This window comes from Elephas maximus, chromosome X (assembly GCF_024166365.1).
Source record: "Elephas maximus indicus isolate mEleMax1 chromosome X, mEleMax1 primary haplotype, whole genome shotgun sequence".
NCBI lineage: Eukaryota > Metazoa > Chordata > Mammalia > Proboscidea > Elephantidae > Elephas > Elephas maximus.
The window spans coordinates 163415507-163487595 of record NC_064846.1 but is presented as its reverse complement, the minus strand read 5'-3'; the positions used below and the strand labels follow the sequence as shown (position 1 = coordinate 163487595).

At 42.6% G+C, this 72089-nt stretch overlaps 1 protein-coding gene across 1 annotated transcript; it reads left to right on the top strand.

Moving 5' to 3' along the window:
* The first annotated feature begins 15737 nt into the window (after positions 1-15737).
* On the top strand, positions 15738-61575 carry GRPR (gastrin releasing peptide receptor). The gene is made up of 3 exons (XM_049873388.1): positions 15738-16150; positions 59195-59546; positions 61186-61575. Exons 1-3 carry the CDS (start codon positions 15738-15740, stop codon positions 61573-61575), a joined length of 1155 nt encoding a protein of 384 aa, XP_049729345.1.
* The last annotated feature ends 10514 nt before the right edge of the window (positions 61576-72089 follow it).

The following is a 72089-nucleotide window of genomic DNA, read 5'->3' as shown; positions in this document are numbered from 1 at the left end:
ATGAGCTGCGTAACATCCGTTTGGGCAACATCCAACTGCATATATGTCTGTGGTCCCATCAGGATATAATGGAGTTCAGAAATTCTAACTGAAGAACGGGACTTAGTGGACCTAGTTTCCTAAGTACTATAGATTCTATCTATCTCTCAACTGGCACTCTGGTGCCTGGTCAGCCTCAGCCCTGGGCCAATGGGGGATGGGGTCCCTGCATTCATCCATAGCTGCCTGTCCCACCACCCTCGTCTCAGGCAGGGACTGTGCAGTTGCTGCTGGAGTCGCTGAAGGGATGCCCTGCTGAGGCTGCTGCCCCACTCAGTCTGGGTGCCCTGCACATCATGCCCAGCCCAAGACTGTAGCTCCTCCCACAGTGGCAGCCACCCAGTGGGCAGGGCTGCAGAGGTGGTGGGAGGAGGAGCAAGAAAGACAGTGTGGAGGTGGAGGTGGAGGAGGGGCGGGCAGGGCTGGAGGAGTTTAAAGCCCATTATGGTAGAAGGGCAAGCAGGCAGGACAGCTGCTACATGGTGTGCTTGGAGGTGGCCGACTAGATGACCAGTTCATGCTGAGGCAGGGGCTGGGGGTGGCTCTCAGAGACTGGGCTGCAACCACACAGGAGCCAAAGTTTTTGAGCAGTCCCTTGGTGCAGTGGTAGCCACGCGGTTTGTGTGCCTGCCGGGTGACCTTCGTGCGCACCTCTCTCCTGTGTATAATATGGTGTTCGCACAACACCCAAATCACATAATGTCTTGTTTCACAGAATGTATCCTGGACATTAAGTGACACATACCTGTATTCCAGTTTCTGGAAAGGGTCAAAGGCGGTTTTTCTTCTAGAGTACAGTTCATGTTGTTTCTGGATCACCTAGTAACAAAGGCCTCTCTTCATTCCTTTTCTGATCTGATTGTTTTCACCTCAACAGATTTTTGTTTTTTAACTGAAGATTTTTTAAACTGTTAGCTGAGGTCTTCTTCCCTGACCATTTGAAGTCACTGAGTCTCAGACAAAATACTACAGCAGCCCTTCAACATCATCGTGTGCTATAACCTGCTCAGTTATTAATTTTTCAGTTCTTTGATTGTTTTTGGATGCTTGGCAGGTAGGCTTTTCTTCACTAGAGATAACTAGGCCCCTCTTAAGTCAGCCTCACAGCCTGGGGGGGCTGGCCAATCTTTTCTCACAGGCAGGTTCCCACATTTTTTAGGCCTTTGATCAAGGGAAGAGAATTTGTTTCAGTAGTTGATCCCAATGGTACAAACTTCGTAAGAGCAAGACTATATTGCCAATCAGCATCATCAGAAGGAGGGTTTACAAATGAAGGAGGAGGAGAAGTGGATGCTTCTGAATAACTAGAACGAGGTCCTTGTAATCCCAGCAGAGCAGTGTAATTGTTCATTTGGAAAGGCGGCACTGCTGGGGAAATAAAAACCAAACCAACTGGTTGCCATCAAGTGGATTCTGACTCACGGTGACCCCACGTGTGCAGAGCAGAACTGTGCTCCATACAGTTTTCAAGGTTGTGACCCTTCGGAAGCAGATCACCAGACCTTTCTTCCGACGTTCCTCTGGGTGGATTTGAACCTCCAATCTTTCAGTTAGTAGTGGAGCACTAGTGAGGGAAGGGATGCAGAAACGAGGCAAGTACAGGGAGCAGGGCATGGGGGAGGGAAATGGAAAAAAATGCATCCAGCTTTGCTGTGATCCTACGAGTAACCTGTTTGCCATGAGATCAGAAATGGAGCATGTTCATAGGTGCCAAGAGTCACCCTGAAGCCTAGCAGTGTTTTCAGCAAGATGTTACACAATTTGCTTCATGTCTCCGTGAGAGTGTCTCATCTTGTTTATTGAGAGAGGAAGTACAGCCACGGTCCTCGATTGCACGTGGCTGTAGACCTGAGACAGCAACTGAGCTTCCTGTTCATTTCCCCAGAGACAATAAACAAACAAACAAAAAACACAAGGCACCATTGCCAAGAAAGAAATAGAAACAATAGTTCCTGGGCACTCCATGTTGCTTCTTTCCTACTAGTTTCTTCCTTTTTTTTTTTTTTTATGTTCCCGTTTAATAATTTCTATGGATATTATTCAGTGACATTGGTTACATTTTTCACAATGTGTCAACATTCTCTTTATTTCCATTCTGGTTGTTTTCTACCAGTTTTTAAGCACCCCTAATTTTTTTTTTAATTCCTCAATATACTTACTCATTTTGCAGCACAAGTCTTTATTTTCTTTCCTGTTTGGTCATGTTCACTTCCCAGGAGAATTTTGAGATATGGCCGTCTCTATAGTCTCCCCTTTGTCCCATGGGAGCCATGTGGTCTAGTGGTTAAGCACCCAGTTACTGAAGCACATACTTCTTAGTTGTATAGCTGTAGGCAAGTTGCTTGCCCTCTCCATGCTTCGTTCCTCATCTGTACAAATCAGTTTCAACCCAAATTAACTGAGCACCCTTGCTGGTCAATCTTGAATCTCTGGGATGGATGCGGAGTGGAGGAATGGCATGTGTAAATGGCCAGAATGGTGACACCCTCTACTCGGGAAATATCACAGACGTCCTTTGCACACACAGCCAAGGCTCAAAGGTACGTGTATCACTTGGTTGGCATTCTTGTTTGTTGTTGTTAGGTGCTGTCGAGTCAGTTCGGATTCATAGTGACCCTATGCACAACAGAATGAAACACTGCCTGGTCCTGCGGCATCCTTACAATTGTTATGCTTGAGCTCATTGTTGGAGCCACTGTGTCAATCCACCTCGTTGAGGGTCTTCCTCTTTTCCGCTGACCCTGTACTTTGCCAAGCTTGATGTCCTTCTCCAGGGACTGATCCCTCCTGACAACATGTCCAAAGTATGTAAGACGCAGTCTTGCCATCCTTGCCTCTAAGGAGCATTCTGGCCACACCTCTTCCAAGACAGATTTGTTCATTCTTTTGGCAGTCCCTGGTATATTCAATATTCTTCGCTAACACCACAATTCAAAGGCGTCAACTCTTCTTCGGTCATCCTTATTCATTGTCCAGCTTTCACATGCATATGATGTCATTGAAAATACCATGGCTTGGGTCAGGCACACCTTAGCCTTCTGGGTGACATCTTTGCTCTTGAAGAGGTCCTTTGCAGCAGATTTACCCAATGCAACGCTTTTTTTTGATTTCTTGACTGCTGCTTCCGTGGCTGTTGATTGTGGATCCAAGTAAAATGAAATCCTTGACAACTTCAATCTTTTCTCCATTTATCATGATGTTGGTCATTGGTCCAATTGTGAGTATTTTTGTTTTCTTTATGTTGAGGTGCAATCCATACTGAAGGCTGTGGTCTTTGATCTTCATTAGTAAGTGCTTCAAGTCCTCTTCACTTTCAGCAAGCAAGGTTGTGTCATCTCCATAATGCAGGTTGTTAATGAGTTTTCCTCCAATCCTGATGCCCCGTTCTTCTTCATATAGTCCAGCTTCTCGGATTATTTGTTCAGCATACAGATTAAATAGGTATGGTGAAAGAATACAACCCTGATGCACAGCTTTCCTGACTTTAAAGCAATCGTTATCCCCTTGTCCTGTCCTAACAACTGCCTCTTGATCTATGTAAAGGTTCCTCATGAGCACAATTATGTGTTCTGGAATTCCCATTCTTCGCAGTGTTATCCATAGTTTGTTATGATCCACACAGTCGAATGCCTTTGCATACTCAATAAAACACAGGTAAACATCCTTCTGGTATTCTGTGCTTTCAGCCAGGATCCATCTGACATCAGCAATGATATCCCTGGTTCCACATACTCTTCTGAAACTAGCCTGAATTTCTGGCAGTTCCCTGTCGATATACTGCCACAGCCGTTTTTGAATGATCTTCAGCAAAATTTTGCTTGCGTGTGATATTAATGATATTGTTCTATAATTTCCACATTAAGTTGGATCACCTTTCTTGGGAATAGGCATAAGTATGGATCTCTTCCAATCAGTTGGCCAGGAAGCTGTTTTCCATATTTCTTGGCATAGACGAGTGAGCACCTCCAGCACTACATCTGTTTGTTGAAACATCTCAATTGATATTCCATCAATTCCTGGAGCCTTGTTTTTTGCCAATGCCTTCAGAGCAGCTTGGACTTCTTCCTTCAGTACCATCGGTTCCTGATCATATGCCACCTCTTGAAATGGTTGAATATCGACTAATTCTTTTTGGTATAATGACTGTGTATTCCTTCCATCTTCTTTTGATGCTTCCTGCGTCGTTTAATGTTTTCCCCATGGAATCCTTCACTATTGCAACTTGAAGCTTGAATTTTTCTTCAGTTCTTTCAGCTTGAGAAACGCCGAGTGTGTTCTTCCCTTTTGGTTTTCCATCTCCAGCTCTTTGCACATGTCATTATAATACTTTACTTTGTCTTCTCAAGCCGCCCATTGAAATCTTCGGTTCAGTTCTTTTACTTCATCAATTCTTTCTTATGCTTTAGCTGCTCAACGTTCGAGAGCAAGTTTTAGAATCTCCTCTGACATCCATCTTGGTCTTTTCTTTCTTTCCTGTCCTTTCAATGACCTCTTGCTTTCTTCATGGATGATGTCCTTGATGTCATTCCACAACTCGTCTGGTCTTGGGTCACTAGTGTTCAATGCGTCAAATCCGTTCTTCCAATGGTCTGTAAATTCAGGTAGGATATACTCAAGGTCATATTTTGGCTCTCGTGGACTTGCTCTGATTTTCTTCAGTTTCAGCTTGAACTTGCATATGAGCAATTGCTGGTCTGTTCCACAGTCGGCCCCTGGCCTTGATCTGACTGATGATATTGAGCTTTTCCATTGTCTCTTTCCACAGATGTAGTCAGTTTGATTTCTGTGTGTTCAATCTGGCGAGGTCCATGTGTATAGTCACCATTTATGTTGGTGAAAGAAGGTATTTGCAATGAAGAAGTCGTTGGTCTTGCAAAATTCTATCATTCGATCTCTGGCATTGTTTCTATCACCAAGGCCGTATTTTCCAACTACTGGTCCTTCTTTGTTTCCAACTTTCACATTACAATCGCCAGTAATTATCAATGCATCTTGATTGCATGTTCGATCAATTTCAGACTGCAGCAGCTGATAAAAATCTTCTATTTCTTCCTCTTTGGCCCTAGTGGTTGGTGGGTAAATTTGAATAATAGTCATATTAACTGGTCTTCCTTGTAGGCGTATGGATATTATCCTATCACTGACAGCGTTGTACTTCAGGATAGATCTTGAAATGTTCTTTTCAACACCATTCCTCTTCGAGTTGTCATTCCCAGCATAGTAGACTATATTATCTGATTCAAAATGGCCAATACCAGTCCATTTCCATTTTTATGTGACCAAAAACCTTCTATGGCATTAGCTCAAGTGGTAGAATTCTTGTCTTCCATATGAGAGACCCAGGTTCGATTCCCACCCAGTGCACCTCAGCACAGCCACCCCCTGTCTATCAGTGGATGCTTACATGTTGCTGTGATGCTGAACTGGTTTCAGTGGAGCTTCCATACTAAGATGGACTTGGATGAAAGGCCTGGTGATCTCCTTCTGAAAACCAGCCACTGAAAACCCTATGGATCACAATAGTCGGATTCACCACTGATCGTGGGCATGGCACAGGACCAGGCAGGATTTCATTCCATTGTGCATGAGGCTGCCATCAGTCAGGGAGCTGACTTTACAGTAGCTAACAACAACAACGAAACCCTCTATACAACCAAAGTCATTGCTGAAGCAGCTCCCAGATTGTTTAAAAGGAAAGCTTGTTTATATTTATAAAACAGCCTTCTTTAAAGGAATGGAAAATGTTGTCCTAATTAAACTATGAGCTCCTTGAGGACAGGGACCATTGCTTGCTATCTTTTATATTTCCAGGGCTTAGATCTGGGTCTGGCAGGGAATGGCACTTAATATAAGTGGTGTTGGTGGGCTACACCATGTCAATATCATTATTTATTTAGGTGTGAGTTGAATCACATCTATGGTAATTAAGAGAAATCCGTCCTGTCAAATGGTACCTGTACAGTGGAGAACCCTGGCAGATACCACCTTAACCAAGTGATCAAGGTTACCACGACCAGTGATGTGCCATACGGATATTATGCAACCTGTGGTAGGGTGAATATGGCCCCCAAAGATAGCTGGGTCTTAATCTCTGGAAACTGTAAATATTTCTTTACATGGCAAAAGGAACTTTTTAGACATGATTCAATTAAGAATTTTGAGGTGGGGAGATTATTCTGAATCATCTGCTGGGCCTAATGTAACCAGCAGGAGGGAGAAGGAGATTTGACTACCAAAGAGGAGACGGTAATGTGAGAATGCAATCAGAGATTGGAGTGATGATGTCATAAGCCAAGGAATGCTGGCAGCTCCCAGAAGCTGGAAGAAACACGGAACAATTTCTCCCCTAGAGCCCCCCAGAAGGAACCAGCTCTGCGGATACCTTGATTTTACTGTATAAGACTCATTTTGGACTTCTGGCCTCCAGAATTTAAAAATAGTAAATTTCTGGTGTTTTAATCCACTAAATTTCCAGTAATTCGTTACAGCAGCCACAAGAAACTAACACATACCCCCTGGTATAATGTAATGAGAAGGACACCTAGCCTTTGTGTTTTTCCTCCCCACGAATCCATATCCCCAGTCTAATCATTAAAAGACCTCAGGCAAACCCAAATTGAAGAACAGTCAGCCAAATACCTCATCAGTCCTCTTCGAAAGTGTCAAAGAAATGAAAATCCAGAAAAGCCTGAGAAACTGTCACAGGAGGAGACTAAGGAGAAATGATGACTAAATATAATGTGGGATGTATTTCAGGAGTTTTAGGGGAGGCACTAAGGAGCCCTGGTGGTGCAGTAATTAAAGCATTTGGCTGCTAACCTAACGATGGGTTGTTAGAACCTGCCAGCCAGCCACTCTTCACGAGAAAGATGCGACAGTCTGCTTCCATAAAGATTACAGCTTTGGAAACACTATGGGGCAGTTATACTCTGTCCTATAGGGTCTCTCTGAGTGGGAATCGACTCGATGGCTGCGGATTTTGGCTTGGTATGGCGGCACTGATTGGGCTCTTGCAGGAGAGGGGAAGAAGGAGCTGGAAAGAGAGATGTCTGAGGGTAGAGGGAAGGTGCCATTCTCAGTTGCTTTAGGTACCACTGGGTGGTACTAATAATGCTTCAAGTTGTCCTGGGTCGTGTTGTTGTTGTTGTTGTTGTTGTTAGGTGCCATCGAGTCGGTTCTGACTCATAGCAGCTCTATGTACAACAGAACAAAACAGTGCTCAGTCCTGTGCCATCCTCACAACTGTCGCTGTGTATGAGTCCATTGTTGCAGGCACTGTGTCATTCCATCTCCTTGAGGGTCTTCTTCTTTTTTCCAATGACAATCTACTTTACCAGCATGATGTCCTCCAGGGACTGGTCCCTCCTGATAACATGTCCAAAGTACATGAGACGAAGTCTCACCACCCTTACTTCTAAGGAGCACTCTGGCTGTACTTCTTCTAAGACAAATTTGCTCATTCTTCTGGCAGTCCATGGTATATTCAATATCCTCTGCCAACACCATAATTCAAAAGCATCAATTCTTCTTCAGTCTTCCTTTTTCATTGTCAAGTTTTGAATGCATATGAGGTAATTGAAAATACTATGGCTTGGGTTAGGCACACCTTAGTCCTCAAGATGACATCTTTGCTTTTTAACACTTTAAAGAGGTCTTTTGCATTTTTGTCCAATGCAATACATCTTTTGATTTCTTGACTGCTGCTGCCATGGGTGTTGATTGTGGATCCAAGTAAAATGGAATCCTTGAGAGCTTCAGTCTTTTCCCTGTTTATCATGATGTTGCTTACTGGTTCAGTTGTGAGGATTTTTATTTTCTTTATGATGAGATGTAATCCATACCAAAAGCTGTAGTCTTTGATGTTCATCAGTAAATGCTTCAAGTCCTCTTCACTTTCGGCAGACAAGGTTTGTCATCGAAGGTTGTTAATGAGTCTTCCTCCAATCCTGATGCCCCGTCCTTCTTCATATAGTCCAGCTTCTTGAATTATTTGCTCAGCATACCAACTGAATAAGTATGGTGAAAGGATACAACCCTGATGCACACCTTTCTGGCTTTAAACCAAGCAGTATCCCCTTGTTCTATTCCAACGACTGCCTCTTGGTCCAGGGGCATAGGCAATGGGACAATGTCCCTGTTTTTATGGATGGAGAAACCACAGCAAAGAGCAGCTAACTGGTAAATAATGTTTAGTGAACTGATTTGAATTGCCCAAGTTCACTAAGCAGATGAGGAAATGGAATATAAATTGTCTAATTTCCAGGTATATGGCGGCTGAGCTTCTTGCTCATTTATAACATTTTAAGTTCAACTCATTTATAATATTTTTAAAATACACATATTTCATCTAGATAAGAAACTTTGGTGTTACTGAATAACACATGGATTTCAGTCTGCATAACTTTTCTTGATTCAACCATCCTTTCCTTTACCACACACCTTCTCTGATCAGTCATGGGTTGACCCAGACTTATAGCACTTGTCTTCTCTGATCTTTCTTTTCTATTTTCTTTTGTCTTTCTTGGTGATTTTTCTTTCTTATCTTCCTCCTCTCCATCCATCTATTGTTGCCAAACAAATTATCACAAAACAATGGATTAAAACAGCAAACATTTATTGTCTCACATACTTTCTCACAGTTTCTGTGGGTTAAGAATTTGGGAGTGACTTGGCTGGGTGCACTAGCTTCAAATGTCTGTTGATGTTGCAGTCAAGATGTCAGCTGGGGCTGCACTCATCTGAAGGCTTGATTGGGGTTAAAGTACCTGTAACCGAACGCTACTCAGGTTCTTGTCCTGTCCTATTAGCCGATGGAAATAAGACAGACAGTAATTGCAAGGGAAACAGAAAGTGGCAAGTTTATTGTCTGCACATACAAGGAGCAACTCAGGGTCTAGCGACCATAAGCCCAGCTGCTCACCATCTGTGGGAGCTGAAGAGCTTTTTGTTCCAGTGTTGGGTTTGGTACCGGGAACTCTCCGCCCATAGCCCTCCCATGTCCATATTTGGAGGTCTGGATGTTAAATCATCTGTCAGATGTCTGTGTGGTGGGACCCCTTGCTTCTAAAATGGAATCAGGTGAAGTCGTGGGCTGGGAAATATCGTTCTTTCCGGTGACAATTGGGTCCGGGGTCAGTTGAAGGAAATGATCTCTTCAATCTATGCATGCTTCAAGGTGTAGCTTGGGCTAGTTCAGCGGATGGAGCCACTACCTGCTGCGACTTCCTGAAAACTGTTGCTCAGACCAAGCTCCTAGTTAGCAAGACAAAGAAAGGAGGGGAAGGGATGTTGATTGTGGTTTTCAGACTCAGTTCCTCACTATGGGGACGTTTCAGAGGGGCTGCTTGAGTGTCCTCACAACATGTCGGCTGGCTTCCTCCAGAGCAAGTGATCCAAAAGAAAGCTCAAGGGGACTACAATGCCCTTTATCCCCTAGTCTTGGAAGTTACATACTATCACTGCTGCTATATTCTATTTGTTAGAAGCAAGTCATTCAGTGCAGCCCACATTAAAGTGGAGGGAATTCATCTCCACCTCTTAAACGAAAGCGTACAAAGAACTGATGGATATATTTTAAACCCACCACACCAGGTGATCTCTTAGCCTCGGGTCTGACTGAAAATTTGCCCTTCTATGCTTGGCTTGCTTTGGGTGTCTACATTTACTTCTACAGACTCATGTGGCTCAAAATGAAATTGGAGTCCTTTTGGAAGACTCTCCCCATCTCTCTTCTGAGATTTCAAGCCCCATGAAAAGTCACAGAATGTTAAGAAAAGAAAAGAGAACTTGAAATGATCCCAGCCTTATAGATCTGGATAGAATCATCTGTCTCTTTCGTCCCTGCTGCAGCACTAAAATTTGACATCTCTGAGTCTTTTCAAGGAAGAGTTGCTGCATTCTTTCCGGCAGCTTCTCCTCAGGGCTGTCACAAGCTAGTATTAAAATCATGCTCAGTGCCCACTCATTGTCACTGCATGACCATCTCCTCAAAGCCTGACTTCACCTGATTCTCAGCAAGTCGTTCACTAAAGTATTTGGCATTAAATGTCCTAGCTCTCTGCCAGTCCTCTTAATGATTTACCTCTCTGCCTTTGAATTTCACCTCTCATTTCCATTGACTTCCTCACTTGCCCTTGTTCATACAGTGAACTCAGTATACCGAAAATGAGACTCCACGTTTCCCTCCAGAATGGCTTCTCTCTTGCCCTTGCTCTTTGTTTTTTGAGTCACGGGACAACAACAGCAGCAAGAAAAAGTCGCCATCTTGGATTTCTCCATTGTCAGTATTCCCTCCATTTGTAATGGGGTTCTTGCCCTTGTATTATGGCAAGAACAGCTTACCTGCGGTGCAGTGTGGGATAATTTCCAGCCGTTATTAAAAAAGCAAAAATAGTTGCTGTCCAGCTGACCCCTGGTGACCTCATGTGTGTCAGAGTAGAGCTGTGCTCCGTAGGATTCTCAATGGCTGTGATCTTTCAGAAGCAGATCGCCAGGGCTTTGTTCTGAGGTGCTTCTGGGTAGACTCAAACTGCCAATCTTTCAGTTAGCAGCCGTGTGTGTTAACCATTTGCATCACCTAGGGCCTCCCAGCCATTATTAAAGACATAGAAAAGCTCCCCATTTAGTGGTTCTTGAATCCCTGGTGGCATGGTGGTTAAAAGCTCTGCTGCTAAGCAAAAGGTCAGCAGTTTGAATCCACCAGCTCCTCCTTGGAAACCCTATGGAACAGTTCTACCCTGTCCTATAGGGTTGCTATGAGTCAGAATCAACTTGATGGCAACAGGTTTCGTTTGGTTTAGTGTTCTTAGTTCAACTTTGAGTTGATTCAATGGCTGGTTCCATTCTGAAGTTAAAATTCCACTCTCCTACCTGTTCCTAGTTCCTGCCCTGGTATCTTAACCTTTGCTGCCAGATCCCCCTAATGTCCAGACTAGCACTTCTCAGATTTCAATGTGCATATGAATCCCTTGGGGACCTTGTTAAAATGCAGATTATGATTCAGTAGGTCTGGTGTGGTACCTGAGAACCCTCCTTTCTGACAAGCTCCCAGGAGCCCTTGTGGCTCAAAGGCTACTAGCCAAAAGGTTGGCAGTTCAAACCCACCTAGTGGCTCTGTGCTAGAAAAGACTTGGTGATCTGCTCTTATAAAGATTACAGCCTAGAAGACTCTATGGGGAGGTTCTACTTTGTCACATGGGGTCTCTCTGAGTTGAAATCAAGTTGATGGCACCCAACACCAACAACCACCACTTCCCAGGTGATGCTTGTGCTGCTTGCTTGAGGACCACACTTGGGGTATCAAGGCCCCATCGCAATGATCTCCTCTCCTACGTGTGCTTCCTTGCTCATCCTCTCCCTCCACGGCAGGGAAGCATAAATATTGTCACTTTGACACGTTGTTCTCTTGGTGGCACACTGCCACCATCATTGGCCTGCAGCATAGCCTAGCAGTGAAATCCCCTGGTGAGCTCATGAAAAATACCAGTTCCTGGGTTCTCTCACTGGAGATTGGAATTCAGTAGGTCTAAGGTAGAGCCTCAGATTTTGTATTTTTAAGAAACACCTCAGGCAATCTCGATGATTTTTTACAAACCAGTGTGTTATAGGCTGAAGTCCAACCTGAAACCTTGAAGGCAGTCGGAACAGAATCTGTATTTCTCATGCATTACTTCCCTCTAAACCTTGGTTCTAGGTCGGCTGGTCTACTTACTGTCTCTCAAACAGACTGAAAGCATCCCCTCCTCTTTACCCTAGTTCATATTATTTCCACCTACAGATTCTCCCATTCTCTCACTAATTTATCTTGTCTCTGTACGTGCATCATTGCTCCACCAAGAGTGCAGGCTTCTGGAAGTCTCGGCACATAGCCAGTGGGAAAAGACATTTGTCTCCCCTCTCTTTGATCTTGTCGAACCCACCTATCTTCCCAAATTCTACCAACTCACCGGCCCCCTCTTACTCAAATCCCACAAAAATCCACTTCTGTGAAGAATGGAAATGTGATGCTCTTGACTTAAATAGAAGTGGAAGTGACACCTGTGCCCGGATACACAAGAAAGGATGCTGAGTCATGCTCCACTTCTTTTCAGAAACTGCAGTCCCAGAGGACAGGGACTTCGTATTATATTTGTTCGATGTCATTTTTCCTAAGTCAAGTTGTGTTGTGCTCACCATTAAACAAAAAGTAAACAAATGTCTGAGTCTGGTGCTTTGCCAGAAGGTGACACATAGTGGTAAAGATAGAAAGAATCATTATAGGTAATTAGTTGAAATGACATTGAAATTCTCTAATTGGCTTTGTAAAGCACCCTTGATTCCAGGAAATATTAGATGTTGGACTACGATATACTTTCCTTTCTAAAATACCGTGAGTACATTCTATAGTGCTGTGGAGCAGATAATGCTAACACTGGGCCTGAGAAATCAATATCCATCAGCATCAGCTTAACTTACCCAGAAAGAAACACTAACGGCCCAGTTGGGTTTCAGAAGTGTGGCTGCCTCAAAGCACAGGGATATCTAAAGAAATAAAGGGAAACATCTGCTTCATTCTAGGGAGTGGGTGGGTCTAAAGAGCTGAGACTGTGTCTTCATGTTATTTCCCCCCAGGCTCTTTCTTGCGCAGTGCCTGGCACCAGGCAGGTGGTCGATACATATTTTTACGAAAATAATGTGTGTGTGTGTTATTTGTTTTTTTTTTTTTTTTTACAACCGCACCACCTCTCCCCCACAGGTATTTTTGTATGTGTGCTATGATAATTTTTTTACATGTTGCTTAGGAAAATACCTTGAGGGGGAGGGCGAGGTTGGCAAAAAAAGTATAACATACCTTTATTTGTATAAAATATGGTAAATGTCTTCCAAGTAATGGAGGAATTGCTGCCTCACCCAGATGAATAAAGCCTTTGTCTGTTGATCAGAGGAGCCCTGGTGGTGCAGTGGTTAAGAGCTATGGCTGCTAACCAATAGGTTGGCAGTTCGAATCTACCAGGTGCTCCTTGGAAACCCTATGGGGCAGTTCTACTGTGTCCTATAGGGTTGCTATGAGTTGGAATCTACTTGATGGCAATGAATTTATTGATTGGAGGTCAGTCACTCTTCTGACCTTACTGGGCTTTTCCAAAATAAGCCTTTTTCATGAAACCTTAAAATAATAATTGTTACAACAGCTAGTTTTAAATGAGCACCTACTACTTGCCAAGTACTACATAAAGCCTTAACATGGATCTCATTAGTACGAGAGCCAGATTTAAGCCTAGAGCCCATATAAAATAGGGCGTCATTAAGCGAGGCTGCCAGCAACAAATCGACACCATGAGACTCCTGATTATTGATCGCCACTGAGAAGCACTTCCACCTCCAGGCAGCAGTTGAGAGGAGCTCCAGCCCTTCCTTTTAGGAAGGAGCATGGAAGCACCTCAGTGTTGTAAGCTGCCACTCAAAATTTCCATGACAACACACTTCGAGGCTTTCTTGGTGGACCCAGGCATGGTGATCAGGGCAAGCGTCTTTATTCTTTATGGGTCCTGCAAAATCAGGTCTTCAGTAGCAATGGCTGTTAGTAACTGGCTTCCTGGGCTGAACCTGGAAGAGCTGGCTCCACACAAGTCTTGAAGATACACCTTGTAATGTATTTAGGAGGAGAAGTTGTCGGTTAAGCCCAGTTCTAACATTTCTTCCTCAACGAAGCCTTTTGTGGCACCCCTCGACTATAAGTTATTTTTTTTTCACCTCTCAATTCTTTGCTCTTCTGTCACTTTTTAATAATTCTTTATTTCCCACTCTGGGTTTAAGAGCAAATTTCACGCATGGCAAGCATTCAATAAAAACTTACAAGTATTGCCATCAGAAAGCCAACTAACGTAACTTTTAGATCAGATGAGAAAAAGCCCATTTTTCTGGAAAAAAATCTTTGAGAGTTAAGATCTTTTTTTTTTTTTTACTTTAAATGAAGGTTTACAGAACAAACTACTTTCTCATCAAACAGTGTTCTATGACATTGGTTAACAACCCCATGACATGTCAACACTCTCCCTTCTCAACCGTGGATTTCCTATTACCAGCTTTCTTGTTCCCTCCTGCCTTCTAGTCCCTGCCCCAGGGCTGGTGCATCCCCCTGAGAGTTAAGAATCAATATAAACCAGAAGAACTAGATGGTGCCCGGCTACCACCAATGACCACCCTGACAGGGAACACAACAGAGAGTGCCTGAGGGAGCGGGAGAAAAGTGTGGTATAGAACGCAAACTCACATAAAAAGACCAGACTTAATAGTCTGACTGAGTACTGGAGGAACCCCTGAAGCCATGGCACCTAGACACTATGTTAACCCAGAACTAAAACCATTCCTAAAACCCACTCTTCAGACAAAGATTAGACTGGATTATAAAACATAAAATAATACTCATGAAGAGTGTACTTCTTAGTTCAAGCAGATACACGAGACCAAATGGGTGACTCCTGTCTGGAGGCAGGATAAGAAGGCAGGAAGGGACAGGAGCTGGTGGTGGAAAGGGGGAGTGTGCTGTTGCATTGTAGGGATTGCAACTAGTGTCGCATGACAATATGTGTATAAAATTTTGTATGAGAGATTACCTTGAGCTGTAAGCTTTCACCTAAAGCACAATAAAAAAAAATTAATTAATTAAAAAAAATCAGCTGGCCCCCAATTTCGTTTCTCCCTGGTCCAGGGGACAAGAATGGCTTGGCAAATCTACCAGAAGAAGCAAGTGTGAGTTTGGCTCCTGGTTTTTCCAGCTGTCAGTTGCCGAAGTTGTAAGGCGTGTGTTTCTCAGTAGCAGTCCTCCTTCAAAGAGGCGGTGAACATCACCCACAGGTACCTGTGCCTCTGTGTGCTGTTAATTCACAGACAGACCCTGTTTCTCTCCACCTTAACGGTACATTCTACTGTATTGGAAAAGATGAGCAAATGGGTTGTGAGTCTCATGTGAATGCTTTGGGATAGGATCAGAAAGATTCCCAGAGCCTTTGCTGAGTGCTAGTACCGTTTATTAAACCCCGACCAGAGGCACTGCGTGCTTCAGTGAGCAGCAGGAGCTATCTGTGAAGCCCTAGAGGATCCACAGTCCCCTTTGGGGAGAGTAGGTGACCGGGCAGTGATTAAAGTGGCCAGCAGGGGGCTGGCATTCTCCGTCTGTAAGTGGCCTTCCTCCTCAACAGTGCTTCAGCTCAGCAGGGCTGCTGTTTGCTGGTGAAGCCTGTGACGCGCGAAGCATCCTGCCTATAGGATTGGAGGCTTTCTCAGTGCAGTTTTTTCTACCCACTTTAAACCTCAGGTTCTAAATATCAGGAAAGCCCGGAAATGCTGTGTGGATATAGCAGGCCAAAAGTTCTTAGTGAACTGCAGCCAGAGAGAGCCGGACTAGGATGGAGGTAGAAAGAGCTGATGCAGAGTGGGTTTAACACTCAGCCCTGTTTCTGGTGGTAGTTTTTGTTGTTGTGATGTTGGTAACTTATTGAATAGAGATGCGTGGCATTGTTCACGTGAAGGCCACAGCAGCTCTAGCCTCAAAATAGTGACAGACAGCTTTGAGGACCATAAATGTATGTAGTGGGAGAATTTTTATTACAGAAAAGAAGAGCCCAGCATAGCTCTTAGCCTCATCTTCGCCCAATTGGAAAAGTGCAACGTTAAGAAGAGCAGCTAAGGGCACTTGTAGGTGGGGAAGAAGCTAGAGGATGGCTCTGAATGACTGCTTCCTTCTGAACTTGGAAGTGGACCATTTGGTGCACTGCAACGTCTCCAATCACAGTGTGGACCTCTCCGTGACTGATGACTGGTTCCACCCGGGCATCCTCTATGTCATCCCTGTGCTGTATGGGGCCATCATCCTGATAGGCCTCATTGGCAACATCACCCTGATCAAGATCTTCTGTACGGTCAAGTCCATGCGCAACGTGCCCAACCTGTTCATCTCCAGCTTGGCCTTGGGAGACCTGCTCCTCCTGGTAACGTGCGCGCCCGTGGATGCTAGCAGGTACCTGGCTGACAGATGGCTATTTGGCAGGATTGGCTGCAAACTAATTCCCTTCATACAGCTCACCTCCGTGGGGGTGTCTGTTTTCACGCTCACAGCTCTCTCGGCAGACAGGTAAGTCCTGACTGTGAAAGTTACGTTCTCTCTGAGGGTGGGAGATGCTCCAGTAACTGACCTCTCACCTTGTGACAGACAGAACTGTGGGCACAAAGGGAAGTTTTACTCAGAATCAGAGTCCCTTCCAGGCAGGTTTTGTTCCAGGGATTACTTCCCGAGTTTGGCATATTGGTTTAAGAAAGAAAGAAAAGTGAGTGAATGGCAGGGATGGAAAGAGAGAGATTAGCAAAAACTTGTAAGAGTGAGGTACCTTTTCTGGAGCCAAACCAATTTAGCATCATCCTGACTCTTACCTTCCTCCCTACAAAATTCATTGACTGATGAGAAAAACAGTCACAGCCAATAGAGTATAAACTTCAGGCAAATATGTCTTCAAAACAATTCAAAATCTTTAGAGACCAGCAAAGTCCCCTTGTATTTCTTCTTCAGAATATTCTTTGAGCAGTAACCAAGAGCAGAACATAAGCCACATTTCTTTGAAGTTCATTTGCCTCCAACGGTTTAACTTTTCTCACAGCTGATTTTATGTTCAGCTGACTGGGACTGAAAAACTTACATGCTGATTTTTCTAAGTATCTCTGATATGAAATCCAACTTTCTTTCTTTTCTGGAGAAAGCTCCATTCAAGGTTGAGTTCTAATTTTAATATCTTCATTGATGTAATTCCATACAGAGAGTTTTAGATTGATTTTGGGAGACACAGGGTTTGGTACAGTTTTTTATTCTGTTAAAAGTACATATTTGTGACTGAAAGTTTCATTGCTTATATGAACACATTGCTTAAACAGTCACATATAGTCCTTCTTATGAATTCATTCTTTCCACATCTATGAAGTGTCTGTCATGTAGAAAACCCTGGCTTGAATTAAGCAGCCCGGAAATCTTTGCAGGTTGTTGACACAAATTGCTGAATGTACCTTCTGTAGTTTTAGGCTCTAGCGATCAGAAACCATAACGAATAGACTCTCAGAAGCAGCATTGACAATGTGATCAAATTAAGAAGAAATTGGTCCAATGAACCAGAGGCTATCAGTTTTTATCTTGAAATCAGTGCTGCTAAAAATGTAGAAGGATTCAAAGATGTGCTGGGAAAGACAGAGAAGCAGCTCTTGCACATTTACTTTCAAAAGAAAATGTCCCACGTTTTAATACATACGGTGCTGGGTTCTCCTTTTGGAGAGGAGCGAACAGTCCCCAGGTGACCTGGCTTGGGCCACTAGTGCACAAATAAAGATAATGTTATCAGGGTTTGTAGGCATGTGTTTCTACCGAGCTACCTGAAGTACACAGGGCGTTTTCAAAGACGGAAAAGTCGCAGCACAGAGATGAGATTTGCGCGCAACCCCCCCACCCCCACTGGGCAGGGTTTCTTCATTCCCCCCACCTCTCGTCAGCTCGCTGGCCCTCCAGGTACTGAGGACCACAGGCAGTTTGGAGTGTTGAGCTGGGGCTGGCAGAAAGGCCATGGCTTGAGAGCAGTGGCCGAGGGCACTTCGGGATGAGGGCGATGTTTTGGGTGAGCAGAAGAGGTTACAGTTCCGGGCTGGTGTGCAATGGGCAGATGGTGTTTATCATCTTCTGGTGGGAAGACAGGGAGGAGGGGATAGGGAAGACGCAGCTGCAGGGAGGGAACTCTGCTCTGGAGTTGCCCTGCACACCGACTTCCCCATCAGCTGAAAAGGGGGGGCTCTCTCCAGGGTGGAGTGACACCCTTAGGCAGCACCAGTGTGTTTTCAGGGAGTTTATAGTTACTGCATGTCCCTCCCAAGTTCAGAAATTACTGTCAGCTCCCATATAACGAATCCTTTTTTGTTTTGCTAAGGCTGAAGACAGCTGATGGGTCACCTGAATTACAGGTAGTGCATCTAACCAATTGCAACAAGAAGACTAGGTATTGAGCTGCTTAAATAATAGAAGACTGCACTTTTCTATTTATCTCATTTTTAAGAGCAATTGGATTCTTATAATGACATATACTTATAAGTGTACATGTACACGTAAATGTACACTTGGCATGTACCTATATGTACCCATTGTCATTGATTTGATTCTGACTTATAGCGACCTTATAGAGCAGAGTAGAACCGCCCCGTAGGGTTTCCAAGGCTGTAATCTTTACGGGAGCAGATTGCCACATCTTTCTCCTTCAGAGTGGCTGGTGACTTCGAACCGCTGGCCTTTTGGTTAGCAGCCGAGCACTTAACCACTGTGCTTGGCTGCTAACCAAAAGGTTGGCAGTTCGAACCACCCAGTGGCTCCAAGGGAGAATGATCTAGTGATCTGCTCCTGTAACGATTACAGCCAAGAAAACCCTACGGAGCAGTTCTACCCTATCACATGGGGTCACTGTGAGTTGGAATCGACTCAATGGCACACAACAACACATAAAAAAAAATTTTTTTACACATACATATGTATAATATCTATATTTTCTCTCTTAAACAAACTCTAATCTATATACTGTAAATGGAATGGGTGCACAGCTGTGTACATTTATACTATATGTGTATATAACAGGGTGACCACTACCCAGATGGACACACAGAACAGCTCCAGCACCCGAGAAGTTTCTCTTATGCCCCTCCCCAGTTAATACCCCCATGAAGAGACAATCACTATTCTGATTCCTATCACCATAGATTATTTTTGCCAGGTCTTTAATCTCATGTAAATGGAATCATCTAATAAGTGCTCCTTGTGCCCATCTTCTTGGGCTTATCCTTATGTCTGTGCTATTCATTCTTGTTGGTGCACATAGTGATGGTTGGTTCTTTTTTATTGTTGTGTAGTACTCCACTCTATGAGTATGCCTCAGTTTCTTTACTCATTCTAATACTGATGTACACTGAGTTATTTTCAGTTTAGGGCTGATAATAACCTGTTCTGGTCATTCTTACTCATGCCTTTTTGGAGACGTGAGTGCTCACGTCTCTTGGGAGTGGAATTGCTGGCTTATATTTTTGTTGTTGTTGTTGGGTGACGTTGAGTCAGTTTGACTTATAGCCACTCTGTGTGACAGTGTAGAAATGCCCCATAGGGTTTTCTTGGCTGTTCATCTACATTATCCCCCCTTTAAAGATGAGGGTAATCTGTAACCACTGTGCCACCAAAACACAAACAAATCTGTTGCCGTTGAGTCAATTTGGACTCATAGTGACCCTATAGGACAGAGTAGAACTGCCCCATAGAGTTTCCAAGGAGTGCCTGGTGGATTCGAACTGCCCACCTTTTGGTTAGCAGCCATAGCACTTAACCACTACGCCACCAGGGTTTCCACTGTGCCACCACGGCTCCTATGTTTAGGAAAGAAAAAAAGCATTCTGTTATTGGTCTGCTCCAAGCAGATCGCCATGTTTTTCTCCTGTGGAGCCTCTGAGTGGGTTTCAACTGCCAACCTTGTGGTTAAAATCTGAGCATTTTACCATCGCACTACCAGGGCTCCTTTGCTGGGTTATAGGAGGCATATAGTTAGTAAATATTGTCAGACAATGGTTTCTGTCCACCTAGAGGCACCTTGGAAGAAAGGACTGGCCTCTAATTCTGAAAAATCAGCCTTTGAAAACCACATGGGACACAGTTCTACTCTGACAAACATGGGGTCGCCATGAGTCAGAGTTGGCTTGAGGGCAACTGGTACTAATGAGCATTCCAGTTTTCCACGTCTTTGCCAATACTTGGTATCGCCACTTAAAAAATATATTTTAGTCATTTCTGTGGGTGTGTGTTGTTAAAACCTCTTTTTGTAAGTGAAGAAATGAAGCTCTGAGAGTTTAAAAGACTTCCCTATGTCACATTGTTCATAAGTCATTGAGCCAAAATCAGGATCTAGGAAGGGGCCAGGCAAACTCATTCTGTAATGTAAAGGGCTGTATAGTAATTACTTAGGCTTTGTGGGCGATATGATCTTCACCACACCTTTTCAACTCTGCTGCTGTATCATGGCAGCAAGATAGTATGTAAACGACTGTGTTGGCATAAAAGTTTATTTACACAAACAAGCAGCTGGTCTGAATTTGCTGACCCTTGACCCAGGAATCAGGAATGTTTGTCCTGAAAGAGTTACTGCATTCTCAAAAGTGCCTCACTGCCACCCAAAACAGACACTGCAAGGCACTGGGAGGACGCAGTCCCTTTTCCTTGGAGGGTGAGTAGAATCTTTATGATGGGGGCGAGTTGGTAGCAGATGGGTTATTCAGAGGTGGGGTGGCCAACTTGTTCAGGTTTGCCTGGGACTTTCCCAGCTTTACCACTGAAAGTCTCTCGTCTTGGGAATCCCTCAGTCTTAGGTAAACTGGGTTGATTGGTCACTCTAGTAGAAGGCCACCAAACTGGCGCATCATCAGGCTCAATTGGGGAAGGGGGGGTGCTTTAAATAAACATTGTTTGGCAGATCCAGTTCAGGTTCAAGTTCATCCGGAAGTCTCATTTATGCCTAAATTCATCCAACTTGGTGTCTTCGATGACACACTTGACAGGGTAACAGTCCCACTGCTATGCCTTTGAAATAATCTATGCGTTAGTTTCTATTTCCCTGTCCTCTCATTCCATTCAATTGGAAACACTAGTTACAGTTTTTTTTAGTTCCTATCGTATTTATTTATTTATTTATATTGTGCCTTAGGTGATAGTTTAGAGAGCACATTAGATTCCCACCAGATAGTTTGTACATAAAGTGTCCCATGACATTGGCTGCATTCACCACAATGTGTCAGCCCTCTCCCCATTTCCGCCCTGGGTTCCCTGTTTCCTTTCATCCCGATTTTCTACCCCTTCCTGCGTTCTCATCTTTCCTCTTGGGCAAATGTTACCCTTTTGATCGCCTGCAATTGATTGTTCTAAGGAACTTGTTCCTCTCAGGTGTTATTGTACGAGACTGTCAATGGTTTGGCTGAATGGTGGTCTCCAGGAAAGGCTTCGGTTCCAGGTCAGAAGGGTGTCTTAGGGCCACGCTCTCCGGGATTCCTCCAGCCTCTGTGAGGCCAGTAAGTCTGGCCCTTTTTGTGAATGTGATTTTTTGTTCTATGTTTTTTTCCCACTCTGTCTGGACTCTCTGTTGTAATCCCAGTCAGAGCGGTTGGTCGTCGTAGCTGGACACCATCTAGTTCTTCTGGTTTCGGGGTCATGTAGGCTTTGGTTCATGTGGTCCATTAGTCCTTTGGACTAATTGCTCCCTTGAGTCTTTGTTTTTTTTTTTTTTCAGTCTCCTTTGCTCTGGAGTGGAAGAGACCGATACTTGTACCTTAGGTGGCTGCTCACAAGCACTTAAGATCCGAGACACTACTCATCAAAGTAGGATGTAGAACGTTGTCTTTAAGAACTACGTTGTGCCAATTGACATAGATGTTCCCCGAGTCTATGGTCCTTTGCCTTCGAGCCTGGTTACTTCATCCCATGAGGTGTTTGTTTATGTCTGAGAGGTTTCCCTGACTGTGCCCCTTGTGTGCTCTGTTGTCTATATTAGTATATGAGGTACACCTACAGTCGTGTATTTAGAAATTTCCACCACCAAACCTGTGTCTGTGTTCCCTTACACTCTCCCGTACCTCTTGACGTATCTGTCTATCTATTCATGAATTACTTTTTATTGATATTATTGTTGCAGGATTGTCTACCTTATAGTAGTTATTGTTGTTATTGTTAGGTGCTGTTGAGTTGGTTCTGACTCATAGCGACCCTCTCTGTGTACAATAGAACAAAACGCTGCCTGGTCCTGTGCCATTCTCATGATTGTTGTTATGCTCGAGCCCATTGTTACAGCCACTGTGCCAATCTATCTCCTTGAAAGTCTTCTTCTTTTTCAGTGACCCTCTAGTTTACCAAGCATGATGTCCTTCTCCAGGGACTGGCCCCTACTGATAACATTTTCAAAGCTTGTAAGACACAGTCTCACCATCCTGGCTTCTAAGGAGCATTCTGGCTCTACTTCTTCCAAGACAGATTTGTCTGTTCTTTTGGCAGTCCGTGGTATATTCAATATTCTTTGCCAACACCACAATTCAAACACATCAATTCTTATTCTGTCTGTCTTCTTTATTCATTGTCCAGCTTTAGCATACATATGAAGTGATTGAAAACACCATGGCTTGGGTCAGGCGCACCTTAGTCCTCAAGGAGACATTTTTGTTTTTCATCACTCCAAAGTAGTTGCTGTATTTGTCCTTTATTCCTGCATTGCTCTCAGTGTTCTCTCTTATCTTGGTCATGTTGTGCTTTCTTCCATATTGTGTATTGCCTTTCCATTCACCAATATTAAAACATGTCTACTATCTATTTGGTAATTTTCCGTCCCTCCCCTTCCCATCCCTGGTAACCATCAAAGAGTTTTTTTTTTTTCTGTGTGTGACCTTTTTGTTGTTACTGTATAATAGCGGTCTCATACAAATTTGTCCTTTTGCAATTGACTTATTTTACTCAGCATAATGTCCTCCAAATTCATCCATGTTGTGAGATATTTCATGGACTCATCATTATTCTTTATCATTGTGTGTAGGTACCACAGTTTATTTATCCATTCTTCTGTCGATGGGCACTTAGGTTGTTTCCATCTTTTTGCAATTGTGAATAATGCTGCAATGAACATGGGTGTGCATATGTCTCTTCATGTCATGGCTCTTATTTCTTTAGGGTGTACACCTAAGAGTGAGATTGCTGGATCATATGGTATTTCTATTTCTAGCTTTTTGAGGGAGCACCATACCATTTTCCACAGTGGTTGCACCATTTTACATTCCCACTAGCAGTGGTTAAGAGTTTCAACCTCCCCACAACCTGGCCAACATTTTTCATTAGTGCCAGTAATGTTGGGGTTAGATGGTATCTCATGGTAGTTTTGATTTGCATTCTCTAATGGCCAATGTGGTGCAGCGGTTAAGAGCTCGGCTGCTAATCAAAAAGATGGGCAGTTCGAATCCACCAGCAGCTCCTTAGGCACCCTATGGGGGCAGTTCTACTCTGTTTTATAGGGTTGCCATGAGTCAGAATTGACTCAGCAGCAACAGGTAATGGCTAATGATCATGAGCATTTCTTCATATGTTTGTTAGAGAAGTCTTTTGTTGAGCAAAAGTGTTTAATTTTTAGGAGGTCCCATTTATCTAATTCATCTTCTTCTGTGTGTGCATTTTTAGTTTTGTTTGGTATTCTATTTATGCCATATTTCGGGCCCTTAGTGTTGTCCCTTTTTTTTCCTCCATGATCTTTACAGTTTCATACTTAGGTCTTTGTTCCATTTTGAGTTAGTTTTTGTATATGATGTGAGGTATGGGTCCTATTTCATTTTTCTACAGATAGATATCCAATTTTGCCAGCACCATTTGTTGAAGAGACTGTCTCTTCCCCATTCAATAGACTTTGGTCCTTTGTTGAAGTTCATAGGTGGATGAATTTATGTCTAGGTTCTCAATTCTGTTCCATTGGTCTCTGTATCTGTTGTTGGACCAGTACCAGGCTGTTTTGACTGCTGTGACTGTATAGTAGGTTCTGAGGTCAGGTAATGTGAGGCCTCCTTCTTTGTTCTTCTTCAATAACGCTTTACTTATTCAGGGCCTTTTCCCTTCCATATAAAGTTAGTGATTAGTTTTACCATCTCGCTGAGGAATGCTGTTGTGATTTGAATCAGGATTGCATTGTATGTATCGATCACTTTGGGTGGTATTGACATTTTCACAATGTTAAGTCTTCCTATCCAAGAGCGTGGTACGTTTTTCCACTTATGTAGGTCTCTTTTGGTTTCTTGCAGTAGTGTTTAAGTTACAATTTGAAATCAACAGTTGATTGTTGGAGAGCAGCAAGGTATAAATTATTAAATGATCTCTTTGTGTTTTTTTTTCCTTCTCTAATAATTTTATGTTAGGCTTTTCATCTCTTGGCCAAAACAAAGAGAAGTTCTTACAGAAATACTCCCTCCCTCCCTCCTTCTCTTCCTTCCTTCCTCTCTCTTTTCGAAGACCCTACCAGTGCTGGGGAATGCACCATAATGCAAAGGTTGTAAGTTATGGGCCTGCAGAAAATTTTTTTTTGCACATACATTTTAAAAGTTTGGAGCCAACATTTACATATTAGGATATTTCACATTAAGAAAATCCTGATTAGTGGCTTCTTTAAAAAAATTGGATAGCCTGGTGACACTGGACCCTCCATTCCACCTGACTGCGACTGCCAATCCCCTTTTGACAGGCTCTGTCGTCCCCAGTCCTCCACACTCAGTTGAGGCCCCCTTCACTCCTTTACGTCATCTGCCCATCCCTTCTCTCATGCTATCCATAGTATGGTGAGCACGAAATGTTTTATAGCTTTGGTGTTTTTCACAACTCCTTGTACATGTGGACCCAGCAGTAGATGCTCAATAAATATGTCAATTATCATTACTAATAGGAACATCAAATGGTCTTTGGCTACTTACATTTTTCAGTGACAGCATGGTAAAAGGGTAAACCAGAAGACTCCCAAACTGGGTGATCATCAGAATCATAAGGGAACTTTCAAAATATACAGATTCCTAGGCCACATCCTCTATCTACTATTCAAGGTTTCTGAGATGTTAGTGGGTGAGTAGTGATCACCATCCATCCCACCCCCCTACAGGTTGGCCAGCAATGCCAGTTCTTGCCCCAACTTCCCTACTGCAGTCCTCACCTTCCCCAGGTGAACTTGAGTCTTTGTCAAAAAGAAAAGAATACTAAGTTTTCTAGAAAAGTTTGTACTGCTACCACAGTGTCAAAGGGAGACTACAAGGCAATCCCAGCAACCAGACTTCTGGGACTCATATGGCTGAGCAGTGACAGATTTGCATGCAAGTCCTGTCACTGTCGGTCCCCATCCTCCCAATCCTTGCACAGACACTGATGTACATGGTGAATATACTGACTCAGTCTGGCTTTGTTCCCTTGTTCATGCTGTGTCCACCCACTCTCCAGTAGGCTTTCCCCTTTTCTAAATGTAGGAGCCCCGGTGTTGCAGTGGTTAAGCACTCAACTGCTAACCGAAAAGTCGGTGGTTCAAACCCACCAGCTGCTCTGCAAGAGAAAGATGTGGCAGCCTACTTCCGTAAAGATTACAGCCAAGAAAACACTATGGGACAGTTGTACTCTGTCGTATAGGGTCTCTGTGTGTTGGAACTGACTAAACAGCACACAACTCCTCATCCCAGGTACTGTGTGGCCTTGGAATGAGCATCAGCAGACCTGCATTCGAGGAATTTTTTCTGCCGTTACAACCCATATGAGTGAATTGGAACTGGTCACTTACTTCTCTGACCTTAGTTGAATATCTAGATTATTTCTAAGGTCCTTCCAAAATCTAGAATTTTATGGTTTTTATCCATCCTTTGGCCCATTGTTCAGAGTCTGGCTCAAGTCTTCTCCTTAAAACCCTAATTTGGACCATTCTAGCTCAGATTTTCTGACCCTCTTTTAAATATGAAACTTATTGTCTGAGCCATTATTTGGCAACCAATCATGAATTAATTATCTTGTAGCATCTTTTACCTTGCTGTTTTAAAGTATATCGCTCATTTGTCTTTATACAAATGAGTTTAAAAGGTTTATAGAACAATCGTGCAGAAAGTACAGAAAGTTCTCATATACCTCCTCTCCCCCTACACAGTTTCTCCTGTTATTAACATCTTGCATTCCTGTGGTCCATTTCTTACAATGGATATACCAATGTGGATACAATACTATTTACTAACTTTTGTAGTTTACATTAAGGTTCACTCTTTGTGTTGTAGAGTCCTATCAGTTTTGACAAATGCATAATGTCATGTGTACACTATCACAGTGTCATATAAGATAATTTCACTGCCTTAAAAATGTTCCGTGCTCCACCTAGTCATTCCCCACCCCAAATCCCTGGCAGCCACTGATCTTTTTACTGTCTCTATAGTTTTTTTACCTTTCCAGAATGCCACATAGTTGGAATCATACAGTATGTAAGCTTCTCAGACTTTAGGAAGAGTATTAAGAATGCTGAGGGCAGAAGTTTTGGATATATTCTTGTATCGTCCACAGTGTTTCACATGGTTCCTTGTATGAAATGGATGATGAATTAATACTGATGAATTGAAAGTATGCTTAATAATGCATATTATTTTCCTCACTCTTATTATTTTCCCCCTTTTGGGGGACTCCTCTGAAAGCATACTTTTGAAACTGTATCACGTAGTCTACCTGCTTTTTATCTGTTCTTCTCTATTAGGCTTTCATTACCTGGGTAAAAGAGAAAAAAAAAATTCTTTTTGAGTTAGTAAATAGATTTGGAGGATAAATAGATGGTTGGATAGATGGGTACATGGATCGATGGATGGACGGACGGACGGATGGATGGATGGTCAGACGGACGGATGGACGGATGGACGGGTACATGGATGGATGGATGGGTGACTGGATGAGTGGATTGGTGAACAGATGGGTGGACAGAGGGGGAAACAGTTGGATAGAGAGATTTATATATACTGGCCTTTCCTATTAGAGGCCCATCTCTGTGCTAGGTGCCACAGTATTATGTCAATGGAATTTAAGATCGGAATTGGACCCTCAACAGGAAAAGGGTAAGGAAATTTTGTGTTTTCTTTCCAGTAAGTGTAAAGTTTAAAGCTGCATTTCATGTTGACAGCATGTAATTCCCAAGTTATAGTGTATCCGCTTCAGTATGGTGCTGTTTCTGCTAGAACAGAGCTGGCAGAATGGATCCTAAGGACAGACTTATATTGCACTTCCACTGTAACATGACCCTTCCTCAATTTCATGGAAAAACTGGTCCTAAGTTTCCCTCATCTTGTGATTTGGAATGTCAAAAGAAACAGGAACGCTCTATCTTTGTGCCAACTTCTTAAAATGCAGATTCTTTGAATTTCTTGCAAGGACTTTATAAGATAATGTGATGTTCAACCTTTGCTGACATCTAGAGCTGTACTGTCCAATATGGTAGCCACTAACCACATGTGGCTATTTAAATTTAATTTAAATAAAAATTCAATTCCTCAGTCACACTAGCCACATTTCAAGTGAGAAGTAGCCACATGTAGTGAGTGCCTGCTGCTTTGGAGAGCACGGATATAGAGCATTTCCATCATCACAGAAAGCTACAGTGGGCTCAAACACAGCAACGATTGTGAGGATGACTCAGGACCGATAGTGTTTTGTTCTGTTGTACATAGGGTCACTACGAGTTAGAATCGACTCGACAGCACCTAACAACAACAACATCCCATCATCCAATTTCTTTGTTCAGGTTGATTGAAGTATAATTTACATACAGTAAATTTTTAGCTGTACATGCCTGTGAATTTTGATGAACTAATACAGTTGTGTAACTACTACCACAATAAGATATAGAATATTTTCATCACCTCCAAAAATTCTCTCGTGTCCCTTTGTAGTCTATCTTCTCCCTCCACCCACAACTCCTAGCACCCACTGATCTTTTCCAGAATGCCATATGAGAGCCATCATGTAGTATGTAGCTCTTTGAATCTGACTTCTTTCAACTCGTGTTGTCGTATGTTAACAACTTGTCCATTCCTCTTTATTGCCGAGTAATCCTCCATTGCACAGATATATGACAGTGTGTTTATCCATCTTCCAGTTGATAGTCATTTGGGTTGTTTTCTGTAGCACTCAAGAGAGCCTTCTACTAGAAGACACCCACAAATGAAGAGGAAGGAGCCAGTGAACCTAATACAATTACCAGTCACAGGCTTGGAATGAGTTTTTGAGGTCTTCTGAAGAATACATGCGTGGTCTGATTTTCAGGTTGGCATCGTGAACTTCAGTCTGATCCATTCTCTTTTGCAGGCCCTCTTCCATCTGCCAAACTATCTTTCTAGCCTCTTGTCCGAAAACCTGCCAGAGCAAACACTGCTCTAGCCAAGTTGTTCTTCTCATTGCCTCCCACGTGCACCACCAGACTTCTCTCTCTGACTTCATTTTCCCCACCCTGACAGCTGGGCTCCCCATCTATGCAAATCCTATTAATTCTTCAAGGCCCAGTTCAAGTCCCTTCTCTTCTATGAAGCATTTCCTATCTTTTGCTTTCACAGCTTTTTCCCCCGTCTTGAGATGCTTTGCCTATATTGTTCGTTAAATACCAAATCTATCTTGCCTTGTATTACTAGGTCCTTTTCATAGATGCATTTTCTGCTTCTTTAATCATATGGGAAGCTCCTGACATTGACACCAGGTCCCACACCTTACTTCTGGTAAGAGGACAGTAACTACCACTTGGTTGGTGTTTGAGCAGTGGTAAAATGATAAAGCCCAATTGCTCAAAATAGAAGTCATTTGATATTCATGTAGTCCCAAACCCTCTTTTGACACATAGACCAAAAGAGGTGATAGGATCTGACCTTGTCAACAGGAAATTCAGAGTAGAGTTGGGCCAGAACGCTGCTCTCCTCGTTCCAAGTCCCAGTTCTTCCAGGAGAGCTGGAAACTTCTCCACAGAGACCATCAAAACCAGACTCTGATTCCATTTCTTTTCTGTGGAGAGTGGAGCAACTGACCCCAAACTCCACTGTTTTGAGGGAAAATACCCTGAGTGACTCCAGTGTGGCTTCCTGCTAAAGGGGTCATCCCAATGATGCCAAACGCTCCTCTTCTGTTCTAGAAGCTTCTTCTGTTCATTGATTCCAAGGAGATTGGCCCCTAGCTCACAAGAGAACAGATTTTATTTAATCTCTTGTAAAGCCTCCTTCCAGTTGGGCCCTCTGTTGGAATAGCTTACATGAACCACCAGTTCATAACTTCTCTATATTATGATTATTCTGAAACATGTGCTCCTTCTCTGGATGGAAACGCAACTGTGGCTCCCCAAAGCCAGGGAACTGCACAGCTGCCCAAAGACTCCAGGAGTGGTCAGAGGGCAGGTGCAGGAGAAGTGGGATTTCCCAGCAAGGCTCTTTCAGTTAGAGTGCTGTGGGGGAGGAGAAGGGCAGCGAAGAACTAAGACCTTGACTCTCACATAGTACCTTTTAAAGTGTTGGGATTTTATGTGATTAATGAAGTATCATTTCCAGAAACATCATGCTCATGCACATGGAGGCAAAAAAGCACAAACTTTATCATGAAATACAGAGCATAGGCTGAAAGCACTCCCTGGGGAGGTTTTTTTGAATTGCGCTTGTCAATAACATGAGGAGCCTTGGTGGCACCATGGTTAAGTGCTGGGCTGCTAACCAAAAGGTTGGCAGTTTGAACCCATCAGCCGCTCCCTGGAAGAAAGATGTGGCATTCGGCTTCTGTAAAGATTCCAAAAACCAAAACCAAACCCACCGCGAATCGACTCATAGCGACCCTGTAGGACAGAGTAGAATTGGCACATAGGGTTTCCAAGGCTGTAATCTTTAAGGAAGCAGACTGACACATGTCTCTCCCGCAGGTGGATTGGTGGGTTCAAACCGCTGACCGTTTGGTTAGCAGCTGAGTGCTTTAATCACTGTGCCACTAGGACCCTTCCATAAAAATTAAAGCCTTGGAAACCCGATGGGGCAGTCCTACTCTGTCCTATAGGGTTGCTGTGAGTCAGAATTGACTAGAAGGCAGTGGGTTTAGTTTTGGTTTATCATAACATCCTTTGAAAATAGACTACATTTGCATGTTTTTTTCACTTGTAAACCCTCTGGCTGTGTAGGGTTTGCATAAATTCCCTCTTAATTAAAACATGTTTTGCAGACTAAAAGAGAGAGAAAAAAAAAAGGTTTCCATTACTCTTTTTCTAACCTCCCAGTAATAGAGGAGGGATTTTGTTTTTTTCCACTCATCTTTGAAGTTCTGGTGGTTAGCATCTGATATTTGCTGCCAGTTAAAAGGATTTGATTTGCCTTGGAACCCTTTAAGTGGCTGCTGGTTTTTAATGGATTTTACATATTAAACGTCACCGCTCTAGAAGGTATTCCTTGGCCACTCGATCTAAAGGAATAGCCCATCAAAGACTGAAGAAAAACTGACGCATTTAAATTATGGTGTTGGCGAAGAATATTGAACGTACCGTGGACTGCCAGAACGAACAAATGTGTCTTGGAAGAAGTACAGCCACAATGATTCTTAGAAACAAGGATGGCAAAACTTCTCACATACTTTGGACATGTTATCAGGAGGGACCAGTTCCTGGAGAAGGACATCATGCTTGGTGGAGCAGAGAGTCAGTGAAAAGGAAGAAGACCCTCAACGAGATGGATTGACCCAGTGGCTGCAACAATGGGCTCAGACATAGTAACGATTGCGAGGATGGCACAAGACCGGGTAGTGTTTTGTTCTGTTGTAGATGGGTCGCTGCGAGTCTGAACCGACTCAATGGCACCTAACAACAACAACAACGTCCCCATCATCCAGTTTCTTTGTTCAGGTTTATTAAAGTATAATATACATATAGTAAATTTTTGGATGTACATGTCTGTGAATTTTGATGAGTTAATATAGTTGTGTAACCAACTACCACAATAAGATACAGAACATTTCCATCACCTCAAAAAATTCTTTCGTGTCCCTTTGTACTGTATCTTCTCCCTCCACCCACAACTCCTAGCACCCACTGATCTTTTCCAGAATGCCATATGAAAACTATCATGTAGTATGTAGCTCCTTGAATCTGACTTCTTTCAACTCGTGTTGTTGTATGTTATCACTTGTCCTTTCCTCTTTATTGCTGAGTAATCCTCCATTGCCCAGATATACCACAGTGTGTTTATCCCTTTTCCAGTTAATGGGCATTTGGGTTGCTGTCTGTTTTGAGTGATTATGAATATTAAGAATAAAGTTGAGTGATATGCATAAAGTTTTTGTAGGGATATATATTTTCATTTTTCTGGAGTAAATATTATCCAGTGCTATTGTGAATTATTTTGTTCATTTGTTTCTTTACTGTTTGTTGTCTGCCTTCCACCACTAGAATATCAAGTCCAGAAAAAAGCAGAAGGCTATCTCATTTGCTAGTATATTCTCATTAGAACAGTCCCTAACCTGTAGTGTGTGATCAATGAATGTTTGTGGAATAAATGGATGCACGAAGGAAGGAATAAAGGAATGAATGAACCCTGGGAGGACCCCCTTGGTGAGGCTGGACTACTGGATTCTGGTTTGTGGAGCATGTTGGCAATTTCCTTTGGTGGTTAGCAGAGTGACTGCAGTAGAACAGTGGTTCAGATCTTGGATGCTAAGAGCATGTCCAGGTTTTGTGGGACCTGTTGGGGGCACTTTTAAAGAATAAATGAATAAACGAAATTATGAATACAAATTAAGTAGAGAAATGAATATTTAAAAATATTTAGAATCCATAGATTAGATTTAGAAATCACAATAAATTACAAATTTAAATAAGCTGGCTAATTCCTCAAACATCACAAACTCCAGAAAAAAACAACATCCCCCCATAAAAAAACAACATAATACTTATTAATTAACCCTGACAGGCCTCCATAATACGTTTTCTTAAATATTTTGGTGTCACCCTCTTTTGTCTTCTCTAAAAAAGACAACTTGGTATTATCCTTTTCTGTGGACAGATAAGAAAGATCAATCAGTCTCCCAGTGTGGTTGCTTAAAATTAGCTTTTTATTGAAGAAAGATTTGAAAAGTTTCCTTCAGCTTCAGAACTCATTATGGGCAATGCCATCTCCATCTTAGGATTGCTATCAAATTTAAGAAATGCCTCTATTGAGTTTCTTTTCTATATGGGCTGTAAAATTTCACAGCATTTCAAGTTTTCTTGTGCCTTGAGTAATCTTAAATACACATTCGACCAATAACACTGATCGATCTGGTCGTCGTTGCTGTCCTCGTATTATGAGTGTTATCTTCATCAGCATTAGTATTTTGTGTGCGTGTATAAGTGACCTCCCATAGATGTATTTGCCATTTGTAATTCAGCTATACAGGTTTGCGCCCTAGAAACACAGACACTCTGATAGATTCTATTTTGTTTGATTCCCATCTAAAAAGAAAACAAAATGTATGGTATGCTTATAATTGTAACGCTGGACTATCAAGTCTGTTCCTAACTTGAGGACACTTTAATTTGATTAAACGTCAATGAATACCGACTTTCTACTTACAGTTTTACATGTCTAATTACAGGAAAATTTTACATAGACTAACTTATGGCTCTGTACATTTCAAACTGCAGTTCTCCACTGCCCACGTGTTCCCATTGCGAGGCACTGTGGGACACTTTCATATCATGGTATATACTCTGAATCTGCAAATTTGGGTCATGGTGTCAAGTGAGTCAGCACAGTGGGTGGTAGTAATATTCCTGGAAGCTGGAAGCCATTCCTACATTGGGGCACTGAAGAATAACTGTACACACAATAACGACACACTCCTATCCCAGAAACCTTAACTAAATGTATTCTCAACTCAACTTCCCTCTGGCCAGATCACAAAAATGTGAAATGGAAGGAAGTATGACCAAACCAAAAACCAAGCCCATTGCCGGCGAGTCAATTCTGATTTATAGCACGACTCTAAAGGACAGAGTAGAGCTGCCCCATAGGGTTTCCAAGGAGCGCCTGGTGGATTTGAACTGCCGACCTTGTGGTTAGCAGCTCTTAACTACTATACCACCAGGGATTCCAGAAGTATGACAGAGACAGTGACCTTAACTGATCGTGTTTAAAATATGTTTGGGAATTAAACAAACAAAAACATATGACCACTGTCTTAGTTATCTAGTCCTGCTATAACAGCAATACCACAAGTAGTTGGCTTTAACAAACAGAAGTTGATTTTCCTACAGTTTAGGAGGCTAAAAGGCTGATCAGAGCGCCGGCTCCAGGGGAAGGCTTTCTCTCTCTGTGGGCTCTGGAGGAAGGTCCTTATCTTTTCACCTTTTGTTTCCTGGTTCCTTGAAGATCTCCATGTGTCCTGGCATCTATTTTACCCCATCTCTCTCTCTCTCTCTGCTCGCTTGTTTAATCTCTTTTTATATCTCAAAAGAGATTGACTCAAAATATTAAAAAAAAATTTTTTTTTTAAATATACCCTACACTAATCCTGCTTCATCGACATAACAAAAACAACCCACTCTCAATTGGGATTATAATCCCAGGCATAGAGGTTAGGATTTACAAAACATATTTTTAGGGGACATAATTCAACCTATAACACATAGCTTGGGTTAGGCGCACTTTAGTCCTCAAGGTGACATCTTTGCTTTTTTAACACTTTAAAGAGGTCTTTTGCAGCAGATTTTCCCAACACAATGCGTCGTTTGGTTTTTTGACTGCTGCTTCCGTGGGCATTGACTGTGGATCCACAAAACGTGGCTGGGTATTAAATGAGATGAAAATTTACTGAATTAAGTTGATTTCAACTCATAGCAACCCTACAGGACAGGGGAGAACTGCCCCATAGAGTTTCCAAGGAGCGGCTGGTGGATTCAAACTGCTAACCTTTCTATTAGTAGCCAAGCTCTTAACCACTGTGCCACCTGGGCTCCCTTTATAGGCCACCTTGTGAAAAATATTGGTAAGTGTTCTGTGTGTGCTTAAAAAGATGTTCTCTGCCAAATTTGGGTGTAATATTCTAAACATGTCAATCATGTCAAGTTTGTTGTGCAACTTTTCTACATCTTTACTGTATCTTTACTGTAATATCACACGCAAGCAAAATTTTGCTGAAGATCATTCAAAAACGGCTGCGTGGTACATCGATAGGGAACTGCCAGAAATTCAGCCTGGTTTCAGAAGGGGACGTGGAACCAGGGATATCATTGCTGATGTCAGATGGATCCTGGCTGAAAGCAGAGAATACCAGAAGGATGTTTACCTGTGTTTTATTGACTGTGCAAAGGCATTCGACTGTGTGGATCATAACAAATTATGGGTAACATTGAGAAGAATGGGAATTCCAGAATACTTAACTGTGCTCATGAGGAACCTTTACGTAGATCAAGAGGCAGTTGTTCAGACAGAACAAGGGGATACCGATTGGTTTAAAGTCAGGAAAGGTGTGCGTCAGGGTTGTATTCTTTCGCCATACCTATTCAATCTGTATGCTGAGCAAATAATCTGAGAAGCTGGATTATATGAAGAAGAACATGGCATCAGGATTGGAGGAAGACTCATTAACAACCTGTGTTATGCAGATAATACAACCTTGCTTAATGAAAGTGGAAAGGACTTGAAGTACTTACTGGTGAAGATCAAAGACCACAGCCTTCAGTATGGATTGCACCTCAACATAAAGAAAACAAAAATCCTCACAACTAGACCAATAAGCAACATCATGATAAGCGGAGAAAAGATTGAATTTGTCAAGGATTTCATTTTACTTGGATCCACAATCAACAGCCATGGATGCAGCAGTCAAGAAATCAAATGATGCATTGTATTGGGTAAATCTGCTACAAAAGACCTCTTTAAAGTGTTGAAAAGCAAAGATGTCACCTTGAAGACTAAGGTGCACCTGACCCAAGCCATGGTATTTTCAATGGCATCATATGCATGTGAAAGCTGGACAATGAATAAGGAAGACTGAAGAATTGACAGCTTTGAATTGTGGTGTTGGTGAAGAATATTAAATATACCATGGACCGCCAAAAGAACAAACAACTCTGTATTGGAAGAAGTACAACCAGGATGCTCCTTAGAAGCAAGGACGGCGAGACTGCGTCTTACATAGTTTAGACATGTTGTCAGGAGGGATCAGTCCCTGGAGAAGGACATCATGCTTGGCAAAGCTCAGGGTCAGTGGAAAAGAGCAAGACCCTCAACGAGGTGGATTGACACAGTGGCTGCAACAATGAGCTCAAACAGAACAATGATTGTAAGGATGGCGCAGGACATAGGGTCGCTATGAGTTGGAACCGACTCGACGGCACCCAACAACGACTGCAACAACACATCTTTACTGATTTTTGTTTGTTTTGTCTGTTCATCTGTTTGTTCTATTTCTGCAATTAGATCTGTCAATTTTTGATTTATATGTTTTGGCACTATTTTATTAGGTGCATACAGATTTAAAATTGTTATATCTTTCTGGTGGATTGCCTAACCAGACATTATTTTTGTTGTTTTTCCATATTTTATATTTATTTTATGGAAACCCTGGTGGTGTAGTGGTTAAGTGCTACAGCTGCTAACCAAAGCCTCGGCAGTTCAAATCTGCCAGGCGCTCCTTGGAAACTCAATGGGGCAGTTCTACTCTGTCCTACAGGGTTGCCGTGAGTCGGAATCGACTCAACAGCAACGGGGTTTTTTTTTTTTTTGGTGTATTCTTTTTGCTTTCCTCATGTGTTTACTTTTTGTGTTGCTCTCCACTCCTTCCTGCATCTCTGTGGCTTCATCTGAGATCACTTTACTTCTGCCCAAAGATCTTTCTTCAGTATTTCATTTGGTATAAGTGTAATGTGATACATCTTCTCAATTTTCATTTGTCTGAAAATGTCTTTACTTCTTCTCATTTTTGAAGGGTGGTTTTTCCCAGGTAAAGAATCTGGGTTGGCAGTTCTTCTTTTTCAGCACTTTGAAGTTGCCACTCATGGTCCTCTGACTGTTTCTGTGAAATCAGATGTCGATTTTATTGTTGTGCCTTTAAAAGTATTGATTTTTTCTCTTTGATTTTTAGATTTTTCTCTTTATCTTTTGTTTCAGCAGTATTACTATGATGTACTTAGGTTTTTTTTTTTTTTTTTTTGGTAGTTTTCCTACTTGGGGTTCACAGTGTTTCTTCAGTCTGTGACTTGAAGATTTTAGTCAGTTTTGGAAAGTTCTCAACCAAAACAACTTCATATATTACTTTGCCCCCATTCTCTTTTTCCTCTCTTCCTTTATGCTGTCTACAAATAAATAGAAAAACTACAGGTTAACTTTAAGCTTTTTAAAAAAATTACCCCATTGGTTGTTTTGTTTTTATCGAGGTAGGCAATTTCATAGGAGAGTCAGGCCTCTGTTATTGAGAAATATTTCAAACACAATTTCATTTCACCATGTCCCATAAATTTCCTGCTCCCTTTTCTGTATTTTTCATCTTTTTTTCTCACTGTATTTCAGTCTGGCCATTTTTTTCTATCTTATCTTTCAATTCACTAGTCCTCTCTTCAGCTGTGTCTAGTCTGCTTCTGATCTGTCCTTTTAATTCTAATTTCAATTATTGTATTTTGATGTTCTAGGATTTCCATTTGGTTTTATCTATGTTCTTGAAATAATCCACACGCATACACACACACACATATTTTATATATATATACACACACTTTTTTTTAAGACCTCTAATAACTCTAACATCTGGAACCTGTGTAAGTCTGTGTTATGTTTTTCTCCTCTTGGATTTTGGTCAGTTTGTCTTGTCTCTTGATATGTCAGGTAATTATTGTTTGAATGCCAGATTTTCATATATGAAAAATTATAGATATTTTGAGGCTCTGGAGGGTAGTATCTTCCAGAAAAGATAAACATTTATTTCATGCAGGCAGTTAAAAGATGGCACAACATCTGACCCAGTTAGGGATTGAGTGGGTTGGAGGCTGGGCTTTGGCCTTTGTGAGAATCGGTCTATATTTCACTTCTACTACTATGATGTAGCCCTTTGGGCATCGCAACTGAAAGCCTGGGGTGTTTACCTGGTCTTTTCTCCTTGGGGGACCCTCGACTCCATTTATTGTCTGCCTCCTTCATAAATTTTCTGGAAGCACTGCTCAGCTTTCAGTCTCTGCTGCTGCTTGAAATTCGGTCAATGCCTACGGGGAAAATTACACTGAATAACATCTTCACCTCTTTGCACTTCCCTTCTCCAGGATTTTGGCTCCTTAAATCCTTACTGCTTTGGTAATTCTCTGATGTTTTCGAAGAGATTTTCTAGTTTTTCGTTTCAAGAGGATTGGTCTGTAACAAGCTAGTTTGCCATTATCAGAAGTGGAAAATCCCATACCATCACCCTTAAAGACTTGATCTGCTGCCCTGAAGGTATAACACATCCCAGTTCCTTACAGAAGAGTGCAGAATTCCCTATTCAGGCCTTGTGGGATCAGCATCCACAGCCTCAAATTATCTCACGTCCTAGGGAAATGATTTCCGGCTAACCTCACAGTAAGTAAATCAGGAACTCTGATGATGCCTGCAGTAGTGGATACTGCCAACCATCCAGGTACATCAAAGCCTCTGGGATCTTTAAACGAGGCCAGAGTCCTAAGCCCCAGTAAGCAGAAGCCAGGGCCGACATTTAGTTATGCAGTGATTGATAACAGCTGAAATTTCATGGAGCGGAAAGAGCCAAAATGTTCCCAAGGTACATTTCTTTAAACTCCACTTCTTTATTACTTTTTTTAAAGTACTGTGCTCAGGCCAGGTGGATAGTGGTGGTAGATGAAAAAAGAGGGGAAAATACTAAATTCAGCGCCTAAAGAAATTTATATTCCTGTATGAGAAGAATTTATTGTGACAATAATATGTCCATGTGACTCACTTCTTGAAGCTGTCTCCATGTAAATAGAATAGGTACAGGTTACCTTTAAGTTCAAGGTTTCTTTTTTTCCTTTGGTGGTGGTTGTCTTTATTGAGTCAGGCAACTTCACGCCATGGTCAGGCCTCTGTTACTGGGAACGATTTTTAACATAATTTTAAAACAATAACGAATTAAGTAAAAACAAGATTACAGTGATTTCCCTCTAGAAACATGGAAAACCCTCATTTTTTAAATAAATGGTGATCAAAATGGACTGTTAAGAATTTCATGATTCTCATTCTTCTCCCCTTCCTCTTTAAATAATCGGAAACAGCACAGAACCGCAGAAAAGTCAGCATTTGGCATGGTTTCTAGATTGTCAACAGAGGCAAAACTAAAGGTCAAAACAATGGTTTAAGGTGTCCGTGTAATACAGCATGGAGAGAAGTGTAGTAAATATTTAGGTTTCAGTAGTCTTTACTTGTGCTTTAAAAAAGACCTAATAATCTGAAGTGCTGTAGTCAAGTACCACTGACTTGGGGGTCTGGAGATCTAGGTTCTGGCCCTGGTTCTCAGCTATCTGGGGGACCTCTCTGGGCTCTTGTTTCCTCTCTTTAAATGAAGAAAATGGAACTTCATGACTTCTAAGTTTTATATTGCATTAAAAAAAATGCCATGGAGTGGACTCCAACTCACAGCCACCCTGTGTGTGTCAGAGTAGAACTGTGCTCCATAGGGTTTTCAATGGATGATTTTTCGGAATTAGATCCACAGGCCTTTTTCCCAAGGCTCCTCTGGCCAGGACTAGAACCTCCACCCTTTATGTTAGCAGACTAGGATGTTAACCGTTTGCACCACCCAGAGACTCCTTAGATTTCAGAGTTATCTATAAAACAGATTTGTCATTAAACATGTACTCATTTGTTTGTTCCACCATTGTTGTTGTTAGGTGCCACCGAGTCGATTTTCTACTCATGGTGACCCCATGTGACAGAGTAGAACTGCCCCATGGGGTTTTCTAGGCTGTAATCTTTATGGGAGCAGATCACCAGGTCTCTCTCCCACGGAGCTGCTGGGTGGGTTGAAACTGCCACCCTTTCAGTTAGCAGCCAAGCGATTAACCTTGCACCACCAAGGCTCCTTTGCTGTTTCATAGCAGTACTTTATATGCTGACCTAGTATCATCTGTTCTAAGAATACTTGAAAAAGGAGAATATACACATGTAAGTAACGTTGTATTATCCTGTAAAGGCTTTTTTGGGTGTATCTTGCCTCCCCAAACAGATTTTAAATCCTCAGTGGTCAGGGACTTTTGTATTCGTAGTGCCAAGCAGAGCCTGAAATACCAAATTAGTGCTTAAATGTGCTTATAAATTGACTAAGCGTCCTGAGCAATGAGTGTAAGACCAAAGACAGGGGTCAATGGCCCATTGTCTTCATTATTCCGAATTAATAAACCCGACTGGTGGTGCTGTGTGAGATGTAAGACAGGTTTAGCTCAGTTTAAAGAAGGAATCAATGGCTTTGATGCAGACAGGCAGAGGACAATAGGAGAAACCTTAGCCATGTTAACACATTCATTCAGTACACAAGGGCCAGGGGACAGCAGATGTATTCTGTAAAGGGCCAGCTAATAAAAATTTTTAGACTTTGCAGTCCATACAGCCTCTGTCACAAGGGCTCATCTCAGATATGGTAGCATGAAAGCAGCCATAGAAAATCTGTAAACAAATGACGTGGCTGTGTGCCAATAAAACTTTATTTATAGACACTGAATTTTGAGTTTTATATAATTTTCATGTGTCACAAAATACAATTCTTTTGCATTTTTCCAATCTTTGAAAAATGTGAAACCCACTCTTAGCTCGAGGGCCACGTAGAAATAGGCAGAGGGCCTGATTGGGCCCCTGAGCCATCGTCTGAGACCAGTGATGTACAGGCAAGTGCATGCTTTGTGAAGTGACATTTAGCAGTGAGTTTCCTGTTTAAATAGAGTGGGACCTGGGGAATCCAGGACAGACTTCCTAGGGGATGTAATAAATAAGACCCTCACGTTCGTGTGATGACTCGGGTTATAAAGCACTGTCCTCTCACGCACACTAACTTTTTGGATTATCCGTAATCCCTCATCAGATGGAGCAATGAGGATCTTCTGTAGCATGATTAGAAAACAGTACAATTCAGGGTTAAACCCAGGCCTCTCAGCTGAGCCTTTTCTCCCACACCCCGGGGCCTCTGTGAAGCTACCAGTTTAAGTGAAGAAAATGAGAGAGTTCGAAAGCCAGGCTGGGTTCCAACTTCCAGCGGTGGTGAACGTGGTGGCAGGGCCTGCTCTATTTTTTGTTTTCGAAATAAAAAACAAACTTTTATTGGGGTAAAATGTAAATAACAAAACACCTGCCATTTTAGCCATTTTGAAGTGTACAATTCTGTGACGTGAATTACATTTACCGTGTCATGCTACCATCACTACTGTCTTTTCCAAAGTTTTTCATCACCCCACACAGAAACTCAGGTCCCCTTCAGCAATAAACCCCCATTGCCTCCTCCCCCAGTCCCTGGTAACCACTTTTGTCTCTAAGCATTTGACTAATCTGTTTCATATAAGTGGGCCCATACAATGTTTGTCCTTTTGTGTCTGACTTATTTCAGTCAGCATTGTGTTTTCAAGGTTCATCCATTTCATAGCATGTATCAAAATCTCATTTCTCTTTATAGTTGAATAATATTCCATTGTTTGCATATACAACATTTTGTTTATTCATTCATCTGCTGATAGACGCTTGGGTGGTTTCCACCTTTTGGCTATTGTGAATAATGCTGCCATGAACATTGGCGTACAAGGTTCTGTTTGTGTTCCTGATTTCAATTCATTTGGGTATATACCTAGGAGTGGAATTGCTGAGTCATAGGATAATTCTGGAGTCCCTGGGTGATGCAAATGGTTAATGTGCTTGGCTGCTAACCAAAAGGTTGGGGGTTCGAGTCGACCCAGAGGCACCTTGGAAGAAAGGCCTGGTCATCTCCTTCCAAAAAATCATCCATTGAAAACCCTATGGAGCACAGTTCTAGTCTGACACAGATGGTTGCCATGAGTCAGAATCGAATCATTGGCAACTTTTTTTTTGAGTGGTAATTCTATGTTTCACTTTTCGAAGAACCACCAAACTATTTTCCACAGTGGTTGCACCCTTTGACATTGCCACCAGCAATGGATGAGGGTTTCAGGACCTGTTCTGTTGCTCAATGGGGAAGTAAACACAGAGGGAGATGCCACTCTTCTCACTGCCTCCTATAATTGTTTCTCCATCAGGCACAGCTCTGCTTCCTCTAAGGTCTTTTCATCATAGGCTCACGTAAGCGAGTTGCCTTAAAATTGTTCAGTAGGGGGAATTGTACACTTCCTCAGCTCTTCCCTGCGATTCTTCTGGGCTTGAAATTGTTTGAGAAATAAGAAGTCTTTTGACCATCAGACATCTCTTGGGAGAAGGCTGATAAGATGGTATGGAGAGTGATTGTGAGTGGGTGGTCTAAGGGGATGGTTTGGGTAGGAACACAGCATGGGAGGAATGGGGTCATCTAGAGCATCTTCAACCCATTTCCTTATCTGAAAGGAAGACATGACAGGACAGACTCAGAGGACGAATTGGGTGCACACTTTTGGATTTGTAAAACTTTAGTTATTCATTCATTGAGAAATATTTGTTGAGAATGAATAAGACATAGACCCTACTCTTAAGAAACTCACACTCCTGTGACCCAGGGTGCATTAGCCTTGGTAATTTCCAGGATGGAATCAGAGAAAAGCTCACCGAGTGCCCAGGCCTTACGCTTCTTGTGTACCTAGTACAGAGCCATGCAAAAGTAGGTGCCTGGGGTACACTTGGTATTGTTGATGTGTTAATTTGGGAGGTTGAGGGGTGCTTTGCTTCATTTAGGAGTCTCTGGGTGGTGGAAGGGAAACCCTGGTGGCGTAGTGGTTAAGTGCTATGGCTGTTACCAAAAAGTCGGCAGTTCAAGCCCACCAGGCACTCCTTGGAAACTCTATGGGGCAGTTCTACTCTGTCCTATAGGGTCACTATGAGTCGGAATCGACTCGATGGCAATGGGTTTGGTTTGGTTTGGTTCGGTTCGGATGGTGGAAACAATTAACAGGCTCAGCTGCTAACTGAAAGGTGAAGGCTCCAGTCTACCCAGAGGCACCCTGGAAGAAAGGCCTGACGATGTGCTTCTGAAAAATCAGCCACTGAAAACCCTATGGAGCACAGTTGTACTCTGGCACACATGGGGTTGTCATGAGTCAGAATCTCCTCAATGGCAACTGGGTTTGTTTCATCTAAGCATGATGGGTTGTGCTGGAGCCAATCCTAGGAAGAACCTGTGAAAGCAGAGACACTGCCCTCTAGTGAGGGTTCTTGGGAGGGTTCCTTGGAGCTGAATGGCATGGTGCCCAGAGAGGCTAGCTGGCGTCAGCAGAGCACCACCTGCTGGCTGGAGGAATCATGAGCATCTGTGCAAGATGGGGAGAACGCTTATGTTAAAAAAAAATATTGATCATAAAAAAAGATACAAAATTGTGTGCTCTCAATTCTGTACAAAATACAAAGGAAAAATGAGAAGGAAATATATCAAAACATTACGTGCAAGATTTGTGGATGAATTTTCGTTTTCTTTTTTGTTTTTAGAATTCTCTTCTGTCTAAATTTTTATAATGAGCACTTTGCACATATATAATTTTTTTTAACTTAAAAGCTTTTCAAATTAGCCTAACTGCTTCCCAACCACCTTACTCCCTGCTATCTTTCATGACTCAAAGTAAACCGTTTCAGTTGGTTCTTAAGGTGCATGGTGATTAAACCCTTCCTCCCTCCCTCCCTCCCTCCCTTTCTTCCTTCTTTCTCTTTTATTTTTTTCCTTTTGGTTTATTTATTTATTTTGGGCGGAATTGCATTTAAAAGAACACTTTGAGTTTGAAGAGATGTTTGAGTTTGAGCCCTGGTTCTTCTAATTGTCAGCTGTGTGACTTTGGGCAAACCACTCGCCAGGCCTCGGTTCTCTGATCTGTAAAATGGGTATAAGAGTGTCATAGGACTGTTGTCATCGTTGTAATGGTGAAATAAAGTAATGTGTGTAGACTTCTTTATGAAATGTTAGAATTCCTAGTCAAGAGAATAAGTGTGCTGTTGGTGCGACTGCTATTTGTGTTCATAAGTGAGCTGAGAAGTCTTCTAGTGGACTGTCATGCCTTTTCAGGAAATTTAATAAGTAACTTTATTTAAATAGTCCTTCCAGTATTTCAGAGTGCTTTTGAAAAACCTCAGTTAGCTGCTCATCCCAGTGTAAGGTTGGTATTACTAGTTCCATTTCACAGATGAAGAAGATGGCAACACTAAGGTCTCATGGTTTAAAGCCTGGACTCAGGAACCAGAAGACTTCAATTTAAACCCCAGCTCTGCCACTGGCTAGCTGTGTGGCCTTGGGAAAGTTTCTTAACCTCTCTGTGCCTCAGTTTTCTCATGTGGAAAAAAGAGGATGAAAACAGTAGTGCCTACCTTCAGGTGCTATTACAAGAACTCAAAAAGTTAGTTCTTGAAAAGTGTTGAGACCTGTGTCAGGTAAGTAGTTGTTAAATTTTTAAAAAATGGAGAAATGGAAACAGCCTGCTTAAGCAGAAGTAGCTAATTATGGAAGCTGGAGCAGAATGCAAGGCTCCCTGTTTCCATCCAACTCTGCTCCTTCTCTGCATGGTAACACCCCCTGGGCACCGCCAGGGTCAGCCTCCTAGCCACAAAGATGGGTCATCACGTCACTGCTTATAAAACCTCTCACAAAAGAGTATTTAAATATCATATTGTTAAATTGTTAGAATCAGACACAGTGACTCATATGCCATGGTGGTGTTTTTGAACTTTAGTGATACTTGATTTGGGGGAAAAAAAGGTATTTTATTAAGATAATCTAGAAATTCTATTTTTATACTCAATAATTTGAAATATATTTAGATGCTGGAAATACTCTCTGATATTTTATTTTTTTATATGTGTTTGATACACTGACTGGGCGCCAGAGAAGAATTCCATAGTGGATGCTGTGGGTGCCCCACCCACATCCCTTGGCGCGCCCTGGAGCTGTCTTCAGACCTGGGCTTCCCAGGTGTCTGTGATTGAGGGTGAACTCTGGCCAAGGGAGGGCTTGGGATGGGCTGGTTGTCGTTGTCGTGTACCATTGAGTTGATTCAGACCCATAGCGACCCTATGTGACAGAGTGGGACTGCCCCATAGAATTTCTTTATGAGAGCAGATTGCCAGGTCTTTCTCCCATAGAGCCGAAACGTCAAACTCTTCAGTTAGCTGCTGAGCACGCAACCGTTGCTCTACCAGGGCTCCTTGGGCAGGCCGGAGTGCTTGGGAAGTAACACTCCAGGAGCAATCCTCAACCAAAGAGGGATGAGAGTGAGTGGGTAAACATCACAGCTTCCTTACCTCTTGGTGGCACAGTTCTGGAATATGCTCACCACAGTCTCTCAGAGGGCTCCCAGCAGACTGCACCCCAGTTGCCCACAGTGGTACTCTTTATTGTGCCTCCTGGGATCACCTCCCAAATAAACTGCTGTTAGCTGCCATCGAGTCAACTCTGACTCATGGCAACCCTGTGTACAACAGAATGAAACACTGTCTGCTCCTGTGTCATTCTCACGATCACCAGCATGTTCGAGTCTATTGTTTTGGTTATCGTGTCAGTCCATGTCACTGAGGGTCTCTCTCACCCTCATTGGCCCTCTGCTTCACCCAACAGGATGTCCTTCTTTAGCAAATGATCCCTCCTGATAATGTGTCCAAAGCAAGCAAGTTGAATAATGTTCTCTTTTGATCCATAGGGTTTTCATTGACTAACTTTTGGAAATAGATCACCAGGCCTTTGTTCTTAGTCTGTCTTAGTCTGCAGGCTTCACTGAAACTTGTCCACCATAGGTGATCCGGCGGGTATTTGAAATACAGGTGGCATAGCTTCCAGCATCACAGCAACACACAAGCCAGCACAGTGGAACAGACAGACAGGTGGTGGCTCAGATAAACTACTTGCTGCGAAATCCTTGTCTCAGGGCGTCTTTGGGAGTGAGTAAAACTATGATCCAGAGTTTCAGGCTCAAGGTCCCTGGTGGTGCAAATGATTTGTGCTCAGCTGGTAACCAAAAGGTTGGGAGTTCAAACCCACCCAGTGGCTCCACGGAAGAAACAGGCCTGGCCATCTGCTTCCACAAAGATTACAGCCAAGAAAACCCTGTGGAACAGCTCTAGTCTGTAACACGTGAGGTCACCTAAGTTACAAATCAACAACAAAAACAAAATCAGCAACGGAGTCTGTTATTCCCTTCACCCTAGAGTGTGGGCGATGTTTTTCTGCCTTTGGAATCCTCCCTCCCCCCTTTTCTGTGTGCCTTTTGTCCTCTGCAGAAGAGTAAATGTGGGCTGGGTCTAAATACAATTTGCAAATGGGATTTAGAAATGATATTCAAACGTTTTGGCTCAGGAATTGCTGAAAAAGTCTAAGTTATAAACATATGTCTTTCCCTCCCTAACATTTTTGAGGAACAACCTACAAACAACTGGCGCCAGGATGTTTGTACACCTAATGAAATCAAACTGGGTGACTGCTTTCCTTTGTCATTTTACATACAACTGCTGGCACCTGTAATATTTCACCCTGCGTATGCCCTTCTGAAGGGCTCCCTTTACAGGGTTACCACTGAATTTTGGAATGAAGTTATCGTGCTGAAACTTATTTGTAGCCCAACTGCAAACAGTTGCCCAACTCTTATGCCAACGTGCCATAAGATATCCAACAATCAACTGTATCTCTCTTTCCTTATTGTCCCTAAGCTTCTACATCCTCACATCCCTTAATCAGTGCCTCGACTGCTGAAACCTTCCTGATGTCAACGGCTCTTTCTCGAGCCCCACTGCGGTGTGTGGTTTCTAGACCTTCCCTGACACCACTGTTCACCTTGGCTCCAATGTCTTGCTCAGATGGCCCCTTTAAGCCCTGAGATCTCAGAATAATACATTGAAGGGCCCAAACCTCACCCTAGACTTCAGGCCACAGGGAACTTCAGGATACATGTGTGGTGGTAAAAAGGGCAGGAGATTCAGTACCACAGCCTCGAGGAGGAGCAGGAAAGGAATTTGTGTCTTCGTAGCAACATACTGTTTTCAGCATGGCTGGGGCAGGCATTCGGGTCATTTCCTTGCTTTTCTTCCTTAGGTCCGGCACCAGGAAGCCCATGTTGCCTGGTCATCCACAAGACCATCACGATAGGCAGTGTTGCCTGGTGGCAGGCTTAGGGGACAACCTGCATGGGCTCAAATCCTGTCTCCAGTGGTTAGCACTGATGGCCTTGGATAAACGACTTAACCTCTCTGAGCCTCAGTTCCCTCATCTGTAAACCAAGCCCATTGCCGTGAACTTGATTCCAACTCACAACAACCCCATAGGACAAAGTAGAACGGCCCCATAGGGTTTCCAAGACTGTAAATCTTTACGGAAGCACACTGCCACATCTTTTTCCCACAAAGCAGCTGGTGGGTTCTAACCACCCACATTTTAGTTAGTAGTGGGAGCACTTACCAGCCGTGCCATCAGGGCTCCTTCATTTGTAAAAGAGCAATAACATTAGTACCTACCACATAGGATTGCTGGAAGGATAAAAAGTGATAATTCAGGCAAAGCTCGTAGCATAGTTACCTAATCCATAGTAAGTACCCAATAGGTGTTAGCTGTTATTGTTGGTGATGTTGCTGTCATTGTGAATAGAATCAATCTAATCGAGACCAAGATATACAATGATCTTATTCCTCTGAATATGTGCAGGAAAGGAATTCCCACATGGTATTTCATGGTCCAAATGGTTAAGCATTCGACTACCAAATGAAAGGTTAGAGGTTCAATGTCACCTGGAGGTGCCTTGGAAGACAGGCCTGGCGATCTGCTTTGGAAAACGCAGAGCAGCTCTACTCTGCACACGTGGGGTCACCATGAGTCGGAATCTACTCAATGGCAACTAACAACAACCACAAAGTTGCAAAGAGAGCCTTTGGAGAAAGGAAGTATGTAGAAGAAGTCTGGCTGCCTGCACCCCCTCACCATCCAAATGTCTCTTCCACCTGCTGACAAAAAAACAAAACAAAAACATCCTTTATTGGGAAACAGAGCCTTCCTTCCATAATCGGAGAGAAGACTTTACATGCAGGAAGGTTATGACATTGATTTCAATCTGTACTGTGGAGGGAATGACTGATATCTGTCCCCCTCCCCAACTAGGGTGTACTCTCAGGCAGACAGTGGGCACCTATGGGGAGAGGGCACCATGGAGGAGGAAAGTGACTCCCACAAAGAAGGGCCTTCAGGACTTTATTCAGGGGGATTCCACTTGGATCCAGGATCGCTTCCTTGATTTCTCTGAAGGAACCAAGAAACATAAAAGGAAAAGTCTGATCGCGCTTGGTTGCATGGATCATGATCTACTGCCTGGGCTTGAGTTTCAAGCTCATTTCCTCTTAAGTCCGGACCATCTCTGCTGCAGACCCTTAGAAAGCCCCCCTCCCTGAAACCTTAGCTAAACTTTCTGAAAGTGTCCTAGGGGACAAGAGACTCCAAAGTGGGATGCATACACCTCAGGCAGGGTGCAACTTGGTCTAACAAATGAGGAAGGAAAATATTAAAACCTCATATTGATTTTTATGTCAACATAAGGAAAATTTAAACTTTCCAAATACGTAGTGTCCGAATTGAGGCTCACCCTTCACGGAGTCCACGTCTGAAGGTCCCTTATCACACGTAGCTCAGGCGTCCTGAGTGGGAGTCCCACTCCATAGAAAGTTCAGTGATGGTGCCCTTGCTCTTCCCTGTGCTTCAGCTTATGGTGCAGCATTGCAGATCGATTTGTGTTTGTGCTTGATCTAGTTTTAATTAAACTAATTCCCCACATGGATAAGTGGCTTAAAAATGTTCCTGCCCAGGCAAAACCAAATCCACAGACTGTAGGTGATACTAAAATTATAAGCTCCAAAGCACAATATGAATATATCAGAAAGGACCTTTCTCTGGTGCCTGGTATAGGTGCTAATCAGATGTGACCCATTAAATCACACTGTAATCATGACAAAGTTTTTCTGATGGCAGAAAGGGTTTACTGTTAACAAAATAGACAAAATATTATTTTTAAATATCTGTCTTTCTTTAGCTCATCTTTTTAAAATTCTACATTTTAGTGTATTTTCTCCAATTTATTTATGAGCTCCCATATATTCCCCGGAACCCCTGGTGGCATAATGGTTAAGAGCTATGGCTGCTAACCAAAAGTCAGCAGTTCGAATCCACCAGGCACTCCTTGGAAACACCATGGGGTAGTTCTACTCTGTCTTATAAGGTTGCTATGAGTCGGAATCAACGGCGACGGGTTTGGTTTTTTGGTTTTTATATATTCCTCACCTTTATTCAATAGTTAACATTTTCCCAGATCTGGTTCTCTCTCTCTACATATATATGTACACAGTGTGTGTGTGCATGTATATGCGTAATATGTAGGTATGTTTTATTTTGTTTTGCTGAACGCTGGGAAGTAAGTTGCAAACATCTTGACCTTTCACTGCTATTTTAGTGTATAATTCCTAAGAAAAAGGACACTCTTCTATATAACCTCAAAGCCATTATCACACCTAATAAAAGGAACAGTAAGCCTATTGTAGATAAACCCAAACCCGATGCCGACTCCTAGTGACCCTATAGGACAGAGTAGAACTGCCCCATTGGGTTTCCAAGGCAGAAATCTTTATGGAAGCAGACTGCCACACCTTTTGCCTGAGGAGCTTTTGGGGGGTTTGAATTGCCAACCTTTTGGTTAGCAGCCAAGCGCTTAACCATGCGCCACCAGGGGCTCCTTTAAATTAACGATAATTTCTTAATATCATCTAAAAAGTAATTCATAATCAAATTCCCCCCATTGTCCCCAAAAATGTCTTTTATAGCTTTTTATTATGATTATTTTTTTGTCCAGGATCCAATCAAGGCACATGCATTGCATTTGGTTCTTATGCCTCTTTAATCCCCTCTAAGCTAGAGCAGTAGCCCCCCTCCATTTTTTTTCTTTTTAAATGATGTTGACTTTCTTGCTGAGTCCAAGCCAGTTGTCTCTTAGAATGTGCCAGAATCCGGATTTGGCTGATTGTTTTCCTCATGGATTGATTCAGCCTAAGTGTTTTTGGCAAGGACACTACATAGGTGATGTGCTCTTCCCATTGCATTGCATCCGGAGGCATGGGGTCTCAGATAGCCCTGCCAGTGGTGATACTAAGTTTGGTCAGGGCCATCTTATGACTTGCATGAGCCACTGTGAGTTGGAATCAACTTGACAGCAGCGGGTTTGCTGGTAGGCACTAATACCTTCATGGTACCCTTCCTTCATAAAAAATGTTAAGAATTATATTTTATGACTATGTTGACATAAAGACAAATATAATCTAAACTGGATTACATTCAATCTTTTCTTCTGGTTTTAAAAGAAAACATTCCCCTGAGCCCCTGAAAGTACTGTGGTCTTCAGGCCCTATGCCCCTATACCTGCTGTGCCCAATGGGGAAGTTAGCCCCGAGTCTGATCACTTGATTAAAGAGGAAACCTCTGGGTCTCCCAATAGCAAAAGTACCTTTCCTCCTTTGCAACTAGACAATAATCTGTGGGGAGGCACTTTCAGGCTTTGTGCATATCTTATTCCCCCCAAAACCTCCCACCCAATGGCATTATCATTTTTGTCTGAATCAGTCATTACATTGAAGGTTGCAAATGGAGCTTTTTTCATTTGATTATTTCTTCTACATTTTTTTTTCCTTTGTTCATTCTCTCATTTTATTTAAGAAGAAATATGAACTATTTTAAATTCAGTAAATTAGCTGAGGAGTCCAACTCCTGGCTAAAAACCTATGTGAGATTTTTCAGGCCCAACCACAGGCAATTTTAAAGGCTTTACCTTTAGGCCATAAGGCCTTATGGTGGAAAGCTGCCCCCCTCCACACACAAACACACTCACATACACACAACAGGCTTAGTGTATAGCCAGTGCATTGCAGTCTGTAAAGGAGTTGTAGTCAAGGACTCAGGCCCCCCTGGCTGGCCATGCTTTTAGGCATATCTGCATTCTTAGCCCAGGCCCCTTCGTTTGGAGGACTCTCTTTCAGGGGCCTTCAACAGAGGTCTTCCTCAGATGCTCTGCTGAGATCTCCTTATGGGGGCAAAGGGGTGAGGGGAATACCTCGAAGATGCTCTTCTGCACTCAGACTCAGAACTCATTATTTTTCTACTCCTAGTCCTTTCCTTCTCCCTCCCCACAGCCTTCAGGTCTATAAAACTGCAGCAGCCTTTTGTTCAAAGCTCCCATGGCAATGAGACAATTCCCCCACATCTGTGTTGATTCACCTGACCCTCAGTTGGTGCAAAATGGAATGGGGTGAGTTGCTGTTTTCTCCGGTTTAGCCTCTTGCTTATACTATCCCAGTAAATGATTAAAGGCTTGACTTACTTTCATTGTGGCTTGTTGTCTTCGTTGGCTACTCCGACACCTGGCAGTTCAGCTCAGCTCAGCTCAGCTCAGCTCTTGACGTTACCCATTTCCACCATTATTATTTTGATGCTCAAACTGTCCTAAGTTTGCCAAGGAAGGCTCTTCAATATGGCTTCTGTGTTCTTCGATGTGACCCCATTATTCTTTAAGTACTTCCTTTCTGCTTAGCACAATAAGAGTTCCTGATTCATCTTGTACATATCCTGCTCCACACATAGGATTAACCATTTTTCCAAGGAGTCCTATTTTCTTTTAGTGGGTAAATAAATTTAAGGTGCTTTTAAAAATTATGCCTAATATATTAGGATAGTACTACATATATATAATTTATACTTTTAAATATACATACAAGGTAGGTGCATGCTCAGTTTCTTTTTGCTGAGTGGGGACCCTCAGTGAACGGAGACTCGATTTAACGCACTGTGTACTCTAGGGATGACAGAGAAACAACGAGGGGCATGTTTGCTCTGGGTTTGAGGCTGATGAGCATCTGCTTGGATCATTGTGCTCATCAATTTTTCCATGTTTAATGTGAACACACATTTGTCCTTTGTCAAGATATTGCCTCCAATGAACCTTAGCCAGGGTAAGAAGGGCTGCAATGGTGTCAGCTCTACAAACCTCCCTCCAGGATCTGCAGTCATATGCTGCTATATCTGTCCTCTCCCCACACATGGGAAATATGCATTTTACAAGGTGAGTTCATCCTTCACCAAGACAGTTATTACTTTCATGGTTAAAGGCCTGCTTATGATTCTTAAAGAAAAGGAGTCAGTGTACTTCCTTCAGTGCTCCCACTCCCTTACGACCACGCACCATCCCTACACCAGCTTCCTCTTGGGAAGCAGAGTACACTGACAAGGCCCACGTGAATGTATCTGCTGGGGAATGGCCCATTTACGATAGAATTGTGTTGTGGTTGGGACCTAACTTCTCCTCCCTCTCTGTTCTTTCCCCTTCCCTCCTATCTCTTCCTCTCCCCCACCTCCTTCTCTCCTCTCCTCCAGTTTCCTTTTTTTTTTTAATCTTCCTTCCTTTCCTTTTTCTCCTTCCCTCCCTTTACTGCTCCCACTTCCCCAGCGACTCTGCTTCCTTCCTATTAGTCCCTGGGCTTCTCTGCCCATGCGCGGGAGCAGGAAGACTGGGGGAATTCTTTAACTGCCCCTTTGCTAAGCTTTTCACCCTCCCTGTTGGTCACATGCTCAGCCCCCTGAGCTATACAGCACATAGGCTGTTCCCTCCACGTGGGAACAGAAATCCTTTCCTGTCCCAAATCACTGCTGTCTTGCCTATCCTGGCAACCTGGGAGGGGAAAACCTGAGGCTTCACCCCCCACCATCCTTTACCTCTCCCCACAGAGCCAATAGTAAATCCCAAAACATTTCTCTTTCCGTCTCCATCCCAGCTTAGCTCCACAACCTCCCTGAATCATAGCAGCATTCCTGGAAGTACAAATCAAGAGGAATCAAGAAGAGGGACCAAAAGCTGGAGAAACCCCAAAGTAAACATTCAACTTAAAGACCCCTAAATCTTAATACCCCAAAAATACAACAGGCCACCCTAAGTTCTAGAACCTCCCGGCTCTCCTTACCTGCTACCAAAGGACCAACCCCCTTTCGGCTCTTCCCTGCCTTCTCAGTTCTACTCGCTATGAGTCGGAATCAACTCAATGGGTGTGGGTTTACCTTCTCAGGATGGGACATTATTCCACTTCTCCCAGTCTTCCCTCATGCTGTTGTCAATGCCGCTTGGAATTACCACAATGACTCCTTACTCCTCTCTTTCGCGTTTTCCCCAAAGCTTGAGTTTCAGAGTTGCAAGTCCCCTGTGGAGAGTGGCGTAGTGAAGTGGGATGTGACCTCTGTGTGTTGAGTCCTCAGCGGAGTCTAGCACCTCAGTTCTTAAAGATGTGGAGAACATAATATTTAATATCTACATGGGTCTTACTAGTTATTTTGTTTTTTGTATCTTTGCCAGCTCCTGGTTGAGAAAGTGTTATCTCCTGTTCTGGGATGGTAATACTGAGGCACAGTCTGGGATTTGTCCCAGATCATAAAGCTAGTTGGTAGAATCACCCTTAGGAACTAGATCTTGCCACTTCCAAGTCCAAGCCCAGAGAAAGAGTATATTAAGATCGGGTGGAAAAGGGCAATGAAGTTATTTCGCCTGAGGAGGATAACAAAAAATTATGACTGTAATCTGTTATATACTTAAAGATAACCATTGGATGGGCACCAAGGATGAGCAAGCTCTCCACTTGCAGAGTGATAGCTGAAAGGGAGATGAGATTCCATCGCTCTAGGTTATAGTTGTCTTACAAGTTATAGGTTATAGCTGTCTTACAAGTTAGCTAATAATTGCCTCAGATTTCTTCAGAAAAATTCTTGGTGTTATTCTCAAGAGAAAATAGAGCTGATGTGTAATAGTTTTATCAAATCTTATTAGGTAGGATTCTAATTTAAATGCAGACAATGTGTTGTTACCCTAGAGACCGTTTAGTTCATTTACTTTCTTCTTCACCTCAGTCCTCTCCATGTAGTGCGCATTTGGATTATAATGGAGGTTTAAAAATACCGTTGTTCAACAGTTCCTACAGGCTTCAGTAGGTAACTATGGACAAATAAGGGCTGAAATACTGGATCCTTAAAAATAAACAAACTGCTCATATTTGAATTAAAAGACATACCTTTCTGTGGGCAAAGACTTGCAGCCCTGAGTGTGGGAGCCAGCTACTTCTACTTGCCAAGAATTTTTTTGACACATTAGTCTTGTTACAGAGACCTTTTTTTTTTTTTTTAACCTTTCCAGTGTTTGTAGAAGAGAAACGAAGCACAAATGTTTTCAGAAGTGGGGAGCAATTGTCTTAAGCCCCGTATAGTCCTAGGAGTGAACTTATCAGTCCCTGGAAGAATAATTCTTACTGACCAAGTATGTAAGAGTGAATCTGCTCTCTCATTTGTGAGAAATTGTAAATAAGAGACACATCTGCGAGCCATACATTATTAATCAATTAATTAGCAGGTATTTGCTGAGCCCCTATTTTGAAATGGTGGTATACAGAGCAGGGGACCTGGGGCATTCTTAGAGATACAGAAAGAAGAGGACAATCTGTAAGCTCTTGTCCTCATGATGCTTATGAGAAAGTCAGGTCAAGAATACATACCCATGGAAAGCTAGCAAACAATTCAAAATAGCACATAGTAAGCATAAAATGAGATGCCATAAAAGTCAGGTCGGTTGGGAGAAAGAACAGGAATTATCGAGCCTAGGTTGTTCAGAAAAAATTTCATCTAAATGACACTTAAGTTGGAATTTGGAAGGATAAGATTCAGGTGAATGGAGACTCTGGGATTGGGCATGAAGAAAGGAGGGAGGCAGAAAAGTAATGGAAATTTTAGGAACTGTTCATAGATTAAGAGTATCTCTTGAGTATAGTTGAAAGTTGACAGCTCATTCTTTCAGAACGAAGCAAATGGGGCATGATCTAGGTGAAAAAAGCCTGGAAATAAATTTGGTGATAACTTTAAATGACTATTATGTCTAATTGTTCTACATAAGCCCCTTTTGTTGGCAAAGAACAGAAGACTCTCAAATAACTCCAGTGAAAAGATGTTGGGAGTATTGTAAGATTATAACAGGAGGCCTCTTGGACATTCAAAAGTGGTTCATGGGCCAGAAACCAAGGACTCCTCTGTATGACTTAGGACCTAACATCTCAGCCTCTCTGCATTCTTTCTCTCAATCCACTTATTCTTCTTATTCATCTTGAACATGGTTCCTTATGGCTGCCCCGATCTCTTCCTAGACATAAAAATCTTTCATTTCCAGCATCTACCATTGACTACATCCTCTCCACTTTTCAATTGTAATGCTGTAGAGAAAGAGAGTCTTTCGTAGCAGACCAGACAGTTCATTGGATGGCTTAGGTCAGGCATCCATCCCAGTCCAGCCAGCTGTCACTCCAAACAAGAAGAGCCCATTGCTATCTCTCTGCATTGGGAGCTCTGGATGGGGCAGTCTAACCAGAAGAGGAAATAGACTGATATGGTCCATACTGTACAGAGCCATTAGACTTCCAGGGTACAGTTAGTATCGTCTGGTCTGTTTGTCTGCCTCTTCTTGTGTGCTGTCAAGTCAATTCTGACTCATAGCAATCCTATAGAACAGTGTAAAACTGCCAACATTTTGATTAGTCACCAAGCTCTTAACCACTGCGCCACTAAGGCTCTCAGAAGGACTTACTCAAAACTTTCTTCAGAAAGAGCCGTAATATCCTGAAAATAGTTGGCCCTAAACTGAATGTCGACACCACCACCTTTTAAACTTTCTGACCTTCAGTTTCCCACCTGTGCTGTTGTTGATGATTGGTCCTGCCGAGTCAATTCCAACTCATAGTGGCCCCATGTGACAGAGTAGAACTGCCCCATAGGGTTTTCTTGGCTGTAATCTTTATGGAAGGAGATCACCAGGCCTTTCTTCTGTAGAACTGCTGGGTGGGTTCAAACCACCAACCTTTCGGTTAGCAGCCAATTGCTTAACCGTTGTACCACCAAGGCATGGGGATAACAGTGCCTACCTGTTGGGGTTGTCTGGAACATAAATGACATAATGTAGATGACATTCTCTGCTTGGCACAAGGCAAGAGTTTCGTAAATGGAGTATCTTTAATTTATTCGTTATGTTATAAATATTCCGTAACAAAAAATATTTGCAATGCATTTTTACTTTTTTATTTATTTTTTGTGCTTTGGGTGAAAGTTTACGGTACAAATTAGTCTCTCATTCAAAAATTTATACACAAATTGTTTTGTGACATGGGTTGCAATTCTTGCATTGTGTTAGCACTCTCCTCCCTTCCCTGTCCACCCCAAGTTCCCTGTGTCCATTCGTCCAATTTTCCTATACCTTTCTGCCTGTTCACCTTTGCTTTTGGGCAGGTTTTGCCCATTTGGTCTCTTATACTTGATTAAACTAAAAAGAATGATCCTCATGTGTGTTATTGTTTATTCTATAGGCCTGTCTAATCTTTGGCTGAAAGGTGGACTTCGGGAGTGGCTTCAGTTCTGAGTTAGCAAGGTGCCCAGGGGCAATAGTCTCCAGGGTTCCTCCAGTCTCTGTCAGACGAGTAAGTCTGGTCTTTTTTGGGGGGGAATTTGAATTTTGTTCTACGTTTTCCTCCCACTCTGTCCGGGACCCTTCATTGTGATTCCAGTCAGTCTGGTCGGTGGTGGTACCCGGGCACCATCTAGTTCTTCTGGGCTCAGGGTGATGGAGGCTCTGGCTCATGCGGTCCATTAGTCCTCTGGACTAATGTTTTCGGTTTTCTTCATTCTCCTTTGCTGTAAACAGGATGGGGCCAATAGCTACATCTTAGATGGCTGCTTGTAAGCTTTTAACACCCCAGATGCTACTCACCAAAGTTGGACGTAAAACATTTTCTTTGTGAACTGTGTTAGGCCAATTGACCTAGATGTCCCCCAAGACAGTGGTTCCCAGGCCTCAGCCCCAGTAATTCAGTTCCTCAAGGTGGTTGGTTGTGTCTAGGAAGCTCCTATGAGTTTGCCTTGGTCAAGTTGTACTGACTTCCCCTATATTGTGTGTTGTCTTTCCCTTTATCAAAGTTACCACTTGTCTACTATCTAGTTAGTGATTTCTTTCCCTACCCTTCCCCTTCTTTGTAACCATCAAAGATTATTTTTTTCTATGTGTAAATCTTTTCTTGAGTTTTTATAATAGTGGTCTCATACAATATTTGTCCTTTTGTAATTGACTTATTTCACTCAGAATAATGCTCCCCAGATTCATCCATGTTGTAAGATGTTTCTCAAATTCATCATTGTTCTTTATTGTTGCATAGTATTCCAGTGTGTGTATGTACCATATTTTGTTTATCCATTCATCTGTTGGTAGGCACTTAGGTTGTTTCCATCTTTTTGCTATTGTGAGTAATGCTGCAATGATCATGGGTGTGCATATGTCTACTCATGTGATGGCTCTTATTTCTCTAGGATATATTCCTAAGAGTGGGATTGCTGGATCATATGGTATTTCTATTTCTAGCTTTTTAAGGAGGTGCTATATCGTTTTCCATAGTGGTTACACCATTTCACACTCCCACCAGCAGTGCGTAAGAGTTCCAAACTCCCTGAAACCTCTCCGATATTTGTTATTTTCTGTTTTTTTGATTAGTGCCAGTATGTTCACGGTGAGATGGCATCTCACTGTAGGTTTGTTTTGCATTTCTCTAATAGCTAATGATCACGAGCATTTCTTCATATGTCTGTAGCCATCTGAATGTCTTCGTTGGTGAAGTGTCTGTTCATAACCTTCACCCATATTTTAATTGGATCACTTGTCTTTTTGTTGTTGAGGTGTAGAAGTATTCTATAGATTTTACAGATTAGACAGTTGTTGGATATGTCATAGCCAAAAGTTTCTTCCTAATCTGTAGGTTCTTTTTTTACTTTTGGAGAAGTCTTTTGATGAGTGTAAGTGTTTAATTTTTAGGCACTACCTTTACTTATTTTTTAATTGCACAAGTAATATATGAATGTATCTGAATATTTTAAGGCAAGTTCTAGACATAGTATTATTTCACTGGTAGGTGTTTTTTTTTTTTTAGGTATATTACTGCGAACCTTTAATAGACAAACTCTTTTTACAAACACATAACTACAAAATCAATACCATGCATAAAACATTAAAAATAATTACTTGATATCATCAATACTACATCTATGTTCTATTTTTTCTCAATAATCTCAAAAATAGCTTTTTATGCATGGTTGGTTTGAATCAAAATCCAAAAGAGGTCCACACATTGTATTTGGTTGCTGAATCTTACACATCTCAGTTGGTCTGCAATCATTCTCCCTGCTTTTTTGTGCCATATATTTGTTGGAAAAAATGGGGTCATTATTCCTGTAGAATTTCCAATTCAGAATTTGGCTGTTTGTATTCTCTTGGCATCATTAACAGGCTCTTCTATTCCCATATTTCCTGAAAGCTGATACATAGATCTAGAGACTTAATTAGATTTAAATTCAATTTATTTTTTCCTGAAAAATGATCAAAGAAATGTTTTTATATTATCTTTTTTTATGTTTTATAAGTTGTGGTTTTGAAATAGCAGCTCAATAATCCCCATGGCTAATTTTTACTTAGGAATACGAGGCTTTCAAGAGAGAAGGAGGTAACTCTGGATTCTGACTCACTTTTACTCAGAGAATTAAAGGTTTTTTTTTTTTTATAACTGTTATCTTCCTGAAAATGCAGATAAAAGTCATAATCATCATTTTTGATCAATTTACTAGAGATATCTTTAGTTGTATGCATCTTTGGCCAAAGATGTTCACCTACCTTTAAATGAAGATATCAATTCTTTGTTTACATTCTAAGCTAGGAATAAAAAGATTTGAAATGACTAATGAATAGAGAAGGTACCAGATGAAAAGAGAACTTCATTTGAAATTTTTATGTTTTTTTATAATTGTTTAGAATGAACTAACACAAATTATGGGTGGAAACACAAACCCAGGTGCAATGATGCAGGACTATAGTGTTGTGCTGAAGGGCAAGGTTTTGGGGGTACCCAATGACCAATATCCCTCTCTTCCCTACCTGCGTTTGGAACAGGGAGCAAGGTATAAAAGGGAGACAGATGGCACTAAAAGTAATTGTTTCTATGACTGATAAAGCTGTTTGGAGACTGTGACTTAGGTCTGCTGCAGTTATGGGCCTGCAGACACTCTCTGATCTCCTATATTAGACATACCATTCCCCTAATCAGGGGCAGTTAGACAACCACACGCCTCCCTGAGCCTAATGCGCAAGGCAGGTCCTTCTTCCCAAACTCGCCACTTAATATCTCACTTCCCCTTCCCTGGTGGGAGGAGGAAAGAGAGTGAGAAGGCAGGACATAGCCAAGAGTGAGCTCAATGGAGATCTCTCAACATGGAAACATGAGGAGCAGGAAATATGTGTTCCCCTATCACCAAGATCCATGATATAAGAGAATATCATAGGCCAAACCCAATTTCAACACAGCATTTTCAGCAATAAACACCCTCACTTTTAGCTGGTCCCAACTTCCACACTATAGCAGCTATGTTCAACTGAACAAATGTTTGTGGAGTGTGTGCAAATCACAGTGCTGGAGGATGCCAAGATGCAAAAAGACACTCTTTTCTACTTTTGGGCTATTGTGAATAATGCTGCAATGAACATTAGTGTACAAGTATCTGAGTCCCTACTTTCAAGTCTTTTCTGTATGTACCTAGGAGTGGACTCACTTGGTTATATGGTAGTTCTGTATTTAACTTTTTGAAGAACTGCCAAACTTAACTCCACAGCGGCTGTGCCATTTTACATTCCCACTAGCAATGCATCTCCACATCCTCACCAACGCTTGTTAGATTCCGGGTGTGAGGTGATATCTTATTGTGGTTTTGATTTGCATCTCTCTACTTTGAACACCTTTTTATGTGCTTATCGGCCATCGGTATATCTTCTTTGGAGAATGTCTATTCAGATCAAGTCCTTTGCCCAGTTTTTGATTGGGTTGTTTGCCTTTTTGTTGTTAAGTTGCAGGAGTTCCTTTTATATTCTGGATATTAAACCCATGTCAGATATAGGGTTCCCAAATATTTTCTCCCATCCTGTAGGTTTTCTCTTCACTTTGTTGATAAAGTCCTTTGATGCACGAAAATTTTTCATTTTGATGAAGTCCAATTTATCATCTATTTTGTCTTTGGTTGCTCAAACTTTTGATGTCATATCTAAGAACCTGTTGTCAAAAACAAGGTCATCAAGCTTTATCCCTATGTTTTCTTCTAAGAGTTTTATGGTTTTTATTCTTATATTTAGGTCATTGATCCATTTTGGGGTTAATTTTTGTACATGGTGTGAAGTACTGGTCCAACTTCATTCTTTTGCATGTGAAGGATCTCCTTAAATTTTGCACCCCAGGTGCCTCGTTTGCCTCATCTAATCCTGGCTACGGAATCCCTAATAATAGTAGGCACCTTACACAGTATGTTCCCTCTTTCCTGCCCCAGGTACAAAGCAATTGTCCGGCCAATGGATATCCAGGCCTCTCATGCCCTGATGAAGATCTGCCTCAAAGCTGCCTTCATCTGGGTCATCTCCATGCTGCTGGCCATCCCAGAGGCTGTGTTTTCTGACCTGCATCCCTTCCATGAGGAGAGCACCAACCAGACCTTCATTAGCTGCGCCCCATACCCACACTCCAATGAGCTGCACCCCAAAATCCACTCTATGGCTTCCTTTCTGGTCTTCTACGTCATCCCACTGTCCATCATCTCCGTCTACTACTACTTCATTGCCAAAAATCTGATCCAGAGCGCTTACAATCTACCCGTGGAAGGGAATATCCACGTCAAGAAGCAGGTGGGTGCTAAGGATGGATCCATCTCCTCCTTGGAGATTTGGTCTCTTATGTTTACTTTGGGCCCTACTAACAAGGACAGTATTTAGGTGGGCACATCACCTGATTCTGCAGTTAGAGGAGGTGTGGGTTATCTGTGGCCAGATGGCAAATGGCAACTCCTAGCCACGGAAGCCAAGGGATTCAGGTGTTCTTTATAGTTTTGTTCTCTCGTTAAAGACCTACACTAGGGAGATGCTGAGAACTGGGAAGATTTGAAGTGTTGGCTTCTTTCTGAGAAATATCTGAAAAAGTATTGTTTCAAAAAAAAATTTTTTTTTTCCAGCTTTGAGGCTCATAGGGCTGTGACTTCATTAAACCCCAGTCATAGTGTTTGGGTAGGAAGAGGGGTCACCACATGAAGAAAAAGCAGACAGGTCAGGAAAATGAAGCTGGTTGAATTTAAAAAAGTTATTCGATTAAGAGGTTCACACTGATTTGGGTTCAGATCCAGGCTTCATGATTTACTCGCTGACCCTCTCTGAGCCTCACTTCTCTTACCCATAATACAGTGTTGTTGTTGGATGCTGTCTAGTCAATTCCGACTCATAGTGACCTTCTATGACAGAGGAGAACTACCCCATATGGTTTCTTGGCTGTAGTCTTTATGGAAGCCGATTGCCAGGTCTTTCTCCTGCAGAGCTGCTGGGTAGGTTCAAACCACCAACCTTTCGCTTACCAGCTGAGCTCTTAGCCACCAGTTGGAGGATTACCAGTTGGAGGATTACCAGAGAGAGCACATATAAGCCTAGAGCGCCCAGCCTGCAGGATACCCTTGTACTGTTAGACTCCCTGCTTAGAAACCAGGGTCTCCAGCTTTCTCCTCTTTGTCAGTGCTTCTGACCTTCTGGCCCAGATGTAGATCACAGGCTTTATGATGGAAAGGCAGAAAGACTCCTTACCTGACTTGAATGAATAGCTTACTCAGTTGGAGGCATCACCCTGTAAAGTTGATTTTTTTTTGCCTCAATTGTTGAGGAACAGTGGCAGTTCTTAGTGAAACCTTCTCCCTACTTAAAAGGCCACTCATTTAGTGATCTCCCATTGTACCCCAAGTCCTTTAATGAGAAACACGCAGCTCTCCTTGCAGACGGTGTTAGGAGTAAAAGGAGAAGCTCAGAGTACATTGTCTAGGAACCTTCCTGTATAGTTATAGACCAGAGGTAACTTGAAATTAAAAAATAATAATAATAATAATGAGTTAGATCTTGGTTTGGCCAATGAGGAGGAAAAAAGCTGGTTGCTTGTTTAAGCATCAAAGGGAATCAGAAATTACTAAGCATGGAGCAAAGAAAGACATGAAGTCGTACAGCTGATAAACAATACAAAGGCTCTCCTGAGGAAAAGGAGTTCCTAGAATTTCATTGTGCAATCCATTCACCCCTGAAATCAACTTTGTGTAAGGATCAGTCCTCGGAGGCGTGTTCTGTCTTTTATCTCGTGAATTTCTGCTTTCTCATTTTATCCGATTCTCCTCGTCCTCTTCTACTGAACTTTTTCCCTGTGATTTTGCATACCCATCTCTTTTATTTCCCTCATTCTTTTGCCCTGTCCCTTTCTCTGTCTGCATCCTTGTCTCTCTCGTTGTGACTCTTTCCTCAGATCGAATCCCGGAAGCGACTTGCCAAGACCGTGCTGGTGTTTGTGGCCCTCTTTGCCTTCTGCTGGCTCCCCAACCACGTCATCTACCTGTACCGCTCCTACCACTACTCTGAGGTGGACACCTCCATGCTCCACTTCATCACCAGCATCTGTGCTCGCCTCCTGGCCTTCACCAACTCCTGCGTGAACCCCTTCGCCCTCTACCTGCTGAGTAAGAGCTTCCGGAAACAGTTCAACACCCAGCTCCTCTGCTGCCGGCCTGGCCTGCTGGCTCGCTCTCATAGCACTGGTAGGAGCACCACCTGCGTGACCTCCTTCAAGACCACCAACCCCTCCATGGCCACCTTTAGCCTCATCAACGGTAACATCTGTCACGAGGGGTACGTCTAGGCTGGCCCTCGGCTCTGCCCCACAGGGGCCCCTGGTTTTGTGTTGCGGCTGGTTGGGACCTTCATACCTGTTGTTCTCTGTGTTTGGAAGGTTCCTGAGAGGTGTGGAAGGGTGGGGGAGAGGCCCAAACAGATGGCTATTGTATTTTAAAGGTACCATCAAGGCTTACATTTCCCATTTCAACTTGTGAATGCTTCTTCTGATATAGGGTGAACGGGAACAAATAGGGAATTCTTATTTTAACTGTCAAGCTCTGATGTATCAGTTGTGGCTAATTAAGTCATAGAAACTATATGAACAAGCAGATTTATGTAGCAGAGAAATCATACATTGATAGCCCACTTTGTGAAAGACTTTACATTGTCATTTCTTTAAGCGGAAGCTAGTGCTTTCAAAATATCATTTGTTTGATTTTTTTCAGGAATCTCTATAATCCATAAAGCACAGAACTTTTATTTATGCACCTAACTTGAAAAGGCAACACAATGAAAGAGCCCCATGGATGAGGGACAATCCCCAAACTGATAACACAGAAGGCCAATTTGAATAAAAAACAAATCCCTGAGCATTGATTTAAAAAAAAAAAAAAGATGTTACTGAGGGCACAGGAGGAACACGCAATACATCACATCACTTTAAGGCATAAGCACAACCAAACACCCAAACACACATATAAAGGTCGATGGGTGCCTATGCAGAGATATCTTGCACTCTGAGTTCTAACTCAATGGAGGTCACTCTTGCTGATGCCAAATCTCAATCATCCATGGTGGGGTTCTACCATAGAAGAGAAGTCCTTTGGGGGGGAAATTGATCATGCGATCAGTTCATCAAATATTTATGACTACATAGAGTACAGTGTTTATTCTCGGCATGCAGATTTTTGACCAGTGTGTTTATTTAGATTTGGCCATCCTTGTGTGCTACATTGGAGTCCCTGGGTGGTGCAAATAGTTAACACACTCAGCTGCTAACCAAAAGGTTGGAGGTGCGAGTCCACCCAGAGGCACTTCCTTGGAAGAAAGACCCGGCAATCTACTTCCAAAAAATCAGCCATTGAAAACCTTATGTAGCACAGGTCTGCTCCCACACACATGGCCTCACCATGAGTTGGAGTCAACTGGACCACAATTGGTGGTGGTGTCTGCTACATTGAAATAGCGCATGAAAAAGAAGGGATTATATCTCAGTGGAAATAGAAACATATTTATATTTAACACATGTTTTGTCTAAAGTTTGTGGGAGGAAATGAAAAAATAAGTCCCTTTATAATACTTCAAGGAGCCCTGGTGGTGCAGTGGGTAAAGCAATCAACTGCTAACTGAAAGGTCAGCAGTTCGAAACCACCAGCAACTCCACGGGAGAAAGACGTGGCAGCCTGCTTCCGTAAAGATTTACAGTCTTGGAAACCCTATGGGGTTGCTGTGAGTTGGAATTGACTCGACGGCAGTAGGTTTGATTTGGGGGCTTTATAATATTTTAGTAATACGGATTTCCGAGTATGCATGAGAAAGTTGCAGGGTGCTTAACTTCAAGAACTAATTGAAAAACAGCCACCAATACATTTTGTTCTACTTCAGAAAAGTATTTATGAAATGGCCCATGTGCAGAAAAAGATAGGACTGAAATCTTTTTTCTTTTTCTAAGTGAGTAAAATTGGCTCTAAAAAGATTGACTACCTTATTTGTAAAACCCTGAACCAAGTTTCTCTGGATTTTTCTGGACTCAAGGGCAGGTCCATTCTGACCGATTACGAACATCCTAACCCCCTTCCAGACAAATCCAGATTCTACAAGTGTGCCCTTCCATCCTAAGATAACTCTAGTTCAAGTTTCCTCTATGTAGGTGAGATGGAACAAGTCAACTCTCTTGTCCACGTGGCACATATTACAAGACTTTTGTCTCTTGAGCTGAGGAAGCATGCTTTAGGAGTTAGGACCAGGACAGTTGTAAAGATCTGTGTTCACAGTTAATTAGCTGGAGCGAAACCTCTTCACGTCTGTCTGCCCTGTGCTCCTGTGTACTGTGCACACCTGCTTTCCTGGGAGTCCGTAATTGCATCGCACAGTTGGCAAGTAAGACAGATGGTGGAGGTGAAAGAACCAAGATTTTAACTTGACATCCCAACTTTGTCTTTAGCAATATGACCTTGGCTCTCAATGCCCCCTCTCTGGACCCATATTTTCATCCGTAGAATTAGAGGATGGCACTAAGGTCCTGTCTCCCTCTAAATTTCTGCAAGTCTCTGCATTGTTTCTCATTCTGTCTCTAAAGCATTTATGTAACCCACTTGCTTCCAGTTGCCCCATGCCTGCTTTCCCTGGAACAACAATTCTTTGGGAATCCTTTCAGTCGCCACTCTACACTCATGTACACATTAGCAGTATGAAGGGACACTGGCCATTCTGTTGCTTCCAGGAGCTCCTTGAAATCAGCTGTATGAACGATGTTCCGTTAGTGTATTATGATTTGGGGTTAGAATTGGAAGAGACATAAGAAAACATATTGCTCAATGTCCTTATTCACCCTTCTTCAGCTTTCATGTACCTTTTAGCTTGAACCATTACTCCATAGTTTTGCCCTTCAAAACCCTTGAGCAGAAATCACTCTATGCCCAGTAAATTGCTAAGATGTACAGCATTCTGGGTACCTAGCATGACTTGTCCAAACTTCACTGATCTACCTGCTTCCAAAGACACTTGGGGAGTAGGACTCATCTTAATATCTCCTTCCATTAATATCATGCATAGATTGTGTCTGGTCTCCTTCCTAGCTTCTGGACAAGGAGCAAGGAGATTGGGGTCTAGATCTAGCTGTGTGCCCTTAGGCAAATCTTATTACCTCTCTGAGCCTCTTAAATGAAAGGATTGGAGGAGGACTTTGTGAGCCAGTGACCTAGGACTGGTAAAACTATTTTGTGAATCAACTGGAAGGTTGACTCAGAGCCTCTTCCTGGGAAGGATTTAGCCGGGCCCTTCTCCATTGTTGTTGTTGAAATGCTGCCTGGTCCAGCACCATCCTCACAATCATTTTTATGCTTAAGCGCATTGTTGCAGCCACTGTGTCAATCCGTTTCCTCACAGGTCTTCCTGTTTTTCACTGACCCTCTACTTTACCAAGCATGATGTCCTTCTCGAGGGACTGATCCCTGTTGATAACGTGTCCAAAGTACGTGAGACGTAGTCTCACCATCCTTGCTTCTAATGAGCATTCTGGCTGTATTTCTTCCAAGGCAGATTTGTTTGTTATTTTGGCCCTTCTCTACGGAAGTCAAATCCTTACTCTAACTCCAGAAACTAGAATCACTTGAGAGGGACCCAAGCCAGCACGTGGTATCACCTTTCTGCCAGGGCAGGGTGCAGCTGGGGCAGGAGCTGAGGCATTTCACGCCTGGCTTCCAAAGATAATCACGTGTAGCACTTATGGCTTTGGTGAGGGGGAAAAAATCAATTTTTTGCTGTGGAAAACCATCTGTGTTTATTCAATTGACAGACACTACCTTCCCATCTATCTTAAATTGAGCCTCCCTGAGGCAGGCAGCTCAACAGTGATAGATTAAGCAATAAACAAAGCATTCTCCCCACCGTAGGCTTCTGCTGGCAGGGAAGGTACAGCTGCTGTTGGGAGTGATGTCCTGCAGCAAGATGATCCACCCTGCTTGGCACAAATGCCAGAGAGAGTCCCCCTCCCTCCCTCCTTCCCACCCTGTGGTTGAGTTGATGATTCCCCATCAACGTGGATGGCTAAACTCTGCTCTTCTGGCTGCCCTCACTCCCCCCATTGAACCTGGCCTTTCTCCTCAGTAACAAGCCCTGGCTCTTCCCCTTTGCCCCACAATTTGGTTTCATCTTGGTGGATGGAAAACCCTTAGGTAAATAAATTGGAGGTTCCCGCAGATGATCCAAGCCCAGCTTGTTATGAAAATACACACTGGACAGAAATAAATGAACTTGACCGTGGCACACGGGCATCCTTGAGTTATAAAAGCCTCATATATGCCAAAGGTAGCAGTTGGTTTATTGGTTTCAGAGCCTTTTCATGCACCAAATGGCTTCTGGTAATAGAGATTAGCTTTGTTTGGAAACTACAAATTGAATGACTTCCTCAACCTGTGGACTAAAAAGCAGCCAAGTCACTTTTCTCAAAGGCTGGATGAAAGCGGTACCCTGGGAGCCTGACAATATGACGGTGACGTGAACAGCGCACACCATATGTGGTGGGGATGGAGGGATGGAGACTTCCGTGCCATTCGTACCCTTCACATCCCGACTGGGAGGGAGCTGAGTTAGAGAGCAGCTTAGAAATAGCCCAGGTGGCTGGGGAAATGGCACACATCCATCTGATTTGGGGCTGAATTTTCAGGAAATGGATTAACAGCTGAAAACAAGGAATTCTTCACTCTCATGGGGCCTGGCTTTGTGTGAGGTATTCAAAGAAACCAAGCCTGAACAAGCTCTACTTTATTCTGTATCTGGAGGGTCACTCCTCCTAGCATGCTCCCAACACAAACACATAACAACTTTAGTATGGAGCTTACCATCACTTTCACCTTCCAAGATACCCTTTGTTAAGGGGCAGGGGGCTAAGCGTTAACTCCAGCTGAATATACCCAGAGCCATCAGCAATATCACACTGAGAACAGACTTTTTTCTCTTGTGAAACCTCAGGAATGTGTTCAGCGGGATGTCTCTAAGTTTTTAAAAATTTCAGTGTTGCATATATATTGAATTGAAGAGCCCCTGGGTTAGACTTTTACATGTCCACAATGAATTCAAAACAATAATTCAAAAAACACTTTGCATTTACCTAGTGTTCACAGTCTATAAAGCACTTTTCTTGGAAACCCTGGTGGCGTAGTGGTTAAGTGCTACCGCTGCTAACCAAAGTGTCAGCAGTTCGAATCCACCAGGCTCTCCTTGGAAACTATGGGGCAGTTCTACTCCATCCTGTAGGGTCGCTATGCGAAAGAATCGACTCGATGGCACTTTTATGCTCTTTGCCTCATTTAATCCCAATCATTCCTGTTGGCTAAAGAGCTGCTGTACACCCTTTACTATGGAAATTTGTAACTATCAAATTCGAGCTTACTATTGACCATCTGGCACAGTGGTTAAGCATTCTACAGCTAACCAAAAGATTGCCAGTTCAAATCCACCAGCTGCTTCTTAGAAACCCTATGGGGCAGTTCTACTCTGTCCTGTAGGGTCGCTATGAGTTGGAATCAACTTGACTGCAACGGAGCAATGGATTTGTTTTTTTTGTTTGTTTGGTTGGTTTTGTATTGACCATCTAAAGGAGCCTAAGTGGCACAAGTGGTTTGTGATTGGCTGCTAACCTAACGGTTGGCAGTTCAAACCTACCCAGTAACTCCGTGGAAGAAAGACCTGGCAAACTGCTTCCACAAAAATTGCAGCCAAGAAAACCCTACAGAGTTCTAGTCTGTAACATGTGGGGTCGCCATGAACCAGAATTGACTCAATGGTAATTTTTTTTTTCTTTTTTAACCACGTAGGAGTCCCTGTGTGGTGCCAATGGGTAAGCGTTCGACTGTTCGCCGAAAAGTTGATGGTTGGAACCCACCCAGAGGTGCCCAGAAGAAAGAATTGGCGATCTGCTTCTGAAAGCTCACAGCCTTGAAAACCCCACGGGGCAGTTCTACTCCGCACACACGGAGTCGCCGTGAGTCAGGGCTGACTCAGTGACAACTAACAACAGCATCGACCATCTACTATTAGATTAAAAGGCCCGTGGAACCATGAGGCTATTTGCAGGTCCAGATATTTGATCTGCAAAAAGGCAGTTTCAGATGGTTCAGCTTAATTGGAATTTTGTTTTGTTCCTACGTAAACTAACGCTGCTTCATTCTCAAGACATGTTCTGGGATACTGAAGAACAGGGCTGATCATTGCTTCCCCAGCTTACTGGATAGTCTGTCACCCCCAAAGGGAATCTGTTTAACTAGGCACAAAGGAATGAATGGGGTCATTCTTGACTGCCCCAGGAGAGGCTTATTAGTAGGAATAACACTCCATGTCTCAATGAAGTGTAGCGTTAAGACAAGGAAGGGCCGGATCTTGGGAGCAAAAACATGGGCCATGAAATAACACACATTGTTCTTAAGACATTGGCCCTGTAGTAGCCACTTTACCAAGTGCAAGCACTTGGACTTCCCCTTAACCCTGTCTTTGTCCGAAACCTGAAAGGAGTCCTGTGACTCTGGAAGTGCTGGAAAGGATGGGGCTCAACTTCACCAAGCCCAGATGTTGTGCCAAGTATAGTGCTGGGCACCTTTATACTGATCTTCACAAGAACCTTAAGAAGTATTCAGAGGATTCAGGGAGATTTTTTAGTGATCCCAAGGTCACATGGAACAGTTCAACGGCAGAGTTAAAATTTGGACGTGGAACTCTCTGAAGTCCATATCTATCCCACTGCTCAGCATTGCTTCCCAAATCCAGGCCATGGGGAAAACCAAGTTCATAGGACCTAACAGAAAGCCTAGATTCCTAGATTCTGTCCAAAGGCCTAATCTAGTGATATAGTCAAAGAGTATATACAAAGGGCATCAAAGGTGTCTCCAAACAGGTAGGCTAAGGACTTGCTGCAGGCAGAGGCTGGAATGCCACCATGAGGTGGGTGGGCAGGGACGCCTCTTAGTTTGGTTGCCCCCGGAGACAATTCAATTGCAACCACAAGCTCTGGGAAGAATTTCCCATCTGGTTCTTTGACTCACTGAGATGAGAAAAATTTAGTGAAGGGCCAGGCGCACAGAGAGGACCCAAGTGAGAACAATCAATCCAGGCATCCTTCTTTGAATCAGGACTAGTTGGAGAAAAAGTCTCAGGAAGAGGGGAACCCTTCTCCCAAAAAAAGAGTAGGATATGACAATGGATGGTTTCCCAGTGCCTGAAGACCCAGGCAACGTGAATAAACTCTAATAGAAAAATACCTCCTGGGCCAGGTGAGGAGCTCCACTATGGATGTCGGTATCTGAGTGCCTAGCCCTAGATGTCCTGTTATCAACCCAGACACCACCGTCTCTGCCCTCTCAAAGCTCACATTTCTAGGACACAAGATGATTTTCCTTTTTTTCCAAATTCAAAATCTGTTCTCAGAGGCATATAATGACCTGATGGGAGTCACATAATTTTATGGCCTTTTAAAAGGATCATTTCAACGTACAATAAGAACTCATACATTCAAGACCTCATTAATTCCCAGACAAGCTTGAAATTTAGGGTATAATTCAGGACTTCAATATCTAAGGTACATGAAGTCATTTGGGCCTGTTGCAAATCCAGGTTTTTCCACCACTTTGTTTCACTTTTAGCTATTGGTATTGACAATACATAGACAACATTGAGAAAGTGAAACTGATTAAAAAATTTTTTTTTTCTGTAATCTGGGCTTAACGGAGTCAACCATGACCTTTCTTGTATTAAGGCAGCAGGGTTTTGTGTAACAAAATTTGTTGAAGTGGTCAAGTCCGTGAGTTGTAAAAATTATATGGCCCAAACTTCTTTATGTCACTTAGTGTTTTGTTTTAAATATTAATCTCATATTTGGTAAATTATAAATGTGCTTGTTACTATTAACTGTAAATATTTATTGCATTCAAAATGTACTCTGTGCTAAATAACTCAGAACAAGTTCCAGGTGTGGTACTTTGTGTAAATAATGTCATGGCTTGGCTTTGCCTAGACTCCTTATAATAATGAATTGTTTATAAGACAGTTTGCATTATTAATAGGAATGATTTGGAACCCTTTATATGTGCAAATGTAAATGTGTGACCGTGTAAAACTCTTAGGACGTGTGCTCTTTAATTCTTACTTCTCAAGAAATGTTTCCACTGCTTCTCCTGTAACGTACAATGGTCTGCATGACATTAAGTCAAATTCAGTGTAGTAAGCTGAATATTCAAGTTGTAGAAGGTAAGAAATGGGTTTCATTCCTTAAAATAATAAGGCATAGTTTATGAAATGGACAGATGCATGTATTCAGTGTTCAATAAAAGAAATCAAATTTGCATGATTCTAGTCTGTGGCCGTGTACCCCACAGTTGCTTGCTTTCCTGGACCCCCTGCATCAGAATCAGCCAGGCTGCCTGCATTTTGCAAAATGCAGCATCTCCAATTCCCTATTCGTTTGGAACATCTGGGGGTGTGACCTTAAAATCTGCATTTTTTCACAAGCGCCCCAAGGGATTCCTCAGGACATTAGAGTTTTGTTTTCTGAACTTTTAAAGATATCTATTTAAAAACTTTTGAATAGGCAAGCCATTCTCATGGTCCACAATCAAAAGTGTAGAAAAGTATTCTGCTTCTGCTGTTCCCTGTCCTCACAGTTCTCAAGCACCCTTCTTCAACAGCCATCTCCAATGGGTGACCATTGTCATTAGTTTCTTGTGTCTGCTACTGGACAGTTTTTTACGCATATACAAGCGAATACAGGTATGTGTTTCCGTGCATTTCACCACCATTTTCCAGGAATAGCTGCATATTTTAAATCCTTATAAATAATTCATTATTCTAAGGCATCTAGGCCATTCACTGTTTTGTCCCTTGCTTAATTCACTACACACCATAGCTTGGAGGTCTTTCCATATTAGCGTATAAAGTGCTTCCTCGTTCTTACGCCTGCACAGTATGCCCTAATTTATTTACCCAGTCCCCCAGTGATGGACATTGAGGTTGTTTCCAATTTTTTGCTATTAAGAACCATGCTGCAACGAAGAACACATATCACTTCATGCATCAGCAAGTGTTGCTATAAGAGTAAATCCTAAGTGTGCAATTGCGGAAACAAAGAACATCTACCTTTATAATTTCGGCAGCTATTCCAGATTGCCCTTTTTAGGGCTTGAATACTAAAGTTTGAGAGCCCCTGCTTTCTGGGATAATCTTAGGCATCAGAGAGTAAGAAGGCTCTTAAAAATTATGGCTCAAAATGAGGAAATCTAGCTGTGAAAGTTCCCCAAATGTTCAGGCTACTGACTATCTGAAGTCTCCTTTTCCTTTCTTTCCATCTAAGAGACTGCTTTTTGTGTATGTGTGTGTGTGAAGGAAGGGTAATAGATTCTAAGGTTGGGTTCCCAAAGACAGTGAGGAGAGTTGGCATTTGGATCACGCGCTGTTTGATCCATTCCTTTGTCACCAACCCCATTTATATAAAGTCTGTGAACTGGCTTAGCCAGAGATCAAGTCTTTGGGAATATTTAAAATATTCAACAGCAAACACGAGGCAGCATGAGAAAGACCCACAATCCCAAAGTTGCGAATAAAGGAGGCTGACAGCCAAGAAATGGCATAGCTACGGTGGAAGCAAGTGGAAGCTGTCCAAGGTCCCGGCACCCCCAGTGAAAGGAGGTAGCACAAGGGGTACCCATCGAATTTTCAGAAAGGAAGATTGGCAGCTATGAGTGTGGGAGGTGTGCAACCACCCCCATAGGCCCATCTTGGAAGAAGGCTCCCTTCTCCCCCTTATGTCACCCCCTTCCCCTGCCACGCTCCCCACCTCCTCGATGTGCGGCATGGCCAGCCCACAGTTAAACTGTAAATGCTCTCTGAAAGTGTCAACATTTTAAAGAGTCAAAAAGTGAGTAATTCAAAATTGTGGCTGAAGTAGACCCCTGAATTCGATGGGAAAATGGACAGATTAAAATTATTGAGTCAGAGACACCCAAAGCATAAAAGGCCAAGTTGACATTTAAGATGGGTCCATGTTAATTGCTCAGAGATCCCCACAAAGCCCAGATGATTTTTCCTGTTAGAAAGTCTGGGCCCCCTCTTTGGAAAGATGCTGCCTATAACGGCAGAAAGAAAGCTGTATTAAGGCATAGAGAGTAATAGAGAGAACTTAACATTATGTTAGAATCATGGATTGTTGAAGTTGGAAGACACCCCAGAGAATGCCCAGACACCCCCTCATTTCACAAATGAGCAAGTGAAGGGAAACTGGCATAGTTTGTGTTTGCCCAAGGCCATCAGACTTTGGGAAAATGAGACAAATTGCCTTGGAGGTGACTCGGATGAAGTGAGCAGAGGTTGATCACGCCCTTTGCAAGTAGGAGGGGAAAACCACACAGGACTGTCCTGCACCCCACCAGGCGGAGAATCTTCATGGGTAAACAATGGTTTCTAATAATACAAGAAAGACAGAATTGCCTCTTGAGGAAGCTATATGGAAGCAGGAGTCCTGTCCCCTGGATACGGACTGAACTGTGTTCAGTATTATAAAAATGAATTTCTAAAAGCCAACCTCCTTCTGAGCTAAGATCAGGAGGTCAAGCCTTTTGCTCCAAATTACACATCAGCTTTGACTCCTCCCCAGTGCCTCACCCCACCGTTCAAGACAGCCCAGTGAACCTCAGTGCCTCTCAGCAGGACTGGACTAGCTCTGACTCACCAGTGTGCTCATTGCCAGAATAGTCTCTGTTGGTGTGGCCACTCTTGGGGAGTTGCCTATGGCCTTCTCCTGAGAGTGTGGCCTGTGGACCAGCAGCATTGGCATCA

Coding starts and splice junctions, on each gene's coding strand:
- GRPR (XM_049873388.1), top strand. CDS start 15,738: ATGGCTCTGAATGACTGCTTCCTTCTGAACTTGGAAGTGGACCATTTG. Junction 16,151..59,194: donor ACAGCTCTCTCGGCAGACAG/GTAAGTCCTGAC, acceptor TTCCTGCCCCAG/GTACAAAGCAATTGTCCGGC. Junction 59,547..61,185: donor ATATCCACGTCAAGAAGCAG/GTGGGTGCTAAG, acceptor CTCTTTCCTCAG/ATCGAATCCCGGAAGCGACT.